The sequence below is a fragment of the Euleptes europaea genome, chromosome 9 (genome assembly GCF_029931775.1).
Source record: "Euleptes europaea isolate rEulEur1 chromosome 9, rEulEur1.hap1, whole genome shotgun sequence".
Classification (NCBI taxonomy): Eukaryota; Metazoa; Chordata; class Lepidosauria; order Squamata; family Sphaerodactylidae; genus Euleptes; species Euleptes europaea.
Window position 1 is genome coordinate 10977118 of NC_079320.1, and position 72089 is coordinate 11049206.

Here is a 72089-nt window from a genome sequence, read left to right on the forward strand (position 1 = left end):
TGGTTTGTGAGATCTGTGAGAGCAGCTCACAGGGGAATATCCCATAACCCTAACCCTTCAACCTTTCCTCATAGGACTTGGTCTTCAGACCCCTCACCATCTTTGTTGCCCTCCTCTGGACACGTTCCATGATGCATACCTACTCTCTCCAGGATCAGAGGAGCATGCCTATTATATTAGGTGCTGTGGAACCTGTATATGATTGCTGGCCTCCCTAACCCTCACTGTAGCAGTATTTAGTTCCATCTGCTCACCTAGTTGAAATTTACTTTACACTTAGAGAAGCCTTAAGTAATTCTAGGTTATTGGCTTACATTTTTACAGGGGTATTTTAATGTTGTTTTAATAGTTTTATCGACTAAATGGGATATTATTCCCCTGTGAGCTGCTCTGAGAGCGGTCTCAGCCAAGGACAGCGGGGTATTAAATTGAAATAATAAAATAAATAAAACACAGGCAGGACAATGCTGCTGCAGTCGTCTTGTTTGTGGGCTTCCTAGAGGCCCCTGGTTGGCCACTGTGTGAACAGACTGCTGGACTTGATGGACCTTGGTCTGATCCAGCATGGCCTTTCTTATGTTCCTATGTTCTTACAAGATACAGACTGGAGGAATCATGTGTTGGTACTGCAATCACCAGCCATGATGCTATAAAAAACTAGTGAAATTCTAATTACCAAACATCTTCCACGTTTAGCACCCTCTCAGATAAAAATAACAGGTCTTGCAGCACCAAAGATTGACACAGTTTTGGTCTTACCATAAACTTCTGTGGACTACAGCCCACTTTTTTCAGATGGGGGACGGAAGAGGTTATTCTTCAGATTCACCTGCAGCACAGTGGAAGCAGCCGCCCCTCAAGGGACAGTTTTCATTTCCATCAGATTATCAGAAGTTGTAAATTGAGCTGATAGCAGCTGAAAATCAGATGATAGCAGAACCTGAGTTATTTGGGTCACAATGCACGCCCTGGGATGGGAACAGATATTACAAGTAATCTATTGACATGGATCTCAAAGGCACTCCTGCATAACAGCTGGAGTCTTCTTCCAACATTATTGACAGGGTTGTCAACCTCCAGGTACTAGCGGGAGATCTCCTGCTATTACAACTGATCTCCAGCCGATAGAGATCAGTTTACCTGGAGAAAACGGCCACTTTGGCAATTGGACTCTATGGCATTGAAGTCCCTCCCCTTAGAGGAGGCTAATCTGGTGAACTGGATTTGTTTCCCCACTCCTACACATGAAGCCAGCTGGGCTAGTCATACTCTCTCAGCCCCACCTACCTCACAGGGTGTCTGTTGTGGGGAGGGGAAGGTGACTGTAAGCCGGTTTGATTCTTCCTTAAGTGGTAAAGTTGATATATAAAAACCAACTCTTCTTCTTCTCCTTCTTCCAAGATCCATCTCTAAAACTGTACCTGTTATCTGAGGACTGAAACAATTCCCTGCTCTTGCTGCCTCTCTCTTTAACTTCTTTATTTATTCTATAATTTAGCGGGTATCCGTTTTTCCTCCCTGTAACTGGGAACAGAAAGCTGTTTTGAAACCAACAATATACCGTTGTTTTTCTTTGCACAGATTACTCTCTGGAGGTTATTCATACCTCTGTGTGTGCGTGTTAAGTGCCGTCAAGTCGCTTCCGACTCATGGCGACCCTATGAATGAAAGTCCTCCAAAATGTCCTATCTTTGACAGCCTTGCTCAGATCTTGCAAATTGAAGGCTGTGGCTTCCTTTATTGAGTCAATCCATCTCTTGTTGGGTCTTCCTCTTTTCCTGCTGCCCTCTACTTTTCCTAACATGACGGTCTTTTCCAGTGACTCTTGTCGTCTCATGACGTGACCAAAATACGACAGCCTCAGTTTAGTCATTTTAGCTTCTAGGGTCAGTTCAGGCTTGATTTGATCTATAACCCACTGATTTGTTTTTTTGGCAGTCCACGGAATCCGTAACACTCTCCTCCAACACCACATTTCAAAGGAATCTATTTTCTTCCTATCAGCTTTCTTCACTGTCCAGCTTTCACACCCATACATAGTAATAGGGAATATGATGGCATGAATTAATCTAGTCTTGGTGGCCAGAGTCACATCCTTACACTTCAAAATATTTTCTAGCTCCTTCATGGCTGCCCTTCCCAGTCTCAATCTCCTTCTAATTTCTTGGCTGCAGTCTCCCTTTTGGTTGATGGTGGAGCCAAGGAATAGAAAGTCTTGAACAATTTCAGTTTCCTCATTGTCAACCTTAAAGTTGTGTAATTCTCCTGTAGTCATTACTTTTGTTTTCTTGATGTTCAGCTGTAGTCCTGCTTTGGCACTTTCTCTTTTAACTTTCAGCAATAGTTGTTTCAAATCTTCACTATTTTCTGCCAATAATGTAGTGTCATCAGCATATCTCAAATTATTAATGTTCCTCCCTCCAATTTTCACTCCACCTTCATCTAAATCTAATCCTGCTTTCCTAATTATATGTTCTGCATATAGATTGAAGAGATAGGGAGATAAAATACATCCTTGTCTGACACCTTTGCCAATTGGAAACCATTCCGTTTCTCCATATTCTGTTCTAACTGAGGCCTCTTGTCCAGAGTACAGGTTGCACATCAAAACGATCAGATGTTGTGGCACACCCATTTCCTTTAAAACCAGCCATAGCTTTTCATGATCCACACAGTCAAAAGCTTTGCTGTAATCTATGAAACACAAGCTGATTTTCTTCTGAAATTCTCTCGTACGCTCCAGTAACCAGCGTATATTTGCAATATGATCTCTAGTGCCTCTTCCTTTTCTGAAACCAGCTTGAACATCAGGCATTTCTCGTTCCATATATGGTAGCAGCCTTTGCTGTAAGATTTTGAGCATCACTTTACTTGCATGAGAAATTAATGCAATGGTCCGATAGTTGTTGCAATCTTTGATGTCTCCTTTCTTGGGAATTGGAATGTAAATGGATTGTTTCCAGTCTGTGGGCCATTGTTTTGTTTTCCATATCTGTTGGCATATTCTTGTCAAGATTTTGATGGACTCTGTATTGTATTGCAAAAAAGACTTTGCCCACCGATAATTATGAAAAAACCCCACATATGATTGTTTCTAGATGTAAAGCTCAACTCCCAGGCAATTGAACAGGTAAAGTGATACCTGGTTCTTCGTGCACTTTTGTCTAAATAATGGGAGCTGGAAAAGAAGTTTTAAAAGATGTATGGAAGCTGCCAAAATGAAAACTGAACAGACAGCTGCAGGAACACTGACGTTTTGGAGAATGACTGGGGGTATGCAGGTGCAGTTAATTACTCTGAAATCTAACCTGGCTATCAACACAGAGATTAGGAGACATTATAGAACATTCAATCTTCATTGTTTTCTGAATAAGCACTGAGAATGGTTTCCTAGATGTACAGTCTCAAGCTTGAGAGTGGAAATCAAATGTTACAAAAATATACAAAAAACAACATTTCTGGCTCAAGCAATCTGTTTGTATAGCTTTTCAGAAATGTCTCTCATTCAAGGCACCAGTCAGGTCTAAATTCAAAACTAGGGAAGAAAATCTGTATGCCTTATGCAATTTACAGCCCATTCCTGAGAATTGGGCCGAAAGTCAATAGGAGGAGGCGTGACCTCGCCGCCAGCGTAAGTACGTGTAATCGCGTGATTACACATACTTACACTGGCGGTGAGGCCAGTCCCGCCGGTGGGTGAGCGCCGCAGGACCGTGCCTCGGCCCTCCGCCAGCGCGGCCTCTCCGTGGCGCCGGCAAAGGCGTGCAGAGACTGAGTCGGCGCAGGGGGGGCAATTTGGGGGTAGGAGCCGCCAGCTAGTTGGCTCCCTATCCCCTTTTGGCCACCAGAATGGCGGTGCTGGGGGCTTTTGGCCCTGTTGAAAACAAAAAAAGCCACGAAACTGCTTTTTTTGTTTCCCTGGCCTGCGTGAATCGGCTTAGGAAGAGGCGCTGCTGCACCTCTTCCCCGCCGACTCCGCACGCCGCATTTTCAGGAATGGGCTGTTAGTATATCTGAATAGGCTGAAGATTACATCTCAGTATACCATGATATCAGCTTTGTTTGAAAGACTATTTGTTTTGTTCTTTTTGGAAACCTTTTATTATTAGCGTTGGCAAGCTCCAGGTACTAGCTGGAACTGATCTCCAGCCGACAGAGATCAGTTCCCCTGGAGAAAATGGCAGCTTTGGCAATTTGATTCTAGGGCACTGAAGCCCCTCCCCAAACCCTGCCTTCCCCTGGCTCCACCCCAAAAACCTCCTGCTGGTGGTGAATAAGGACCTGGCAACCCTATTTATTATGCTTAATTTCTAGCAGATGTCAGTTAGGGTTGCCTATCTTCAGGTGAGGCCTGGAGTTCTCCTGGAATTACAGCTGATCTCCCCGGAAGAAGCAGCAGCTTTGGAGGGCAGACTCTGTGGTATACCACAGTATCTAGGAAAAAAGTAAGTCCTACTAGAGTGATCAGAAATCCCCACTGAGCTCCCTCCCCAGGTGCAGCCTCCAAATTTCCAGGAATTTCCGTCATGCTGGCGTTGACAACCCTAACGGTAGCTGATCTGAATAAAACTTCTGATGTTGCATTGGAGGAAGTTCTCAAGTAGAAGATTTGCCTCATCATTTATTTAAATACCCTTTGACTCAGTGAGTAGGGAATATATTTTTACAACTTGTGAATCATTAAACTGGCTGGCCCCAGTATGGATAATGAAAACAGTAAAACCAGGCCAGCCAGAGACAAGGTAAGGCTCTTGTATGCAGAAAAATACGACTTTGTAAATAAAAGGGAACAATCCCAAAAGGCTACGAGATGAGGACAAAAAATGCTCCAGAAGAGAACATTGAGAGCGGCAAAGGATAATTTAATGGGAGAATGAGAAGTCAGCCTGCTCAAGGCAGATTCCTTGAAAGATTAGAAAATCTTGGAGGAGCTCATTCTATTTCTAAACCGACTGCTGGTCAATTTGTTTGCAAAGAAGGCAAGGATGCTCTTTGTCTCCAGTACTCTTCGATCTTGCCATAATGTGAGACGTCAACAATAAAGATAACGAAACTATAGACCAGGCATTTGAAATGGAGCTTTATGCTGATGAAATACTTCTCACAGCTTCCAAAGCTACGTCAGTTAAAGCCATACCCAAACTGTTCATATGATAAAGACTGCTTTGATAACAAACGAAGTCAAGTTTGAAACATTAGAACTGGAAAAAATCTACGCAACAATTGTAAAAGCAACTTTTTAAATAGCAGCACCTTTGGTCAAAATATAGAGAGATAAGGTTTCAAAATGGTCTTCATAAATCATACCCATGTCATCTTACTTTTACAGGCCATTGAACAGACTTGGATGAGTTGATATCACTAACCATATCACAAAGCCATGGCCCTCATTTTGCAAGACCTGAGCGAGGCCAACAATAGGACGTTTTGGAGGACATTCATTCATAGGGTGACAGAGGCCACTTGATGGCACTTAACACACACACATCCATCTAACTTCAACAAATCTGATACTCCAGTAAAATATCAATTAGCAATGCAGGTTTTAAGTTTTTATAGAAACAGAAACTGTGCTTAGGAGAGTGTTTGTAATGCAATCTCTTTATAATTTCCAATGAGGTGAATGACATCATTCAATTTATACTTAAATTTTATATTTATACATTTATATTTAAATACTATTCTTTCTGTAATAGCTTGCTATGGTAGCCAAGTGCATTATGTCCCCTTATTAACTACTTATTTTAATTTAGATTTTAGTAGTGTCTCAAGCAATGGTAATTTTGAAGAGGGCAATATCATCCGAGGCAGCACATGTAGGGTTGCCAACTCCAGGTTGAGAAATTCCTGAAGATTTGGAGGTGGAGCCTGAAGATGGCAGAATTTGGTGAAGCGAGGGACAGCTGATTCTATGACCTTAGGCAGCTGATGAGAGGGAGGGCATCTTGGCCACCTTCTGGGCATGGAGTAGGGGGTCACTGGGGGTGTGGGGGGAAAGGTAGTTGTGAATTTCCTGCATTGTGCAGGGGGTTGGACTAGATGACCCTGGTGTGTGTGTGTGTTAAGTGCCGTCAAGTCGCTTCCGACTCATGGCGACCCTATGAATGAAAGTCCTCCAAAATGTCCTATCCTTGACAGCCTTGCTCAGATCCTGCAAATTGAAGGCTGTGGCTTCCTTTATTGAGTCAATCCATCTCTTGTTGGGTCTTCCTCTTTTCCTGCTGCCCTCTACTTTTCCTAACATGACGGTCTTTTCCAGTGACTCTTGTCGTCTCATGACGTGACCAAAATACGACAGCCTCAGTTTAGGCATTTTAGCTTCTAGGGTCAGTTCAGGCTTGATTTGATCTATAACCCACTGATTTGTTTTTTTGGCAGTCCACGGAATCTGTAACACTCTCCTCCAACACCACATTTCAAAGGAATCTATTTTCTTCCTATCAGCTTTCTTCAGATGACCCTGGTGGTCCCTTCCAAATCTATGATTCTATGAAGTCACAACATACGTAGATCAGCACGGGGTCCCCATGCTTGTGAGGCCCCGCACAACTGCCCAGCGTGCCCATGAGTTCAGAGGGCCCAGACCCAAACCTGCGAGCTGCTCAAAACGCAACATCTCAACCCCCGTTTAGCATGTGTTGCCATGCTTGGCAACCTCACTTCCGGCAGGGCATCTCTTGGGAAAGGAAGCCTTGAAGTAGGGAGTAGGGGTCACTGGGGGTGTAGAGGTACCCCTCCTCCCCCCCCTCCTCCCCCTCCCTCCCCCTCCCCCTCCCCTCCCTCCCCCTCCCCCCTCCCCTCCTCCCCCTCCCCCTCCCTCCCCTCCCCTCCCCCTCCCCTCCTCCCCCTCCCCTCCTCCCCCCCCTCCCCTCCCCTCCCCTCCCCCCCCTCCTCCCCCTCCCCTCCCCTCCCCCCCCTCCCCCCCTCCCCTCCCCCCCCCCTCCCCCGAGATAAGACGCAAGAGAAAGCGTTATCAAGAGCGAGCCAGCGCGCGTGCGCATAAGCCTCGGATTCGGACCGTGGGCGGCGGCGGCGGCGGCGGGAGGGGCGCGGAGTCCGTAGCGCCCCGCCTCGACGCGCACAGGGGGGGGTCGCGTCGCGCGCGAGCCCCCCTCCGAGCCTCGTTCTCAGGCAGGGAAAGGGGGGCGTGGCCTTCCTCGCGCTCGCCTCCCCTCAGGAGCGTCGGGCGTGCGCGTGAGGGAAGGCGAAGGGGGCGGCCGCGGCTCCCCCCCCCACCCCACACTCGAGCCTCGCTTAGCCCGGAATGTGAGGCGCGGAGGCCGCTCGGGCGGCAACGGCGGCCTGTCAAGCGCGCGCTTCCCACCGTCGGCGTCGTCGCGGCCGGGCGCTGCCTGAGGCGAGAAGGGGCGGGTCCTTGGGCGGCGGCTGGCTGGCGGGCGGCAGGGCTCGCAGCCTCGGCGGCTTCTCCTCCCTGCTGCCTCCCTCGACCCCCGCCATGAAGAAGTTTTCTCGCATGCCCAAGTCGGACGGGACCGGAGGGAGCGGCGGCGGCGGAGGAGGAGGCAGCGGCGGCGGCCCGTCGGCGGCGTCCGCGGGGTCGGCGTCCGCGGGCGGCCCGGCGGTGGGCAGCAGCCGGGTCTTCTCCGTGGGACGCTACCAGGTCACGGTGGAGGAGGTGCTGGCGGAAGGTGAGGCCGCTGCAGGGCCAGGGAGGGCTAGGCCCCGCCCCAGCTCCCCTGGAGGAGGAGCCCCCCCCACAAACGGGGGCTCGGGGCCTTTGGAGCCCCCTGAACTGACCCTCCCGGGGACCACCCTCGGCGCCCCCCTGCCCACACCCCTGCAGGCTTGTCAGCCGCCAGTGCTCAGCCTCTTCCAATGCAAGGCCCGACCTGAACTGCGATTTGCAGGCGTGCAACATATTTAGCGAGCGGCCCACGGTGCAGAGGGGTGGGAGGTAGCTGGTTGGATGCCCTTGCAGACATTGAGTAGTTCTGGCAAGCAGTGACCTGGGTTAGCCCAGGCTAGCCTGATATGGTCAGATCTCAGTATAGAATCATAGAAGGGGGACCACCGGGGCCATCTAGTCCAACCCCCTGCACAATGCAGGAAACTCACAACTCCCACCCCACCCCAGTGACCCCTAGTCCATGCCTAGAAGATGGCCAAGATGCCCTCCCTCTCATGGTCTGCCTAAGGTCATAGAATCAGCATTGCTGACATGACTACATTGCTACCTTGGGAGGGGAGATCTCCAGGGTTGCTGCACAGAGGTAGGCAATGGCAAACCACCCCTGAGCGTCTCTTGCCTTGATAGTTCTGGGTAGCCCAGGTGAGCCTGATCTTGTCAGATCTCAGGGTTGGCCCTGGTTAGTACTTGGGAGGGGAGATCTCCAAAGAAGTCACATGGAACACATGAAGCTGCCTTATACCGAATCAGACCCTTGGTCCATCAAAGTCAGTATTGTCTACTCAGACCAGCAGCGGCTCTCCAGGGTCTCAGGCAAGGGTCTTTCACATCAACTCCCTGCCTAGTCTCTTTAACTGGATATGCCGGGGATTGAACCTGGGACCTTCTGCATGCCAAGCAGATGCTCTACCACTGAGCCACGGCCCCTCCCCTAAGTCTAGGGTTGCTACGCAGAGGCAGGCAATGGCAAACCACCTCTGAGCATCTCTTGCCTTGAAAAAACTATGGGGTTGCCATAAGTCAGCTGTTACTTGATGACAATTTAAAAAAAAAGTTTGTGCAAGTGTTTAGCTTGCATTACGGATGCCTTGACTTTCCCAGTGGAAGAAAGGGGGGTTATAAAGGTAGTGAATTTTTCATGGTACTCAGTATTCATAGCACTTCCAACATTCTTACAATGGCTCTGTAAGACAGGCCAGTATTTTTTCCTTGAATGGGAGGGCATGTCTTGAAACTGTGATACTTTTACAATGATATATCTTTATTTTCTTTCTTTTGTTTCTAGGGTAGCTGAATGGAATTCAGCAGTAAGGTTTCTGTACACTTAATAAGTAAATGAGGGAATTTTGGAAGGTGCAGCTTATCAAACAAAAAGCTACAGATTCTGACACTATTCTTTTTACATAGATGTTAAAGATAGAGGTGGCTTATCAATAAGACCATCCATCCCATTAAAGAAAAATGGTTGCATTGTATAATGCTGTTGCCATGATCCACTGTAAGAGTGATTTGTTTGTGGAAGTCTAAGGAAGGTAAACTTCCCAGTTGTCATGGGTCACTGGACCTATACTACTGCTACCTTTTGGCAAATGAGTCAAGATTCAAGTAGTGAAGTGTTCATATGCTCTTTTTTGTAAACATAACACTTAGCAAGTGCTGCTGTCATGTTTTCCTCCCTTCTGGGTATAAGGTGTTTCCCAACTTGAGCTTTTCTGATTTTAGCATAATTCAGTATTTGGGTAGGATAGGAAACCTCACCATTGCTCATCTATAAACCATACACTGGATTGGAAGATGTCTCCTGACTTGCCCATTTGTTAGGGAGTACATAAAGTGGAGTCTAGACCTGGTGGTGTAGGCATTTCATGTATATAAGTCCAAAGGGTGGCTGGATTCTGATGAAGTGAGTGCTGATTCAAGATCATGTGCTGGAACAAACAATGTCAGTGTGTATGGTGCTACTGGACTCCAGATTAGTTTTACTGCTTGTATAGGCAGGCTTCTGTAGTAGTGGGAGTTACTAATGAAAATTTTCAGGTTTTAAGAGGTGCTCATCTTTTGGATGGTCATCTTGCCTTGTGCAGGACACCTCAAGGGCAGTTTTGATTGATTCCATCTGGATGGCTTCAGTAGTGTCTGAACAGCAGTACCCACTGCAGAGTTAAGTATGTATTGAACTGATTGATGATCATACTTCAGTACAAATTTAAAGCATACTTATTGAAAACCAAGTCCTGTTGAACTCAGTAGGTTTTCCAATAAGCATGTTTAAAATCAGGCAGGGGGAGAGTCCTGGGGCAGATGAAAAGAGATCCACAACCAGGATTTTTCTTCTTTTTTGGAGTTTCTGTTGTCTCCTTGGAAAACCCAGTTGCACAGAGGTGAATGTGCATGTGTATATGTAAGACACACCCAGTTTGCTTGCTTTATTGGACACAGTCACTAGAGTTTAGGGGGTATTATTTGGGGTGCGTCAAAGCTTATTGTGAGGGTACAGTCAGCGTATAGCTGTGTCAGCACTTTGCAGCGCAAAGCTCTGCGATTCTTGAAGTTCTTGGCACCAACACTGGGGTCTGATCCAAAGCCCAGTCAGTGTATGTCACCTTACAAGGCAGACAAAGTCTGGGTGTGTGCAAGAGAGACTTGGGGTGTTTTGAAGCTTATTTTGGGTTGTGGAGCTTTTTCAGTATGTATTTGTGAGTGGGGTGAAGAGTTAGGAATCGAGGATCAAATTCAATCACATGGAGAAGAGAGTCCGAGTGCCTCGCTATCTTTATCTAGTTGTCTCTGTCTGGCTGTGGGACTGAAATTTGCAGTTGCAGTTTCCTTGTATTATTAATATTGGTTTAATAGGTGGCTTGCAATGTAGTGTTATTGTATTAGTCTGTTTCTATCTTTGCAGTTTAGCTAGTTTTCATTTGTGAACTGTTGCAGTTGTTCTGATGTAGGCAACTCACCCAGTTATGTATCATCAGCACTTAAATTTTTGTAAGTATAATTGAAAATGAGGAGCTTTAAGGTATCATCTGTTAACCTGTGAATATTAATAATGTTAGTCCTCTTCTGTGTTGGCAGAAATCTGCTTTAAGATTGGTAATGAGGGATAGTGCAGTCTTTTCAGTATGCTGGTTTAAGAAAATAAAATAGCTAAGTTGATTTTTAGCAGTTTCTTTTGTATAACTTTACAAATGTTTAACTGAACTTAAATGTAGCTAATTTAATTACATTGATACGGTATTGTGGAACGAAATGGCCAAATTTAAGCACAAAATTGAAGATTTTATTTGATACATTTCTGTGCCACCTTTCCACCCAAATAGGGTCTCTGAGCTGGTGTACATCAAACATTTAAACACTTCAACATTAAAAACATTTAAAATAAAGTATATATACAAGAATTCAATAAAACAATAATTCTTTAAAAACATATAAAGAATGCACTCCCCCAAAAGGAGCAGGTTGGTCGTAGCTTGGGGGTGCTCCTGGCCCTGGCCCTGCTGTTGGATAAACAGGTGGCCAGGGGTGCATTTGAGCAGCTTCGGCTGGTGAGACAGCTGCAGCCCTTCCTGGATGCTATCCATCTAGCTCAGATGGCGGGGCACGCGAAGCAGGACCTCCAACATCGACCAGTGTATGTGGGTAGGCTCATATGGGAGACGGCGGTTGTATGCTGGGCCCAAGTCATATAAGGCTTTTAAAGTTCAATGCCAGCACACTGATTTAGTCCCAGAAACAAAAGGAAAGCTAGTGTAGACAGAACAAGCCTGAAGTGATGTGGTGCCTATGACCCACTCCAGTCAACATTCTGGCCCTAGCATTCTGTACCAACTGTACAGTCTTCAAGGGTAGCCCCACACAGAGCCCATTGCTGAAGCTGGAGAAAGGCACCCCTGGCCATTGTTGCCACCTGTTTATACAGTAGGAGGTCTGGATCCAGGAGCACCCGCAAGCTACAAATTTTCTCCCTTTGGAGGACTGCAACCCCATCCAGAACAGGTGAAACCCCATCTCCTAAGTCAGACCTCCCCCCCCCCCGTAGCACCTCAGTTAATCATGTCCCATTGAAAACAGTGCGGGATAGAAGTCCTAAACTTTGGCTGGATTGTGCTAAAGGAGAACGTTACCTTGGGTTCAGTTTTCAGAAGTTCATTAAAGACATGTAGAGCAGTGGTTCTTAACCTTTTTTGGACCATGGCCCCCTTCCGACCTTGTTTCCCTCCTGTGGCCCCTCCTGTTCTACCGGTAGAAAGGTAGCTATTTAAATGTTTTGTTTGTAAATAGCCAAGAAACAAAGAAGCATAAACAGCCACACAAAATGCACACATGCAGTTTTGGGAAACTGAAATTTACAAAAAATACCCCACAAAAAGGGAATACAACACGCTAATAAACAACTATGTTCACATACAAGGGAGAACAAAGCCTCTACCACCGTTGCACAAGATTACAGCAATACAAAAATTCACAGTTGCAAATGATGCATAGAAGTGCAATGAAGAAAGTAATGTGTTAGGTTTTCAGTCCACTGAAGGTACAAATTGTATTCCAAAACAAAACCTGTGTTTAGATACAGAGTTAGCACGTGGTCACAGCTTCAACAAAACCTTTGCTTGTCACTCGTATCCAAGGAATCAGCCCTCTGTGGCCCCCTAGTCTCGTGCTGTGGCCCCCCATTTACGCAATTTTTACCTGTGGCCCCCTTGGAATATCCTGGGGCCCCCTGGGAGGTTGAGAACTACTGATGTAGAGCTGTACCAGAACTTTTGAATAATATGTATTCACTTTCATGAGATACATGAATGAGATACAAAGTAGTTCTGGACAGTTTTCTGTCACATGTGACTGACAGTCTTTGAATAGCCATTTCAAAGCAAACAGCATATGTCTAGAAATAGGCTGGCAGTTATGTGGGTCTTTTGCTCAACGGTGTACTATAACATCAATATGCCCATCTTATTCCTTTAAGCTCACCTTTCCAGAATTATTATTTATGATACATTGAGAAAGTGATTTTGTTGACTTCACACACTATGTTCACAATTTCCTTTGGTAGAGGAGTAAAATATTGAATTTATAATTGTTATTGAAAACATACAGTTTGGCAAATAAATGCTCAGGCATCCAGCAGAGGCAGTACTTTTATGGCCCCTTCCGAGAGAGCCCGGGCTGGGCCACGGACTAGGTTTCCTGAAGGGTCTACCTGGAGAAGAGAGAGAGGGGTAGTAGGCCAGTCAGTGCCTCAAACTCTATGCACTAAAGTGATCTCCCAGTAAAGTCTGCCACAGAAGCCTCTTTCTCATCCTTCATATCCAGGTTAACAACTGGGACTAAGGTGTCATGTCTCAGTGGCTGGATTTGATCTAGAGCAGGGGGTCTCCAACCTATTGAGCCTGCAGGCACATTTGGAATTCTGACATGGCATGGTGGGCGCAGCAACAAAATGGCTGCCACAAAATGGCTGCTGCAGGTGGCGGAGCCAGCCACAAAATAATTGCCACAGCTTAACTTCTGTAACGCAGTGTAGATCCTTGTGCTGTGGTGACAGCTGCTGTCAAAGCAAGATTTTTTAAAAATCTGCACAGTCAGTCAGAAGCCTTCCTTGCTGGGCAAAAGCCCTGCCTGGCCCCGCCCACTTCCAAAAACACTTGGCGGGTGCCATTTTGCCCATAGGCACAATGTTGGGGACCCCTGATCTAGAGGCCTTCAGATGCTGACTCTAATCTTGTATGGATAATAGTTCAAATGGAACAGATCTTTGTGATGGTTTACTTACTCTTGCAATTAGCCATTCGCCTGAAGCCGACTCATAATTCTGTCTTATACACTACTTATTCAGACCAGTGGTACATGGGAATGTGGGGCAGATCGCTGTAATTTTTGTGGACTTGCGGTGGCTTAGTTAACAGCAGTGGGGAGAAGTTACTTTCTTTAAAAAGTATCAGTAGAACCAAAAGACTTTGTGTGATAGATTTGCATACAAATATGGGATAGATTTGAAGAGAATGTGTTTATACATGTGGCAAATAAACCGACTGCTAAGTGTACTACATTCTGATATATACAAGATGATTCATGGGATTGCAACTTTACTCTGGCAATACTTGTGAAAGTTTGTGTTCAGGTCATAAGACTGAGTTTTGAGAGCTGAAAGGCTAGAGCAGGGGTCAGAAACAATTAAAGAACAAAGCTATATAAAAACTCAGAACAAGAGATCAGCAGAGAGCCAGTATAAGAGAGCTGATTTGAATAACTGAAAATATAGAACAGATTTACTGATAATTGATGTGTGGATTATTACTCTATACAGTTTTTGCAATCCAAACAGGGGTGGTGGCACATCCTTTAGTAGGAAGTGGCACACACAGAATCTCAGTAATAAATATACATGACAGGAACACCCTGCACGATTGTTTTATTGCACAGGCATACATTTGTGCAAGGTCCACACATTGATTACTAGCATTTCTCTTTCTGTAAAAGAACTCTGGGAAGCCCTTCAGTTCCATAAACATCTTTGCCTGCCATTCTGTTCATACATTGGTTATCTAGCATCCCACCTATTGCTCCGGTATACCTTAACTTTAACAGATTTTTTTTGCTTTTGTAAGGAGTCATATTTGGTTCTGTACTAAGCCACATTTGGCCATAGTCATAGGTGGCTGACCCCTGTCCTGCTTTTATCTTAGTACTCGTTTGATATTTCACTTACTGCTTATGTTGGAGATAAATGCAGGTTTGCAATTTTGAAGTTTCAGGCCAGATAAATAATACCTTTATGAAGAATGGATATACTTATGTTCCTGCTTTTTTCCCTAATGGAGACCCAAAGCAGCTAACGATACACAGATAGAATGAACCAAACAACGTGAGGGGAGGGCTTCTAGTGGTCAGGCAACTCTTCTGTCTCCACCAGTTGATCTGCACAGTCCTTGGTGCCGCCCCTCAGGGTAAGAGCTAAAGGCCAAGAGGCCTTCAACTTGTGCTTTTGGGCAACCCCAGGACTTCTATACCTGTGTGCAGAAAAAAGAACAAACCCGGAGATATTGTTAAGCTACTGCTAACTAGTGGATGAAGGAAGGATGTTCAGTAGACTGAAAAATAGGAACCAGAAGGAATGGCAGGTGAAAGAAAGTTAAACTTGTGAAAATGTACAAAAGAAATAGCAAACTGAGGTAAATGGGTACTGATGAGAGAGGGGAACAGGGAGCCAAAGTGAGCTTCAGTTAGTGCTTGAGTCTGCATTCTAACAATGCTAGTGTCACTTTCATATTTGCATAGAGGAAGATTGTCACATTTGTGGTTTTGAGTGCCCCTGCAGTATCGAAAGATTAATCTCATGTTATGAGGTGAAAAGTGGGGTAAAGATGTGTTAAATACATGAATTTTGAGCTAGTCAAGTTAATTCTTCAGATACAAGCTTCTAGTTTGCTGTTAGCATTTAGTAGACTTTTGAGGCGGGGTGTTCTTTGCCGCATCATTTGGAAAAATCAATCACAATTCTAAAACCTTTAGGACTCTGTTTTACTTGTTCATTGACTCAGCCCTCTGGGATAGGAGTGTAGATGTATGTTGGATGGTCTATAAACTATTCAAGTTGTTTTATTTAAAGCTGTTATACCCAAGTTGTTTTGAGTGGCTCAAGGAAGCTCATCACATAAATTCAGTGTTTTAAAAAATTATATAAAAATACAATAAAAGTAAAATTTCACAGAGTACTCAAACTCCCCCCAATCCCATTCTCAACAATAAATCCAAAACCAGTATTACGAAACAACAAAAACTCAGTTATCCTCAACTTTGAAAAAGAGAGATCTTGTAAGCCATTCTAAAGGAAGAGGCTTGCTACATGGTTTGTCAGGCTATTCCAGGGGGCTAGGACAACAAAGGAAAAGTCCCAGTTTCCTGAAACTGCCAGGTGAGCAAAGGGAGAAAGGGTAGAGCAGACCGTAGGGAAAGCTGGGAAGATCAGAGTTTGCACCTGATTCTCAGTGTGTATAACCATGCCATGGAACTTGAGCTTATAAGGCTTTAATAAAAACACGCAAGTTTGCAGAGACAATGCATTCCTGAGCCTGGGGCCGAATGGGCTTAGGAGGAGCCCAGACACCAACAGCGGCATCTGTGTCACTTGTGCCATGCAAACTGGCACTTGCACCAGCCCCCAGGACTGCTGTGGCAGCACAGCCCTTGGACACCGGCTTGGCCTCCTGATGGTGTTCTATCAGCGTTCCCGGGATGTTCTAGGGGCAGAGCTGCAGGTAGACAGACTCCTAACCCCTTGTAGGCTGGGAATGCCTCCTTACACTTCAACAGTGCTGCACCAGGTTTTTGCTGGCACAGCATCGCTTTTCTCTATGGGGCTTCCTCCCCCTTTTTAATTTTTTAGGTAAAAATGCCCCTTTTTTCCCCTGCAGCGACTGCAAAAACCTCCTTGGAGGTGCTGCGGCAACGTTGTCCCTGGCCACTGCAGGGCTCAGGAATGAACTGCTAGTTAATTTGCCAAATATTCTGGATAATCTTTTGAGGTAAGTGTCAGGTAATTTATCACGGATGTGACACATATAAATGTTGGAAAGGGTGGCTTTTGATTCAGGTTGTCTAGCGTGATGATAGAACTCTCAACATTGTGCGACATGAGAAATTGTCAGTAGAAGTTATTATTGGACTGGTTTGGAGTAAGAAGAGTTAGCCTATACGTGGTATGTGGTACCTTGAAGCTTTTTAGATTCCTATGGACTGTTCCCCCCATTTTGGTGGGTATTTTTATTTGCACTTCAGTGTTACAAAAAAATATTCTTACTGTGTAATGAGTGCGAGTGTATATTCTGTTATTATCTTGCCCTCTAAGTGAAACAAGATTAGGGTGCACCTTGGTCTCATGCCCCCCCTGCCATGGTGATTTGGAAGATCCTGTGTTCTGTAAAGGGAACAGGGAAGGGCTCACTTCTACTTTTAGCCCAGCTTGGATCTCTTGGGGCAAGTAACATCTGCAAAACAGTATTCTTGCATGTTTAAAGTGATCTGTTGGTAAGTGTGTTGGTTCAAAAAAAATGAACCAAGAAAACCAAAAACTTGACGTGAACCAGTGATTTACATTGGGGTATTTTTTTGTTTGATTTATATCTCAATTTGTTGGACCTTATGCAGTGCCACTGATGGATCTTTTCTGCCGCCCTTCAGTACCCACTAGTGCATACTAAAAAGGTGGTGGTGTGGGTGGGGGAATGTCAGGCTGTTATCACTGTTTATCACTGACTTATTTTCTAAGCAAATACATTTGGTTCCATGTGCGGGGATCCCCTCCGCTCAGAAGTTGGCCCGCCTCTTCGTGTCACATGTCTTTAGACTACATTCGTTTCCGCGCAAGATAATCTGCGACTGCGGAAGTAGTTTCGTTACTAAGTTTTGGAAAGCTTTTCTCAAATTGGTGGGGGTGGAGCAGGGGTTGTCTAGTGCATACCATCCCCAAACGGATGGTCAAACCGAACGTGTCAATGCTGTGCTTGAATGTTACTTGCGCTGTTATGTCAATTACCACCAAGATGACTGGGTGGAACTGTTGCCTTTTGCAGAATATGCCTACAATAATGCTGTACATCAGTCCACAGGTTTCAGCCCGTTTTATGCGGTGTATGGACAGGACTTCGGTCCTATCACCCCAATAGAAGGATTGGAGGGGGAGGGGGATGCCGACATTGCCTCTTGGGCACACACCCTCCGTACAACATGGCCCTGGCTGGTTAGCAACCTAGACCGAGCCAAGCGCAAATACAAGGCGCAGGCTGACAAGCATCGTTCCCCCGGTGGGGACCTGCAAGTGGGTAACTTGGTATACCTTTCCACCAAGAACCTGCGCTCCACCCGTCCGTGCCATAAGCTCAATGCTAAATACATTGGCCCATTTCCCATCATCCGCATCATAAATCCTGTCACGGTGGAACTGTCTCTCCCCAAAACTCTGAGGCGTGTGCACCCCGTTTTCCATATCAGCCTTCTAAAGCCCCATGTTGCTTCCCCGCAATGGCACCCGGAGCCGCCTCCTGAACAGCCCATAATGGTGGTGGGGGGGGGAAGAACATTTCGAAGTCTCCAAAATCCTGGATTCCCGCATACACCATGGGGCCTTGCAATACCTGGTCCGCTGGAAACACTTCCCCCCTGCCTATGACGAATGGGTTCGCGCACGGGATGTCTCCGCCCCCAAACTCATCAACGCCTTTCACAATACCTACCCAGACAGACCAGCCCCCTTGCCGGATGGGAGGGGGCCTTAAGGGGAGCAGGATGTCAGGCTGTTATCTCGGTTTAGATGTTTCCTTTCGTTTCTCTGCTGAACCGTCCAGACTTCAAGGACGGCTTCACATACCAAAGCCTGGGAACGCCACTCCTGGGAAATAATGCTCTGTTTATGCTTTGTAATCTCCCGCCGTTTCTCTGCCTTATATTTCCAAATAACGGGCAAGACAACTCATAGCTGTCATCTTGCCTTCAAAGCACTGTATTGCCTATTTGACCAGTAAAGCCATCTGCTTGGAATCTGATTGTCTCTGTGGTGATTTCTGGTTCGATGGGTCAAGAGCTTACAGGGAACCACAGTTATGTAAAACCAGTGGTGCAGTAAAGAGGAAGAAGTGGTTAAAGTCTCCTGTGCTACCTTTTGCATCAGCAGAGCCTGTACTGCCAGTGAAAGAGTTCTTGTGCAAAGAATGCACAGGATCTTACCTCCTTCATTTTAAATTAGTCTACCTTGTGGGTCATGCACAACTCAAGAACCAGTTATATTGCTTTGTGTCATTTGCTGTCTGCCATTCTTCCTGAAAATTGACTTCATGCTTCTGTTATTAGAACAATAACCTAAATTGTTATGGGTATTTGTATTCATAACAAGTCTAATTTGCTCCAATGTGTTGTCTACTCTCAAACCAGTTAGTTCCTTGTCCAGCTGCTTAGTGGAGCTAATTTGGTGGTATGTGTGATGAGTAGTACTTGAGAAAGAGCATAGAAGCGTACAGTTCAGTACTGGAAAAACTGCACAGGTTATCGTGGTGATATTGCATATTTACAGCTTTGGTAAGGTTTTTTACTTCATCTTGACAAAAAGAAAATCAGAAGAGATTGTAGGTGCCTGATTGTTCCATTAGATTTTTTTTTTAAAAAAGCAGTCCATTTGGACTAGTCCAATTGTCAGGAAGTGGTAAGTGAACTTTTAAGTTTCCTAGAACTCTTCATGAGGCGGCATGTGGATGGTGATAAAAAGATGCCTCAGGTCATGATGAAAGCCTGATGTCTGTTCTGTTGATGCACAGAAGAAAGGAGTTGAAGTACAGATTAAGGAATATATCCATTTTAAATGTTGAAAAGATAAACTAGTAAGAGCCTGTGGATCAGTTCATTAAGAATATGGAGTTCTCATATTTCAAATTTATGGTTTGGATCCAGACTAAATTGGCAATTTCTGCCCATTCTTCCTTCCTGCTGCAGTCCCCCACTTGGCATTCCTCTCCCTGACGATCAGCATATTGTGGATATCAGTGGGTTGTAGTAGGTTCATTCTGCCATTGAAAAATTAATCTGGATCTAACCCAATAGCCCAAGAAAATTCTCCACGTAGTTTGCATCCACTGACCTATGTCCACTTTCACCAAGAATTCTGTGAACTTCATTGTATTAATGGCCTGTAATGTACATTCATTGAGTTCTCTGAATTTTTTATTTTTATTTCTGAAACCAGTCTGGAACATTGTAGGAAGAGAAATCCTAGGAATTGCTGCAGTCTTCCTTCATCAGGAACAGAGATGGGGGAATATGTAAAGGATTTCCAGCATTTAGCCTCTGCATACGGTTACCAAAGTCTTTAATTATGGCTTTTTGAAACTTGGGATCACTTGATAGTACAGTGCAATATTAGTATAAATGTGTTAATCTTGAGTCAGTCTAAATCTTGCTTTTTTTTTTAATGGAGGGGTGAAATCCCATCATTTTCACAGTTGCATGATTTGGGTAAGGAGAAGATAGGAATTGCCCTTCCAGCTCCTGTGAGTTGAATAAAGCATGATGGGACAGCCATACATATGAAATGGGGCAGGGGTGTTTGACTCAAGAAGAATTCTGTCAGTAAGGTGAGCTGACCCTTCCCCTGTTCTGTATTGCTATACTGTATTTTGCTGGCTCCCCTGGCTGGGGAGAAAGGGAAACAAGAGTGCAACAAGGTAAGTTTCCCCCCCAATACCAGTGCATGTATTTTCATATGATACTCCCCTCCCCCAAATTTTATGTTAACGGGGCAGAAGACTGACTAAACACATGACTGCCCTTCATGTCTGGTTTTGGATCTCTTGGACGAGAATGGATGCACTAAAGATAAAAGATCTCCATTGGTAAAAGGCAAGTTGCAATGGCATGTGGTCCCAATTTAGATTGGAGTCATGTGCGAAGGAGAAAGGGGGTTGGCCCTTCAAACTTCCTCACTTAGTTTCACTAAATACCCCCATATGCTTCTGGTAGCACTTCAAAGGGAAAAGACTGGTTTTTATAATAACTCCTTTAAAGTGCTAATAAGTGTGCAGAGGGTACATGTTTAATCAGCAAAAGTAAGTGGAAGTTGAAGGGGTAAACTCCCTCTGCATGGCCCCAATTGGAATCAAGCCTACATGTCCTCTCAGTTTGCCTTGTACAGCTCAGTGGAGATATGTAATCTTCATTACCTCTGCTCCTCCCCAGTATCCGGGGCAGCTTAATATACTTGTGTTATACTTTGAGTAAAGCAAACTGGAGTCCGGTACAAACATTTTGTAATAGGAGTAATGTACGGGTAAACTCCTGGGAAGTGAAATTTATGGAGTGAGAAATGGTTGAATGCCAGTTCTTTAAGTAAACAGAGTTATCGTATCTGAGTTTTGCATGGTGGTGGAAGGTGCTATCAAATCACATCTGACTTACGGCAACCCCATGGGGCTTTCACAGCAAGGGACGTTCACAAGGCAAGAGACATTCAGAGGTGGTTTGCCATTGCCTGCCTCTGTGTAGCGACCCTGGACATCTTTGGTGGTCTCCCATCCAAGTGCTAATCAGGGTCAACCCTGCTTAGCTTTCAAGATCTGATGCGTTCAGGCTAGCCTCAGCCATTCAGGTCAGGGCAAGTGTTTTGCATAGATGTGGAATATTTTGTCTAGGCTCTATAGTAAGAAATACATGAAGGATATAACTACAGTTCACTGTGAACGTTTTGCTAAATAGTAGGTCCTGTGTGCTGTACAAGTGTTATTTCCTCAGTGGCTTTAAATATGAAGCAACTGAACAGTTTTTCTTAATGTAAAATTTAAGTTATATAAACCTACTTCCCTTTACAGCCATGAAACATACATGTTTTTCTTTGTTTACCAAAATTGTTCAGTTATTGTGATGGTGAGGTATGAATTAGGGTATGATGCCACCTAATGGTAAGAGTAACTTCCTGGATCTACAGCTGTTTTACTTCAGTTGCCTTCAAGCTGTGTCCTAGTGAAATTTTGCGTTTTCTTGGTAACTTATTGGGAATATCTCAGTAAGAGGAATAACTGGACAAGTTTCTTGATAAAGAACTTGCATGTTATTACTGATCTTCACTAGCAATATTACATGGATCTGTTAGGTGTATTTGAGTGTCCAATTACATTTTGCTCAGAGACTAGATGTGTGAACTGTGTGTGTGCCCTAGAATACTCCTCAGAATTATTTTCATTGCACGGGGTTCTTTGGTAGGAGATTTAATCTGAAAAGTGTTCCCTGAAGTTAAGGAGTATGAACCATTAATTTAGTTACATGCATACAAATTGCACGTAAGCATTTGTTCAAGATTTGGAGATGGGTGATAATTTCTAATACATTTTCCAGGTCAGCTTTCTTGTTAAAAATATGCTTTGGTTCATGGGAAACATGAGGGTTGCTGGTTAACCCCAAATGCCAATTAACCACGCTTTTAAGGGCACCATGGCTGAGATCCACTGCTTGCCCTTCCACAGTCTGACAGTGAATTCCTAAAGAGAGTTACTGCAGTCTAAGCCCATTGAAATGAATGGGCTTAGACTGGAGTAACTCTCCTTAGGAATGCACTGTGAGAGTAGGTAGAGGAGGAAGCAGCAGCAGGGCCCCAATGATGCTCTCTGCAGCAGTGGGAGGTGCCCATGGCCATGAACAGTGCAGCCTGTCCCCCTTCCCCTGATCAGCTGTGTGCCGAGTGGTGACTCCGTTCTCTGGCTGCTGCACAGTTGATCAGTGGCAGGGAGCAAGGGAAGAGCAGCAGCAGAGGGTGAGCAGGTTGTGCTCCTGGATGGGACTCAGAGCCTGCTCTGCCTGCTCTCTAGAGAGTAGGCAGCGGTGGCTGGCATACTGCCAATAATATAGCTTTCAGTGTATTTGTCTCTGCTAATGCTTCCTTCACACTATCTGACGAGGATAAACTTAACCTGGCCCCATAATTATGGTAGAGTAGCCATTCTTAACTTTTAAACCACTACTGCCTGGACATGTAAACTTTCCAGAACTTTTAAAGCCATGGTGGTAGGAAAACAGGGAACTTTGGGGGAAACTGAAATACATGCATGTCTTCTGTCACACCAACACTTTTTAACTGCTTTAGTAACATAAAATGATGCTCCATCCAATCTGAAGAAGAATCTTGAGGGTGTTGCACTTACTTTGCATTACAAGCTACTCAGATTCATGCTGTGAGTCCAGTTCAGTGTTATCAGCAGTAATTATGTAAATGCTGATTTCCTGATATCAGATAAAAAAGCTTGTTGAATAATTGTGTTATTGGGTCTCTCCAGGAAGAGTGACCCAAAGAGGGCCATTCCTTTGGTTCAGAGTAGGGGCTGTCCCTCTTTAGTGTTCTAAGTTAGGAGGTCCTTTCCATATAGTTGAGAGTGTACAACTATGACTGCACGGTTCCAGAGTGAGTTTTCTCTGCAGTTTTTATTATCTTTTTAATAGACAGCTGTCAATTGTAAAAGGATGACAACTCACTGTGTGAGAGCAAGGGTGGTTTTGGGTTGGTTCATCTGATCTTTGCTATTGTGAGCACTTGTCCCCGTGGTAATCCCATAAACAACATCCACAGACGAGTAGTCCAAAAGAGAGTTGATTTATTAGACAACCTACAGGTATACAGAGCTAACAGGTAAATTGGCATGAATGAGAACTACAGGCACGGCCTAAGGCCTATATGGAAGAGCATTGGTCATATCAGATAGTGGTGGCAGCCATGGCAACCACCCTCCCTACGAGAGCAGTTCCCACAAAGTTAGCGAAAGGAATTTGACAGTTAACAAGTTTGGCCTTGGGACTCACCTGGTGGAACCAAAACATACACAGTCTGGCTGCCTCAGCAGAGAGCAGGCCTGACAGCTATCCTGAATTGTATTTAAAATATTTTTGCCTTGCTGTTAAGTAGGAAAAGTACAACACATCACATCCTATGTTTCTGTGCCTGCTTTGGTGATTGTGGGTTGTGCTGCCATCAGTAGTGTTGGAAATGGGAGGAGAAATGGTGATGAGAGAAGGTGGGCAGGTTAACGGAAAATACCTCAGGTGCTTGGAATGTCCCTATTCCAGCCAACCTGTGCTTTTCTGAGCTGTCAAAGGTTCAGCATTTTACAGTATTCTTGTAGTTTTGCCTAATTTGTTTTGGTGGGTGGGTGGGGGGTTGAGGGATTAATTATCAAAGGTTTACAAACTCAGAGTATCTTCTAATTGGCCCTTATTTGTGGTCTTTGCAACAGCAGGCTTTGGCACAGTAATACCTTTCTGAGTACAGTTCCCTCTTCAGTGATAGGTTCATTGTGAAAGGAGGAGAAGGAAAGTAGAATAGTATTGTGTCTCTTTCTTCCCATTGTGACTTCTTGAGGGGTATGCACTTGTAACTTGTATTGTTAAAAATGTAAAAAACAATAAAGAACAATATTAATGAATGTAATATGCTTTAACATAGACTAGAAAAAGCTGTTTACATTTATTAGTAGGCGAGGTTATTAAATCCATCTTGTCTGTTCTTTGTAGGTGGGTTTTCCACTGTCCTGCTTGTGCGCACACATGGTGGAGTTCGGTGTGCATTGAAAAGAATGTATGTAAATAATGTGACTGACCTCAATATTTGCAAGAGAGAAGTAACAATAATGGTAAGTAACATTATTTTTAGACGTGAACACTTATAATAAGCATGCATTGGTTTGTGATCAAAGTCTTGGTGAGCTTGCGTCCCCTGAGGTTACTTTTAAAAGACTCACATTGGCTTGGGAGGCAGTTATGAGTGTTTACGTTTTGATACTGTTGGTGTCTCTGGAAAAGAAAAGCTAGTTCTGTGAGGCTCTAGGCTAGTTCAGCAATTCACGAATCCATCTGAATGGATTCTGTTACTGTTCAAATACTTGTCTTGAGAGTTGGGTGCTGTGAAAGGGCTCCCTTGAGGGTATGAAACAAACCTTGTGTAAAAATACTGTTGATCCTCAATGTTCTTACAGGCAGCCCCACAATGCAATTTTTGGGTAGTCATTTAAATAGAATGTTACGAAGATGATCTCAGAGTTTTACATCAGTTTTTTAAAGACTAAATATCCATTAAATCAAGATTATAAGAAACAAATGTTTAGATTCCTCTAGAAGTGCCATGCTAGTTCAGAGTAATCCTTATTCCCTGATTTTTTTTTTTTTTTTTTTGCAGTACTGTTGTTTGCAGACCTTGGGAATTTTTTTCTCTAAGTATGCATTTCCTTTTTCAGAAAGAGTTGTCTGGGCACAAGAACATTGTGGGATATTTGGAATGTGCTGTTAACTCTGTTAGTGATAACGTGTGGGAGGTGCTCATCCTAATGGAGTACTGTCGTGGTAAGTAAACTTCTGTTACTCTGAATGTAAAAAATGTAATGCTATTGCCAAAAACATGTTTGGTTGGATTCAAAGGTGTCCTTTCATTTGTGGAAGGATTCTTCCACTTGGCAGAAGTATTGTTTTATATCTTGTGCTAAAACTTTGTTTTGGAAATCTGGCTTCTAAGAGAGACGTTATTGAAGCTGGGCTTGGAATCCTGGTGTGGAGAGCAGTGAACCAACAACAGTTTGTGACTGAGTCAACATATGGCTTTCTGTAGAAGAACTGAATTTCATGGGGCATGTGAAGAAGGGAGGAAATGCATCAGCCTAAAGATTCCTTAGGCTTGTCCCGTAACAATAAACCATGGCTTAAAGCCTGTTTTAGTGTTGACTGGATAAACTTTCATCATTAGGGCACCTTTATCTTTAAGTTGCAGGAATTCCAACATATGTAGCGTGGATAGTCTAGGCTAGCCTGATCTCACCAGGTCTCAAGCTATGCAGGGTCAGCCCTGGTCATTATTTGGATTGGGAGACCACCAAGGAATACCAGGGTCTTGATGTGGAGGCAGGCAATGGCAAACCAACTCAGAATGTCTCTTGCCTTGAAAACCTCAAGGGGTCACCATAAGTCAGCTATAGCTTGACAGCAAAAAAAAAAAAAACATGTCATGCCACTGTGGGCATGTTACAGATCGTTTAGAATGTAAAAGCATGTATTTCATCTGTAATGTAGCAAGCTTCAGTTTTTTGAAGGCTCCCTTTTAATCCTAATGCGTATTTTTTGATGCATTCAAAGTTTATAAATGGCATTCCTCGGGGCTAAATAATGCTTGCCAAATGAACTTCTTTCCTGGGTGGGGTGTGTATAATTAGAGAGATTTTTATGATCCCTAGGCAGTACTTGAGAATCAAAGTGCACTCCAGTGGAAAACTGCTTAAAATTTCAGCCTAAGTACTAAACTTTGAAGATACTATCCAGCTAGAGACCAGCATTAATAAGTTTTCATCTTAGTGAGTTAAGCATGCATATGACATTTACTGATTCCCAGATTCTTGGATAACTGATAAGAGTAAAAACTATCATGTGTAGGTACCGTGAAGAGCCTCCCCCTGCCCAAGTAGTGTTTCCAGTTGGTCGGAGTTGTTAATTTTTTGCATTTGACTAGTTAATTTTGAGAAAATTGTTTCACTTATTCTATAAAAATTTTTTTACATTGTTGTAACTGACTTTCTTTTTGTAGCGGGGCAGGTAGTGAATCAGATGAACCAGAGATTGCAGACAGGCTTTACTGAGGCAGAAGTTCTAAGGATATTTTGTGATGCCTGTGAAGCAGTTGCCAGGTTGCATCAATGCAAAACTCCCATTGTTCACCGAGATTTAAAGGTGAGAACCTGGAGTTACAAGTCAAATTTTTGCTTCTCTTGGCTAGAGGTGACTGAACTGCAATAAGAGCCTCTTAAGTAATGCGGTGTTAAGCATGATGATGCTAACTTTCAATCAGGTACAGATACCAATGTCCTCCTTTTAAACCCGTTAATTAGCTTGTGGCAATAATATGGGGCATGACTTTGTGAGTCTGTGCAAACCTATATAGAAAAGGCTGGCTCCTTAATCTTTGGCAGTATTATCAACATAGCTTCAGTTCCTTGATGGTCATCAGCCATTACCACCCCTAAACACTAGTTAAGAACATTCACTTCCTCTCCTGATTCAGATGATGTAGAATAATTACACTTACACAGGTTTGCATCTGTAAATTGATCATGACATCAAACAGTGCACAACATGTCAGTATACCACACGAGACAAATCATGTGGCATAAAGTACCGTATTTTTCGCTCCATAACACACACTTTTTTCCTCCTCAAAAATGAGGGGAAATGTCTGTGTGTGTTATGGAGCGAATGTGCGCACAGAGCCAGCTGGGCGTGCTGGAACGACGCGAGCCGGCTCTGTGCACCCCGTTCCAGCGCGCCCAGCTAGCGGGGCGCACAGAGCCGGCTGGGCACGCTGGAACAGCGAGCCTGCTTTCCCCACCCGCCTCCCAGCTGGGAGGTGGGCGGGGCGCACAGAGCTGGCTCGCGTCATTCCAGCGCGCCCAGCCAGCTCTGTGCGCCCCGGGCGCACAGAGCCAGCTGGGCGCACTGGAACAACGCGAACCGGCTTTCCCCGCCCACCTCCCAGCTGGGAGGCGGGCGTGGCGCACAGAGCTGGCTTGCGTCGTTCCAGCGCGAGCTGGCTTTCCCCGCCCCGACGGCCAGCTGGGGGGGGCGTGTTATGGTGAGGTGCGTGCTGTGGAGCGAAAAATACGGTATATTTGCATGTGACAACTGCAAAGAAACCTATTTTTTGTAGAATGGTTATTAATAACTTATGCTTTTGATGAACAGCATTGCTGCTGAAAGTGTGCATAGTTAGATAAATGCCACTGGTAAAAGTAATTATTATTGAAGGTTAAGAAAGTAGCAAGAGACTCTTCCTGAAAATTAGGACAAATTGTATTTCTAAATTGTGTTCTTTCTTCCTAAGGTTGAGAACCTTTTGTTAAATGACAGTGGAAATTATGTCCTTTGTGACTTCGGCAGCTCTACTAATAAATTCCTTAATCCTCAGAAAGATGGAGTCAATGTAGTTGAAGAAGAAATTAAGAAGTAAGTTACATTTTGTGTGGAAAAACTGCATTAAGTAGAAGTAGGGTATTGCAATGTTTGCCCAAGTGGCATAAGAATGCAAGGGTTTCTTTTTGCAAGTAGGAAGCATCAGTGGTTTTCTGATTGCCTGACACCCCCATGTATGTATTCTGTATGGTAGCCTCCTTTGTGTTCTCTTGTTACATGGGCCCTGTCCAAGAACAGAGTAATACTGCTTTACCCTTATGCTGTCCGAACAGTATGCTAACCATAAACAAGTTAATTAAAGAAAATTAGAACTTGTAAATATACCTATTAACTTAATTGATCTCGGACTGTATCAACAGAAGTATAGTGTCCAGATCACGCAAAGTGATGGTATCGCTTTACTCTGCTCTGGTTAGACCTCACCTAGAGTATTGTGTTCAGTTTAAGGCACCACAGTTTAAGAAGGATGTAGACATGCTGGAACTTGTCCAGAGGAGGGCAACAAAGATGGTGAGGGGTCTGGAGACCAAGTCCTGTGAGGAAAGGTTGAAGGAGCAGAGAGATATTTGAAAATGTGGTACCAAAAGTGTAAAGGATTGAAAACTTCATTTTTTTAACAAAAAGGTTTTGAAGTTCTTTTTTTAACATTTAAAGGGTCAGCCCTTCAGAATAAGACCAAAGTATGATATGCCTTAATAGGACTTCTCATTGCATGATATGCAAGTTAGACTTACTACTTTGACTCATACTAGTGTAGTACAACTTGCTAACATTGTCTTTCAATTTAATTTGTTCACAGGTATACTACATTATCATACAGAGCTCCTGAAATGATCAACCTTTATGGAGGGAAGCCAATTACTACCAAGGCAGATATCTGGGTAAGGAAAACTATAATTTTAACTGAAGTAAAATTAGGTGAGGCTAAGGAATTAAAGTATTTGAGGGATGGGGTTGGAGAAAGGATACTAAAGTCCACATGTGCAGATTTTCTTGTAGGTTTCCATTCTGTTTCTGAAGTGAATGAATAAATGACTTTTAAAACTGATTCACAGTGGGTAGCCGTGTTAGTCTGTCTGCAGTAGTAGAAAAGGGCAAGAGTCCAGTAGCACCTTAAAGACTAACAAGAATATTTTCTGGTAGGGTATAAGCTTTCGTGAGCCGCAGCTCACTTCTTCAGATACTTCAGGTATCTGAAGAAGTGAGCTGTGGCTCACGAAAGCTCATACCCTACCAGAAAATATTCTTGTTAGTCTTTAAGGTGCTACTGGACTCTTGCCCTTTTCTTTTAAAACTGAGATTACCTTTATTAATACATGCTCAGTATGTGTTTAAAGAAATGCAATGATGGTTATTCATAAAGACTTCATTTCCTGCAAATAAAATTGCTGGTATATATGAATGCCTATAGGCAATGTTTGTTTAGGTCTTTATTGAAAAATATAGGTAAACTTAGCTACTTACAAACAAAATACCAGACTACGCTTGTTAGGATTCTTTTGCCATATTTTTCAGACACCAAATGGGGAAAAAAAATCTACAGCTGTTGTGCTTTGACCCTTCATTTTCCTCCACCCTATTTCTCCTGCACACCCTTGTTTCAATATTACTCTTAGTGCTACCAGTGCACACTTTCTTCCTAGTTTTCACAAAGAGGTTTTACTGGTGCATTCAGGGTCTTTCCAATTTTGGAAGACAGAAGCTGCTGCATTTACTGCTGCTAGCTTTCACCCCTGTAGTGGCATTATCTGAAGAATTAAGTACCCTAAGGTCAAGAGACAGCATACAAAAGGGCCAAAATGAATACTATGAATGACCTTATGAAAATGTATCTAATATATTTATTAAATTAAAAATCAACACCACCATTTTAAACTCAGTCATAAAGACTGATATACTGACATATATTTTTATGTAATATTTTTATGCAGTCTGTATTTTATGTATGTAGACCACTGACGAAGGCCCCATGGCCGAAACACGTATGGTCGCATTTTTTGTCGAAATGCTTGGTTGTTATTTTGTGTCTATTTGTGTTATATGTTCATATGTACAGTAGAAATATAGAGGCTATATTAGGGCCTTAGATAGTTGTTGATTTTTATTGTAATAAATAGATACATTTTCATAAGATCATTCATACTTAGTATTCATTTTTGGTCCTTTTGTATGCTGTCTCTTGACCTTGGGATCCTTAATTCTTCAGTTTTTAGCGTTAAGTCCCCCCCCCTTTTTGTTGTGGCATTACCTGAGCCAGCTAGTGCCTACCACTGCATTTTTCCTTTTAAGAGATGATGGATATGTTTTGCTGTGTCTTTGACTTTTGAAGACATGCCTGTGTAGGGAGGTGAATAATTGGGCATGGTGTGTCTAGATCATGACTGCTTCATGCCTACTTGGACATATTGGTCTCTGGCAAGCGTCTTCACAGTTTGGCATGGATCAAGATGGGTCACCTGCTATCCTAGTGTGGTAGGCTGTCCCTGATGCCATGATGATAATGCACTTCTCAATATTGGTGGATAACCCTTTGATGTTTTAAAAAATCTGGCTCACAGTTTAAAGTTTAGCTTTGCTTCCCAAACCCTCTTTTCATGGGAAATTGTGTCGTGTTCTCTTTTTACTAGTTTCACTGACTCTCGCCATTTCTCTGTGTGAATACTTTACTATAACAAGGATTAGTAATTCTGTAGTGCAAACAGTTAAGCAAATTGCACTCTGTACAAAGTTTGAAGTATGTTGAGAATTAGCAAGGAAAAAGATCCATATTGAAAAGCTTTTTGCAATGTGAGTTGACAGAATTTCTATTAATAATTTTGTAAAACTGGCCACTTGAATGTAAGGCTTCATATATCTGACTCTCTGGCTAATGAAAGCTAGGCTATAATATATTAGTCTTTAAGGTAACACAAGACTGTTCACTGTTTTGGCTGCAGCAAACTAGCAGTATAATCCCATGCAGAGTTATTTCAGTCTAAGACCACTGAAATAACTGATCTTAGACTAGAGTAACTGTGCACAGGCTTGAATTAACACAGCTCTCCCCCTGAAATGTAGGCAAACAGATTACCAATGTTTGAGGTATAGTAATAGTAGTGTTATATTATTTGTATACACGTGGTAATTGGAGTTAGGTGGGGAAAAAGAAGCCACAGCAGTTTTGCTATTGCTTTGAAACAGCTTTCCTTAATCGGTTGAGTGCCTGCGGTAGTATTTTAAGAGTAATGTAGCTAAATTTCAGACTGTCATACTTTACGCTTAGGAAGCTGAGGTCAATTGAATGCATAGTTTTGTTGGTACGTCTTCTGCTAACTGTGTTTCACTTCATAGGCCCTGGGCTGCTTGCTCTATAAGCTTTGTTTCTTCGTACTTCCCTTCGGTGAGAGTCAGGTTGCCATTTGTGACGGAAGCTTTACCATTCCAGACAATTCCCGTTACTCTCATAGTATACATTGTTTAATAAGTAAGTACCTGGAGCAATTTTCAAATTAAATTTTCAGTGGAAGTTTTGTTGCGTGGAATTTAACGATAGATCTACATACCTTTGCTATGTAGTACCTTTGGTTTTGGCAACACCATAGCATTATTAGAATGAATACAACATTTAGAAATCAATATATTGGTGAAAGGAGAATTTTTGGCTTATATCCATTGAACTTCCATGGATAGAAGGGATTTCTGTCTGTGGAACGCAGTTTTCTCTTCTTCCCCACTCCTGTTGCTAATGGAGGGAACAGAAATGAAAGGAGCTTCAGAGGTCTGTATCCAGAGAAGGGAGTCGCTTGTTTAACCCTTTCTCTGCTGCATTTGTACCGAAATGCAAAAGACAATTTACAAAAATATTTGCTGTAGAGAAGCTGTACATCAAAATATAGTCACAACTTGCTTTGAAAAGTTGTCTTGTTCCACATGCTTATCAACTCTTCGACTCTGAAAAGTAGGACAGTTTTTTTATATATTTTTTTTAATTTAACAAAGATTGGGTCCCTAGTCAGGATTTCATTTTACTAGCCAAGTCCTACATTATCTTGTTGTGCTTATAGCCACATTCCTCTCATTTTATTTGGACAAACAAGAATGTTAAATATAGATAAAGTCATCATTTCAGAAGATTTCATTAGATGGGTTTTGCTAGCAACATAAAAAGCAAGTGCTTTTGTGAGGCAAGTAGGTGTCCTTTCTAGTCTCTCACATCTTTACCAACTACTCTTTAGTGGTGTGGCAAGTTTGTTTGAATTTCTAGCCTGCTTCATCATTAAAAATCAGGGTGGTAGCAGTCCAAAATCAATATACAGCCTAATCCAAATCATATCAAAAACACATGCTAACAGCTTTGAAAGCTTAGTGAAAACATAGGAAACTTTATATGCTTTTCAAAAGTGCTGAAAGACTTGAACTTTGGACATTCTTGGAAGAAGAGGCTGTCTTCCTTGTAATGTAGCAATTGAAAATGCCACTACGTGCCATTGTAGCATGGGCTAGCCAAGAGCCATGTTGAAGAGACTGATGCAACATAGATTGGGTCTCTAACAGCGCCATTCTAAGCAGAAGTTAATGATCTTAGATGGGAGTAACTCTGCTTAGGATAGCACTGCAAAGTATTTGGGACACAATCAGTTTTATGGCTTCACAAGTTAAAACCTCTGTCTCAAACTGTGCCTGGAAGGCGTTGGCGAGTCAGTCTAGGTGCTGGAGCCCTCATATATGCTTTCAGTTACCTGCCTCCATAAAATAGTAGTTGGCTGATTTCTGATACCATATAAATCTGAGCATTTGGAATGATCTAGCTTTGGAGTCGTGAAGGTGTGAATACCAAGGTTAGGTCTGGGCTGGAAATACACAGACTGACCTGCTAGTTAAATGAAATCGCTGCAAACCGCTCATGGTTACTACTGTAACCTGAAAATAGATTCAGGAATTCCCAAAAGTGTGATTTGAAGAGGCTGAACCCAGTCACACAGTCCTTGGTTGCATGGCCTGTCAACGCAAGTGGGACTTGAGTTGTTGACAACACAATTTACAAACTGTGTAGTTGAGCTTGGAAAGCTTAGATTTAGCAGAAGAGATCCAGTTTTCTCACTGTTAAGCTTTAATTTGTTCCCAATCTACAGGGTACATGCTTGAACCAGATCAAGAACGGAGGCCAGATATCTTTCAAGTATCTTTCTTTGCCTTTAAAATTGCCAAAAAGGACTGTCCAATATCCAACATTAATGTAAGTTGCTTGTTTAAATGTGCCTGGATAAGCAGGTATTTTCCATTGTACCCAAAAAAAGAATGGCTGTAGGTTTTTATATTTTAAAACCTAGTTTCTGTTAAAGTGATAGAAAATTGCTTCCGTGTCTGCTTTGAAAACAGCTAAATAAGATAAGTAAAAGCTGTTATCTGGACAATTTGGTTAACCAGCACCTGTCATGTTTGGAGGTGGAAGGCCTGTCCTCATATTGTCCAGTCACTCTGGGGAGAAGAGAGTAAGACCCACTGCCTGAGTAGCTTGCAGGCACCGCTGTTTGTTGCAAGGGCAGCTGTAAACCTGGCATGTCCAAAGCATGGCAGGACAGCCAGGGGAGCTGTCTAGCCAGCCACAGATGAAAACATAAACATAAGAGAAGCCATGCTGGATAAGACCAAGGTCCATCAAGTCCAGCAGTCTGTTCACACGGGCCAACCAGGTGCCTCTAGGAAACCCACAAACAAGACAACTGCAGCACCACCATCCGGCCTGTGTTTCACAGCACCTAATATAATAGGCATGCTCCTCTGATCATGGAGAGAATAGGTATGCATCATGACTAGTATCCATTTTAACTAGTAGCCACGGATACCCCTCTCCTCCATGAACATGTCCACTCCCCTCTTAAAGCCTTCCAAGTTGGCAGTCATCACCACATCCTGCGGCAGGGAGTTCCACAATTTAACTATGTGTTATGAGCTGTGAGTGTGGCTTGCCAGGCAAGGGAGACCTAGCCTCCCTTGATGTCTTTAGTCTAAAGAAAGAGGACGATGCCTCTTGGTTCTTGCTCCCCCTCCCCTCTCTGTTCAGCCTCACACAATGTGGCTACTAATATACCTTCAACAAAAAGGATAAAAAGAAAACATGCTATTTTGACCATAACCCTGGAATTGGACATCAGTAGGCGACTTGAAAGAGGAGAAAGTCAGAGCCAGTAAATGTGTGATTCTGGCATTTGGTTGTCTACTGTCTATGATATTAAGGCACAGAAGGCAGATCTGATAATAGCATCTAGTTCTGAGATAAGCAAAGCAACAGAGAAATGCTTTAATGTTGTAATTGCCTCCTTTTTTTACTTGAGGAAACAGGTCTAGTAACCAGCACGTTTGATTAAGGGGCATCCCCATTCCATATGAGTGCCAGTTAACAAAACTTCTGCTGTAATTGGTATTGATGTTTTTATTACCGCTTATATGAAATATTACGTAAAACTTTGTATACTTGTTTCTGGGCCTTTCCCAGAAAACAGTCAAAGCTTTAATTACAGGTAATACTGGTTGTCATTACCATACAAAAAAGGCTAACCTTTACCCTTAACCTTAAGTTCTCCCCCAATTTCTCATAATTCCATTACTCAAAAGCTTGATATTGACCCAGTATAAAAAGCAGCTGGTTAAGAAGTTAGTTTATCCACAATCACTGAATGGTGTAAAATTAAGTTTATGTATAAACAAGTGGTAACAAGAAATTCATGCACATTTATTTTTATGTTGTAGAAAACAACATTCTGATACAAAACGATAAATAATTTTTTGGTTGAATCCAGCCAGTTTTTACTCAAACTTAGCCAATTCCCTTTCTTATTACAGCCCCCTGTTCCTCATGGTTTTTGTCTGCGCAGGTATCCAAACATCTTTTTCAGTGGTTAAAGAGAACACTTACTTTTTCATCACTGGAAAAGCTGGTTGGTTCCAACCCTTCATACTTCCACTGAGAATTGTTGAGGCATGCTAAAATAAAATCATTCCTGAAAATTCTAGGCACCACAATGGAATTTCTAAGCACCATTACAAACTAGCTTGTCTAATTTGTCAAACACTGGATTGGGGTACCTAGGACATGTTCCCCAGTTGAAATCTATTTTTTCTTGAAGTTCGTTCCCTGATCATTAGTATGAAAGAGGAAACATTAGCTAGATATGCTACGTTACCTTACTAAACACTTAGGTATTTTCTCTTGATTTGGGATGGATGCCGTAGGACACATATTGATGAATACTGTAAAACTCACTTGCCATCCTCTAAATACTTGTGTAATTTGTATTATGGAAACATATTTCTCAAAAAAATTAATCTGTCTAATTTATTTTTATTCATTTGCCCAAGAATTCTCCTCTCCCATCTACTCTTCCTGAGCCCTTGACAGCTAGTGAGGCTGCTGCTAAGAAAAGCCAAATAAAAGCTAGGTGAGTATAATTGCATTTAAGCACTGCTAGTATAATAGTAGTAGAATATTATGCTTTGTGTCAGCCTGATTGCCTGGCCTAGCCCGATCTCATCAGAGCTTGGAAGCTAAGCAGCATCAGCCATAGTCAGTATTTGGATGGGAGACTACCAGGGAAGATGGGGGTTGCTATGCAAAGAAAGGCAATGGAGGAGGGGTGTACAGGCAGATTTCCCCGTCTTCCTTTGAATCCCCTCCCCCAAAACTCTTGGTGGCTGTCAGCATTCTGGGGACAGTGAGTATGTCCAGTCCTTACCACGTTTCGTGGGGGAGGGGGGGGATAAATGATCCAGAAATTAAATATAATAAATAAATAAATTCCCCACACACCCAAATCCTTTCCCCTTTGAGATTTTCTGATTCCTCAGGGACTTTCCATCACCTTCTATTTTCTCCCCTTTAACTGGCCCTTAACAGTTCTGAATATTCTGCTTTTCCTGGAGCTTGCTCAGTCTTCAGAAGGTTGTAGGATGTCTTTTGTTGGGTGGGTTGGGGTCTTTGTTCCTCTTGGTTAACTTACTACCTATTGTGTTCTTCCATTCCTGGGAGTCCCCCCAGTATGTCTAGAAGCCTGGCCCGGTTTTGTTGTTTCTCTGACTGGTGTGATCTGCCTGCTTTGCTGTTACACATGCAGAAAAAAACAGATGTCTAAATGAGTAAAAATGTAGCTAAAGGTAGACAGCATCCTTGGAGCATCACATGGAGAATAGGATGAAGGTCCCTGCTGGGCAGATCAGAGAAATAATGAAATTTATGTTTGAGCCAAATGGCGTATAAAAGGTCTTTCTGCCTTGGAAGTAGAATGAAAACCCATTTCTCATATTAGTTTCTATGTCTGGCACACTCGGTTAGGCAGTGTTTGTTCTGCTTGCTGTAGGTTCAGAGGGGTAATATAGTAGCTCTATAACGTAAAACGCTTGAGGCTCCTGAAGCTTTAGAAAACAGCCTGCCATTCCCTGTCCTTATCCAGCGGTTCAATTTTGTGAGAACCTGTGGATAGAATTATTGTTGCATTGGATGTACAACTCTCTCTAAAGTAGAAAATGTGTTAAACGGTATTAAGAGTGTCAGTTACTCTGTTGCTGCTTGGAAGGGAAGAATGTTACACGGGGCCCCTCTTGTGGTGCTCATGAATATTGAGAAAACGTGTGAAATGAAATCATGCTAAGTACACAACTTCTAAACATTAAGACACTAAGTTGGGGGTTTACAGGCAACGTTCCTAGGTATGCTTCTTAATAATATGTTCTAAAGTGCACGTGAGAGAAATGTTTCATGTCTCTTCCGTTATAGAATAACTGATGCCATTGGACCAACAGAAACCTCAATAGCACCACGACAAAGACCAAAGGCCAACACAAGCGCTGCCACTTCTAGTGCTCTAGCAATCCAGAGCTCAGCAACACCCGTCAAAGTGCCAGTCCCTGGTGATTTTAACAGTGGGCAAAAAGGTAACTGCTCGAATTAACGGAGTGGCCAGAAATAGCTGCCATAATTAACCTGGAGAATTATTTTTGTTTTAAAATCACAATTACATCTTCTGAAAACTTTGACAATTACAGGTAAACAACCAACAAAATGACCGGACCTTAGACATTTTGGAAAAAGAAGTATTCATAATTTTGGTGTTTTATTTGTACTTTTTTATTTGAAAAAGGTACAAATGCATATCCTGCATCTTACAGTAGTTTGAAAAATACCTATGATCTGGTGCAGTCTTTGTGTTTGCTATTCCAGAACATTAAAATTTTGTTCAAGAAATGTATCTGTAAAAGGATTATCCCTGCGTAGGAGGATTTGTCTGTCTCTACTGGTGTATTTTGCCAGCAGGCGAAGACTTCCTTGTTTCATTTGGCATACCCCAGCAACAGTTGCCCTGACCTGGATGGCCCAGGCTAGCCTGATCTCGTCAGATCTCAGAAGCTAAGCAGGGTCGGTCCTAGCTAGTACTAGTACTTGGATGGGAGACCACCGAAGAACACCAGGGCCGCTATGCAGAGGAAGGCAATGGCAAACCACCTCCAAATGTCTCTTGCCTTGAAAACCCTACTGGGTTGTCATAAGTCAGCTAAGGCTTGATGGCACTTTACGTTACACACAGTAAGTTACTGGCTCTCCTTCCTGGTTCTGGTATTTGCTTGTTCTTATTTAATTATTTTATAATTTTGAATGTATTTTTAATTGTTCAGATGTTATATGTACACTGCCTCGGGGACCCTGATTGGGTGGAAAGGCAGCATAAAATTTTTTCAAATAGATGTTAATTTAGCGAGGTACACTATCTTCCACACTTTGTATAGCTGCTCTGAGTCTGGTTCCGCACCGGGATTTTCTCCCATGTGGCACCCCACATGCCCCCATGTTATTTAGCAGTTTCTACAGGATGCTGTGCTCTTGGGCTCCCAATGCTTTCCATTTGAAGATGAGGAAAACCTTCCTTTGTCCTGACTTAAAAGGCTTGTGAAAATTCTGCCGGTCTGCAGCCAGTGCAGAGGTGGGTGTGATGCCCAGCTCTGCCATTCCCCCTCACACTTTATCCCTGTAACAGGCTTTTTTTTTTAAAAGCACCTCAGCTGCATAGTTGAGGTGGGGAAGGAGGGGTTGCGAGGCTGCAGCACTGCCCCTCCCCAATGACCATCAGGCCAGTGCTTCTGTGCCAAGATGCTGAGCAGGAAAGGGGTGTGGATGGGCATGACCAGCAGCAGTATGCGAATGCTTCAGTCCCACTTGCTCCTTTTTTGCGCTTCTGTGAGGAAGCAGCCAGAGACACAGTGGGAACTTCTGTACACTTCCCATAAGCAGCTATCTTCAGGCTCGAGGGAGAAACCTCGGATTTTGCCAGTGGCATAAAAACTGTGTATTTAGCCACTTGGGTCTTCTAACATCATTTCTGTTTGTGGAAGAAGGGCAGTGGTTTCTGCCAAGTCCTGTCTTTCCACCACTGCAAACCCCCATTTTGTTCTGACTTCCAGGATGCTGGAGTGGGAGGAGAAAGGAAAAGTCCTGTTCTGTAAAGTCTGGATGTTTGGGTGTGTACTAGTGGGCTGGATCTTGTGCTCTGTTATGGAGCCTTCAGCTTGGGTAAAGCGAAAGCAGCAGATGGTATAAAAAGCACAAGAACAGCATATATGCAGTATTAAAAATACATCGGCACAAAAGCAAAATCCTTAAACTCATAGGGAGCTCTTTTGGCAGCAGAGGATAGTATTCACAATAATGGGTTTAAATTGTGGGCAGAAAGGTACCGGCTGAATATTAGGTTTTTTTTTTTTTTTTACAGTAACAGTTGTTCGACAGTGGAATCAGCTACCTTGTTTTCAGCTCCCCATGTTTTTCAGTTTGGGGTTTTTTGTGGAAACCTGCGGATTTGCCCAGGTTTGTAGATACATCTGCCCTTTCTGTATGAAGCTTGTGCTTTGGGGCCAACTTTGGAATTAGATATATATTTGCTATATATACTTGCTGTTTCTCTGCTAGTTTGTACCACAAATTGGAAAAGTTAAATGAATGATTTACAGAAAGATGCGTGTTTAGACTTTAAAACACGATCAGCAGGTAATGAGCTTTGACTGTATCCCCAGGGCCCTGTAAACCGGGAAGTAGTCAAGAGAGTATGTTGTCCCAGGGAGCCAATCAGCCTCCACAGCAAAACAGAGTACTGCAACAACTCCAACAAGGAGACTGGAGACTACAGCAGTTGCATCATCTACATCACCAGCAGCAACAGCAGCAACTACTTCAGGACGCGTACATGCAACAGGTATCGGCAGTTTCTTCTACAGCTTTTAAACTTAACGCATGTAGCTGCCTTATACTGAGTCAGACCTTCGGTCCATCAAAGTCAGTATTGTCTACTCAGACTGGCAGCAGCTCTCCAGGGTCTCAGGCAGAGGTCTTTCACAACACCTACTTGCCTAAGTCCGTTTAAAAGATATAGGCAATTCAAGACTTCTATACCACTTATTAAAGGCAAAGGTAGTCCCCTGTGCAGAGCCCCGTGGCGCAGAGTGGTAAGCTGCAGTACTGCAGTCCAAGCTCTGCTCACAACCTGAATTTGATCCCGACATAAGTTGGTTTCAGGTAGCCGGCTCAAGGTTGACTCAGCTTTCCATCCTTCCGAGGTCGGTAAAATGAGTACCCAGCTTGCTGGGGGTAAAGGGAAGATGACTGGGAAGGCACTGGCAAACCACCCTGTAAACATAGTCTGCCTAGTAAACATCGGGATGTGACGTCACCCCATGGGTCAGGAATGACCTGGTGCTTGCACAGGGGATCTTTACCTTTTTTTTTACCTAGTCCCCTGTGCAAGCATCGGGTCATTCCTGACCCATGGGGTGACGTCACATCCCGATGTTTACTAGGCAGACTATGTTTACGGGATGGTTTGCCAGTGCCTTCCCCAGTCATCTGCACTTTACCCCCAGCAAGCTGGGTACTTGTCTTACCAATCTCGGAAGGATGGAAGGCTGAGTCAATCTTGAGCCGGCTACCTGAAACCGACTTCAGTCAGGAACTTGCCTCTTGTGACCTATGTAATCTGTAAACATGTTGTCACCTTGTCTCCTAGAACAGTGTGTAAATGAAACCTTTTTTGGTTTGATGATTAATTAAACAAAATGATCATTCAGTAGTTTGAAGTGTCAGGCCATGCATCTGGGGGCAGTTAGCAAAAAAAAAAAAAAAGCTGCTGCTTGTCAAAGCAAGAAAGCTGTTGGGATTGTGACTTGCGTTGACTGCTCGGTTTCCTTATGGTCAGTGCAGCTGCAAAGTGGGGTCAGGTTCCAAAGAAATGTACAGCTATTACATGTGATGATTGTGCTATGATTTTGTAGTCGCAGCTTGTGTTAAGTTTTCAGTTGCTGTTTGGTCGACAAGCACCTTTCTGAGGGGGGTACGTATTAATGGCACATTTATTTGAATGCGTGGGGCACAGCAAAAGGAAATAATATGCATGGTTCTGCTCATTTGTTGTATGACAACTCAAATGTCTTTGTCTCTCATCCTAAGTTGCAAGAATTATGTAATCATTTATTCCTAACTGGCTTCCCACTCAAGTACTGCTGATTTATTTTTATTTTTTTGGCCAGGAGAGCTTGTGTTGACTTGAGTAAATAGCATGACTTAACACGACTCTGTCTCTTCCGACATACAGTATCAAGCAATGCAGCAGCACATGATTCAGCAGCAACTTTTGATGCAGTCTATGTACCAGCAGCAGCCTCCCCCATCCCAGTATCCTGGCATGGTAAGTTGTTTTTGAATAGAAGATAACACAGATACAGGGAAGTCAATTATATTAATCATTTAAATAGTGTGAATGCTTTGTAGCACATTTTTTGCAATCGATTTTGATTTCTGCTTTAGTTGCTGCGTTTTTTATAGATTCGTTGGTGCCTGCTAGAAGCAGAGAAATAGGAGGAATAGGAGCAGAATGGGTAAACATGTCAGCTATTACTTTAACGCCATCTTGAGAGACATGGATATTTTATGCTGCATATGCCATATGGTGTTTTATTTTTCCTACAGTCTGTTCAGCTTGTAAAACAATAGTAATTACCAATTAAATACAAGGTGTATGCAGTGTTTATGTAAGCAACAGGTCATTTCTTGAAGCACTTACAGCAAAAGCTTTAAGAAAAAAAACTTTGCTAAAATACATTTAAGCATACTTCCACTTATAGAACTTGGCTTGAAATTCATTTTAAGCTTCTGCGTGTTGGATTCAAAAAGGCACTTACATGCTGAATCTTAGGTGATTTTTACCATTCATTGCTTTTACTATCATTTAATATAAGCAAGTGGCTTTCCCACAATCAAATTATTTTGTCAGCTCTCACTGACTCATGCTAATTGATTAAAGCATATACGTAAAGAAATATTTTAGAGTTACAGTATTTATTAAATATAATATTGCATACTCAACATAATGAATGAATCTCTAAATTAAGCTGACGTACTTCCTAATTGGATCTTGCCCCTCAAACTAATTTATTTTAGTAAATAGTTCAGTGTTGCTGCTTTAGAGTTCTGTTATAGTAGTTAAGAAAAGATACAACATTTGCACACAATAAGATTGACTGGCTTATTACATAGGAAGTAAGTAATACATTGGAACTTTGCAACGTTGACTTCTTTTTTTCTTTGAGGTACAGCAGTACCAACAGGCCCTTCTACAGCAACAGGCCCTCGCAAAGCAGCTGCCTCCACCAAAACGCTCTCCTGAATTTTTTGCCTCTCCTCAGGAGTTCTCACCAGCCTTAATGTCGCATTCTAAATCATTTCCTGCTCATGTTGGTGCAGCTCTGGATACCCCATATACTGCTAATAGGCAAGTATCCTCCTATATTAACAATAACTGCACAGATGTATTTTTTTGTTTACTGTTTAGTTCCTGGAGCACTGGTCCCCAACTTTCTTTTAGCCAGTGGGCACATTTGGAAGTGACACAGGTTGGTAGGTGCAACTACAGAATGGCTGCTGTCAGGTGCTGTGCCAACCACAGAATGTCAGGGACAGAGGTTGGGCATAACTCTAGTGACTCTTTGACATTTCAGGCAGATGCTCTGCTTAACAGGGCTTCTTTTAAAATGAATACGTTATTTTAAAATATTTTCTTGCATATGCACAGGTTATGTGCAGTTACACAGTGAAGATCTTTTGGAAGGCTTGAAGAGAGGAGTGGACATATTCATGGAGGAGAAGGGTATTCATGGCCACTAGTAAAAATGGGTACTAGTCATGATGCGTGCCTTTTCTTTCCAGGATCAGAGGAGCATGCCTATTAGGTGCTTTGGAACATAGGCAGGATAATGCTGCTGCTGCAGCAGTCATCTTGTTTGTGGTCTTCCTAGAGGCACCTGATTGGCCACTGTGTGAACAGACTGCTGGACTTGATGGACCTTGGTCTGATCCAGCAGGGCCTTTTTATGTTGTTATCCTTGTGCTGTAGTGGCAGTTGCTGCCAAATCAATTTAAAAAGAAAAAGCATAGCCAGTCGGAAGCCGTGCTGGGCGGAAGCGTCAATGGCCCTGTCCATTTTCTTAAAAAAAACTTGGTGGGCTCCATGAAAGGTGTTGTGCCACCTGGTGCCCACTGGCAGCACTTTGAGCACCCAGTCCGAGAGTATAATTTAAATTTCTAGAGGGCATTTTGGTTAATTATTGTACAATAGATCCTAATTAAAATTATTTAATTAATTTATTTGGTTCAATATACCCTGCTTTTCTCCTTGGTGGAGATCCAAAACAGCTTCGTTCCCTATAAATCCATACGTGATCATTCTGTCATTGCATTTTGGGTTCTGTTCATGTTGCCTAAGTTGCTTTCTTGATCAATTTTTACAGGTCATCTGCCTCCGATGCAGAGTCTGTTTCAAACTATCCAAAGCAGAACCTCAGTAATCCCCCTGATATGTCTGGTTGGAACCCATTTGGAGAAGACAATTTCTCCAAACTAACAGAAGAGGAGCTGTTGGACAGGGAGTTTGACCTTCTGAGATCAAGTAAGGGACGCTTGAAGGCTTATTTCGCTTCACAGTAAATAGCTCTGTAGGTACAAGTGCCAGTGCCAAAGACTGTTCTGTTCGAGTGCCGCGCAGTCTGTACAGAGAATTCTTTCTGAGCATTTGAGGGCACAACTAGGCCCGCCGTCTCACTCGTCCTTCTGTTACTAAAAATGTGTGCCATAGAAATTCGTTGTCTACATTCGTAACACCACAGAAAATGTCAGCTATCTCTTGAATACTTATTTTTCTTGAGTGTCAGGAATATTTTTTAAAAACCGGAGGGGCATGTAACAATGCAGAATAACAGTCAGCTCCTTGCATTGCTTCACTTCGCACTTTGTTCTCTTGCACACCGGAACAGAAGTTTCCATGGGTCTGGGATGCCTTTTGAAAATGCCTGAAAGAGAGGGAAATGACCTAGTACATTATGTTAATGTTCTGTAATGTCTTTTGATTGGCTACATGTAAGGGCTGCTTTATTGTTCTGACACAACAGTTGAATAAACTTTCTCTTCAAGTCAAAAAGCTAGTGTGTTTGCTTGGAATCATGTGGTCTTCTAATTATTTCTTCATAATTTATCAGAGGAATCCGTTGTGAGCAAAATATAAGAACTGCAAACATAGCAAATTCCCACCGCCATTAAATAACACTCGCTATTCAAACTCCTGGCTTATTTTTGGAAACTTGATTTTGAAAGTAATCCTATTCTTACGGTATCCTTACGGTAGAAGACACTTAACCCCTCCCCCAGTCTTTAAAAAGGAATGTTTGATCTAAGCATTTGATGCTTTGGAAAAATTATGTGTGTACTCATTAAAACCTTTCCATGAACCACAGTTAATATAAGATAATTAGTTTTGGTGAGTGTATTAAAAACCTGGGGATCATTCTGGTGTGAAAGTCTTTGCAGATAAGCAGGTTTATAATAGATGTTTTAAATGCCAATTGTTTTGAAGAGCCCGGCCCTATTACTGCTAAGCATCTCACTCTGGTAAATACGGAATGGTTTGGCTGTATATTTAACTAATATGGAATGCTGAACTATATAAAACATTCTTGCAGGATTGATGCCTGCCACAACTCCTATAATGTCCAGCTGTACTTCACATAGGTCATCACTTTTACTGAATGAAAAAAATTGTAACAAATTAGAAAATACCAGCTGCTTCAAGTGTGATGTCAGTTAATAAAAGGTTCCAGAGGATAGTTTCTTTGCTGTAAAGGGAATTTTAGGTAGGGTTCAGATCAAGGATTTAAATCTTTTTGTAAGCTTCGTATTTTTTCTATGCGCTTTAATGCCTTGTGGATCAAAGGGGAATGTAATGACCTCCTGCAACAGAACAAGGAGGCCAGAAAGTGCTCTAAACTTTGGTTGGTTATTAAACCTGAGTCACCATAGGATTGGAAGGAAGGATTCTGGAACAGTTTTGTTTTCTGGCTTCATTTGGATATGTTGACTGCATAAATTTAAAATGCATTCTCTTAAAGTTCTTTTGAGCCTCAGTTTCTGGAACACAGTGGCTGTGACCCAGAGCCCCTCTTCTCCTTTTATGCTTGCAGAGTGAAACACACCACGAGCACCCAGATGTTTTCCATTGCATGCTGAGGATTTTTCATTGGTAGAATGGGAAGCCATTGTGTGCTTTGGAGCGCCCCTTGGAACTGTTGTCTAAAATCCAATATTGCTGATTAACCAGTTCTCGTGTTGTACCCTTCTCCCAGAATGATTAAAGTGCAGTAGGGATTAGTGTGAATTTTGATTTTGTGAAATCATGGTTTCTGAGGAACTTGCGCCTGAAATGATATTTCATTCTCAGTTCCCTGTATTAACATATTGTTGCCAACTACTTTTCGGGAAACTTTTGTTTGTATGCTGCACTGCTGATGACTTTATTGGACTCCAGATGGGTAGTGTGGCTGGAAACCCGATTCTTCTGGGGGTTTTTTTGTGTTTTTTTTGCACTGTTGCAGACCCAGTAACACCCAGAATTGACTAAATATTATTGTACGCCTGGAATAGCAATATGTTTAGGAGTGGGGCAAGTAGTTTGTGTGAGTAAACTCGGATCTCCCCCATTTCTTCGCTCCCATTTTTCTTTCATGATCTATGTAATAGGTAAAAATGGGCACATGCTTTCTTAAATTTGGACAAGTTCATTGATTGAATAAAAGACTTTTTCACACTTTGAGTTTAAGAATCTGAAGTTCTCTATAGTTCTCCCAACCCCTAATGTATGCTGCATTAAATGATGTCCTTACTTGTGAGAATCTTCTGCTTTTAAATGTGCTCTGCCCCTTGTTGGTGGTCATACTTGAAATAGAACTACAATAAGATATGAAATTTTATTAAGCCTCAGTGTTCTCAAAGGCAAAAGTACTAATGTATAATTGGCTGCATGTTAAATTAATTCAGAATAGTAAACTAATTACTTGTTTTGGTCACCCGTGTGTAGGTTGCTCTATATTCTTAGAAAAACCACTATTGATCAAATACTTTCGAAAAGGTATAGTTTGTATGTACAAGAGAAACTTTCCTGTAGTAAACATCATGTATTGAATGTTGAGTTTCTTTCTCTCCTTACTTTCTTGTAGCAGCGGGGGGAAAGCTAAGGAAACTGTTAGCCAGTGTTTTGCTTTTCCAGAAACATGGCTTAGAGGCCAAATTATGTAAAATATAAGGAACATTTTTCATTCACTCTGTTAAAAGGTTGCCATTAACAACCTAACTTGTATTGTCCCTTACGATGTATATGCAAATTAAAAATATTAACATCTTGCTGTCTTCATTCATCACTACATACTGTTTATTCTGTGAATATTCAACACTGTATTTTAAGTTGCATGTTGTGCAACATTCTTGGACAAACTAGGCTGCTCTGAGTAATCGGAGCACATGGGAAAAGGAAAATGGAAGTTGTATAAAGGTGTTCTGTCTACCGATTTGTTTTTAACTTTACCCTTTAATACAGTCAGAGTAAGCTTAAGGACATTACCTCAGTTTAAAACTAAAAATTTCTTAGTGGCTATTTGGAATGCCAAGTCATTGATCTTTTCGAAAACACTACCTCACAATTGTAGAGATTTCTGAAAGGGGTGCCTGAAAAATTGGCAGGGATTTACAGAATTTCGTCGGCTTGCCTAAGCACGGGCGTGTTCCTGGTGTTGAACGACAGACACTTATTCCATAGCTACAACCAAGAAGGAGGGCCCCAGCACTCAAAATAGAAACGACAGAAGGGCAGGGCCAATTGGTGCCAGAAAAAGTTGAAAAAATTGGCCTCAAAGTTCTGCAGAATTCTTAACACATTCCAAATGTCGGTGTTTTTCCTCAGAAAAGCTAAATGAACAGTTCTGATGCAAACAAACATATTTGTGTATCAGTTATACAGTAACGAATCATAAACTCCAAATTAAGGCTTGCTTGGATATATTTGTTTATATAGAGTCATGGTCTCTGTGGCTGCTCCATATGGGTTATCCATATCTGGCCTGCTTGGGCAATTTTTGAAAGTGGTACTAGATGTTGCTATTTCAGCTGGCTGAACAACTGGATTGGGGGAAGCTAACATTGAGGTTTTATTTTGCTGGTTTATAGTAACACCTGATTTGTAATAATAGTCTAGCCTGCCATAAATGTGGCTATGTGACTGTCCTGAATTGTGTAGAAGCCCTGTTGGAATTTGTAAAATCCTTCACTGGTGCAACCCCTTTCATTTCAGTGGGGCTTCTAGGAGGAGTTCTGGTCAGTGAGCCTATGAACTCTTTATTTCAAGAGCAGGGATTGGGAGATTAGCTTCTAAGTATATACTTAACTGGCATAAAAGCTGCCATTTTTATTTTACTTTTTATTTTTGTTTCGTTTTATTTTTGCAGACAGGCTCGTGGAGAGGAGAACATCCTCAGATAAGAATGTGGATCCACATTCTGCTCCACAGAACCATCTTCCAGAAGATCCCTTTGGTTCTGTTCCTTTCATTTCTCACCCAGGCAAGTTACATAATGTAACATCAGTATTACATGTAAATATATATATATATATATATGGGTAGGAAAGAAATGGGTCTAATTAAATGGTATAGGCCAAATCTTGAAGTCAGAAATTTGCCTGAGAAGGAAGGTTCAGGTATTCAGTAGTTTGATTATTCCCACTTTGTATCTAAATACAGGTATTTTTTAATGTCTGGTAACTTAATATCTGTCACTTGATACTGAATTTCAGAGGCTTTCTTCCTCTGTGAAATACTTAGAGGAATACCTTTATTTCTTTACTCCTTGAACTTCTCTGTTTTAGTTTACTGCATAAGCAGATCTATTCAACAACTGGTTGTAGAAGCTTTGAGAATTCATTATGGTAGTCACCAGCTTAATTTAGAAATCAGATTTGAAAATAGCTTTTGAAATTCCTCTTGAGATGGATACAGTTATGTTCTCGAACAGGTTCCCCAGTTAGAATTGTAGAATTGGAAGAGGCCTGAGGCTGTCTAGTTGAATATCTACTTAGTAGTTTGTTACAGAAATATCAGTCTCTAGAAATATCACTCTCCATTGTCTACTGTGCCTTAACTAAAAACATTCCCATTTGCAGAAGATCCTCTTGAAACTATTTTTTTCACAGTGTCCAAATCCAGTTTCAGTTTTTGCCTAAAACATCTTTGGCCACATTCATTTCTGTTTAACATGAATCTTCTTTGTCACTAAGATATATTTCCATGTTCGCTTGTTCAGGGAGTTGGTTAACAGAACAGAGTTTCTGTGCTATCTTGTACTCAAGTGCATGATTTCTCTGGTTGGTCTCTTGTTCCTTTTTTGTACTGGCTCTGGCTGGATCTCCAAAGTTCTCCTGCCTACTGTGTCGCTACTTCCAGCTTCCATATTCTAATGACATCGTTCTGACTGTACTTCAGCCTAACATGTTTTGTAGGGTTGTTTGTGAGGATAAAGTGGATGAGAGGAGTCCCCATTGGGGAGAAAAACAGGGTATAAATGAAGTAAATAATTCCCCTGCTTACTACTACCCCCATCCCACTTGCCGTTTGTCCATTCAGGTCCCCTGATTCCCAGTATAGCCTTTTTGGTGGCCAAGAAGGACCCCCCTCCTTTCTTCACCAGAGGAAAAGCTGGTTGGATCCAACCCACTATGTCTTTAAACTACACATTGCCAGTGATTGATACCACCTCAGCCAGACTGCCACATCCTGTCTTATTAAAAAAGTAAGCTTAATAGAGCCCCTTGATGCTAGCAAATAGTAGAGTAGGCACACTTAATCTTCGGTCTTCTGTGTAGTCCCACATTGGGATTGCGATTGAGCAGGCCTGCCATGGAGAGATTAATTTCTTAGCTAAAAACTCACCTAGGGGGTACCTACTCCCCTCAAGAGCTGTTGCGATGCGTTTTCCCACTCAAATGGTCGCATGCTCTGAGGGTTTTAGACAAAGGTTTTAGGTGTGCTGCTGCTGAGTGTATTAATCCTGCCCCTCTGGATACTCCTGAGTCATTTTTCTATCCCTATATTCTCTTCAACATGGCTCAGAAGGCACTGCTTAAAAAGTGTGCCTGGTGTGTCACAAACAACCCTATTCTGACGAACATTATCTTTGCCTATTGTATCTGGGTGAGGAGCATAATGTGAGCGCCTGGAAAGCATGCCAACAGTTCACGCCAAAGGCAAGGGGAGACAGGGCCTTGTATCTCAAGGCTGTGTTTTGGAAGAAGGCTCTCACCTCAGCAGACAAACTGGGCAAGTCAACTACCCCACTTGAGCTCCCTTCGAATCCGCTATCAGTGTCAGCGGTTCTATCCGCGTCTTGTTCCAAGCCTCAGCACTGACAATCCTGCTCTTTCTCTCTCTCTCTCTCCTTTGAGAAGTACCTCGGAACCACTGGCCAAGAAAGCCAATTCTAAGACCAGGCACAGAGACAAATCTAAGTTTGATCCTAGGAGTCATTGAGCTAACTCGGTTCCGGTCCCAAAACTAATGCCCAAAGCCAAGGAAGTGTTCCCCAAGCTCCAAAGACTCCTTTGATGCATTCAGCTTCACCGGCTCCCTCTGATTCTGAGGGTGAAATTCTGTTGGAACTGTTAGCGTCCATGGATCTGAGGCCCTCAGGACTGGATCCATCCATGTTGGTTCCATGGCCTCCAGCATTTCCTCCCATTCTATTGCAACCTTATCCATATTATATGTCACCTGCCAGAGTGGAGTCAAGGAGCCCCGTGGCGCAGAGTGTTAAGCTGCAGTACTGCAGTCAAAAGCTCTGCTCACGACCTGAGTTCGATCCCAACGGAAGTTGGTTTCAGGTAGCCGGCTCAAGGTTGACTCAGCCTTCCATCCTTCCGAGGTCGGTGAAATGAGTACCCAGCTTGCTGGGGGTAAAGGGAAGATGACTGGGGAAGGCACTGGCAAACCACCCCGCAAACAAAGTCTGCCTTGGAAACGTCGGGATGTGACGTCACCCCATGGGCCAGGAATGACCCGGTGCTTGCACAGGGGACCTTTACCTTTACCCCGCCTGTTCGTTGTCAGGATCCCACTTCTCAGCAACCTCCTGAACGTCTGATTCCTCCATTGGCTCTGACCTCGTTTCTGCCCAGACCTCATAATGTGGAACCACCTGCAGAGTCAGAGGAAGAAGAGGAGATAGTGCTCAGTTTCAAGCATAGTTCAGATGCTACACCTATTTCACTAAATAAAGACTTAAGTTTGTATGCAGAGCAGTTAGGAATGGCACAGACCCTAGATATTAACATCACTATTGCTAAACAGCAACAAATCAGTAGGTTGTTATAGATCAAATCAAGCCTGAACGGACCCTAGAAGCTAAAATGACTAAACAGGCTGTCGTATTTTGGTCACATGAGAAGACAAGAGTCACTGGAAAACACAATAACACTAGGAAAAGTGGAAGGCAGCAGGAAAAGAGGAAGACCCCACAAGAGATGGATGGACTCTATAAAGGAAGCCATGGCTTGAGCAAGGCTGTTAAGGATAGGACGTTTTGGAGGACATTGATTCATAGGGTCGCCATGAGTCGGCAGTGACTTGACGGCACTTAACACACACAAACAAGAACCTAAAGATATAATATTAAGCCATCTTTACTCTGATTCTCCAGGGACTGTGGCTTTGCCAGTACTGGAGGGCTTCATGGTCATTTCTGAAGAGTTCTGGAACAAGCCTGCATCTAACTGCCACTTCAAGGCATACAGAGAATCAACAAAACAAGTAGAGTCTGAATTCCTGTTCACTGTTCCCCCTCCATCCTTCTTGATAATGGAGGAATTGTAGCTCAGAGGGCGACAATCTTTTCATGCGGCCCCTACCGACAAGGGAGGTAGGACATTAAATTATCTGGGGCTCAAAGCTTATTCTTCTGCAGCCTTAACCTTTAGGATTTCTAATTATTAGGCAGTTATGACTGCCTACCAAGTTTTTCTGTGGCAAAAGATGAGGTCTGAAGATGAGGTCTGTTGGTAAAATTTTACAAACTGAGGCCATGAGGCTTTCAAAGCAGCAGATTAATGCCGCATGCCCCACTACAGATTTTGTGTTGAGAGTGATAGCTGCGTCAGTTGTGTTGCACTGTCATGCATGGCTCTGATCAACAGCCTTACTGACAAAGACCAGACTCAAAGAGGAGGGATCAACTATTTTTCAGAAAAAAATGGACAATACACTCTCGCAGATAAAGAAGAATCGTCTAACAGCTAAGTCTTTGGAAGTGTCTCCTTCTGCTCCTCAATTTAGGCCACAGTTGTCTTACAGACAACAATAGTACCCCTTCCAGAGAGAGCAGAGGTCCTACACTTCGTCCAGGCAACACTATCCTGCATTTTTGTCTCAGCAACCTTTTCCTAAACGACGGAGTTCTTCCAAACAGAAGACTTGCCATCAGTCTTATACTGCTAAGCAGTTTCATGCCTACCAGCCCAAACCTTCATTCTGACTAGGCCATCCCGCCAATTCAGTTCCTCCAAAGTTTTTAGAGATAAGTTGATGCCTTTCCTCAATCAATGGCAGGCCCTGACCAATGACACATGGGCTTTGTCTATTGTAACACATGGCTGTAAGTTGGAGTTCTGTTGTTACCCCGTACTCAGTTGGTTTTACAAGCAGTAAATAACTTCTTGCCTCAACTCCATGTATAGCTTCTCTCTCTTCTGCAGGAAATCATACTTCTCGTAGTTTTTCTGACCCCATCAGTCCAAACTCTGCTCACAACCTGAGTTCGATCCTGACGGAAGTTGGTTTCAGGTAGCCGGCTCAAGGTTGACTCAGCCTTCCATCCTTCCGAGGTCAGTAAAATGAGTACCCAGCTTGCTGGGGGTGAAGTGTAGATGACTGGGGAAGGCAATGGCAAACCACCCCGTAAACATAGTCTGTCTACTAAAGTCATGATGTGACTTCACTTTTACCATCGACTTCAGCTGAATACACCCTGCACATGTTAGATGTAAAGTGTGCTTTGTTATTCTACTTAAATAGAACACAACTTTTTAGGAAGAATGCTGATCTCTTTATTTGCTATTCTGGTCGAAATAAGGGAAAGGCAGCATTTTTGCAATCCTTGTCTAGCTGCAACACTGCAATAAACAGTGTTATGACCAGGCTGGTTTGCCTTGTCCTTGCCTCTCCACCTTCATGCCCATAACACCAGAGCACAAGCTTCTTCCACAGCCCTCCTCAGAGGAATTTTGCTTCTTGAGATCTGCAGATCTGCCACATGGTCTTTAGCTGACACCTTTGTGAGATGTTATGCACCGGATCTGCAAGCAAGGAGAGCAACAGGGGTTGGCAAAGCCGTGCTCCATTCCTTGTTCCAGTAACATGGGAAGAACTTCACCCATTTGGTGAGTAGCTTGGTAACATCCCAGTGTGGGGACTGCACAGAAGACTGAAGATGAAAACAGGGTTGCACTTACCTGTAACTGTTCTTCATCGAGTTGTCCTCTGTGCAGGCACACATTCCTTTCCCTCCTGCCCCACTGTGAGTTCTCTGTTCTGCTACTGGTACACTTAACGACTGCTCAGGTGGAATTGAGGGAAAAGGGCACCCTCCCTCTGAGCATGTGACCGTTTGAGCTGGAAACCAATGGCTCCAAGGGAAGTGGGCACCCCAGGTGAGTTTTTAGTTAAGAAATTAATCTCTCCACTGCAGGCCTGCTCATGCGCAGCAAGAGGGGGCAGATGATGCGACTAATGCTGTGTTTACTTTCTGCATTGCCCAAGTAAAAACCTCTGTGATGTCAGCGTACGTTGCTTTTGTTACACTGGAAGTCCCAAACCATAATGTGCCAGTGCTTAAAGCAGGGATGGGGAACGTCAGGCCCGGTAGCCATATAAGGCCTGCGAAATCATTTGGTCTGGCCCTTCGTGAGTCCTGGCAGATCTCTAGCTCAGAAGGATCTAAGACTGGTGATCTGTCCCCTCCCGTGGACAGGAATAGTCTCTATTCAAGGTGGATGTGAGTTTGTTTTGCTGAGAAAAGGAACCTTTTCCCCCCTTGCAGAAGAGTCGTTAGCTATGGAGCTGCTAGGACCGCCCAAGAAACTGTGTTAACCCTTTCCCTCCTGGGCCGTGGAGAAACATTCCCTCTGTACTACAAGAGGGCTGTGGGCGGAAGTGGCGAGAATGGAGGGGTTAAAGGGGGCAGTGGCAGAATGCGCGGCCCTTGAATGATGTTATAAATATCCAAATGGTCCTTGGCAGAAAAAGGGTTCCCCACCCCTGGCTTAAAGCCTGAAAGTAATTTTTTCCATTCTCCCTTGCTGGTTGAATTTTTCCAAGGGGAGTATCTGAGAGAACTAATTTGAATGACGAATTATGTAAAATTTAGGTATAAATACTTCCACCCCTGATTCTTAATGAGCCTCAAACATTTCCCCAGTATTTATAGATTGGTTTTAGCAGAAAAGCACCAAAATCAGAATGTATTTGGTTACCCTGGTCTGAGTTAACTCAAATGTTAAATGCTTCAGGCCCACAATTTCCTTTTTCTTTTGCTGGTGAATTTGGCATGCTGAAATGCTACATTGAATTGGGGTAGGGTAGGATGATGCATTGATGTATATTATCGCCACGTAGTAATTTTAGGAACAGAATTAACTTTGCAATAGCAGCTAACTCAAAATTAAATGTGGGGGTACCCTTAGCAGCAATTTCACCCTTCTTATTGGTTTATAGATTGGTTTTTAAAGGAGCTAAAGATCGTCAAAGGAGGAGACAGAATTCGAAAGTAGTTCAGTTGCTTAGTGTGAAGTATTTTGGAAGTGGGTTGGGGAGCAGATAAGCGAGAAGAGAGCTAATGCTTCAAATGCATTGGGAATTCTTCCACGCTCAACATAGGATTGGGTATGCATAGTTTTAATTAGCAAATATTGATTAGAAAATAGTATCCGGCCATGATAATGCAAAACCAGCAAGATGCTGAGGTAAATACAGTAGAATTTCAAAAAAGGGAGGGGGGAATTGCCAGTAGGCATTTCTGTGTGTGGTATAATTACAGTAATCTTATCAACAGCATGTAGAAATTTGCAACTAGCTTGGTCAATTACAAAACATAATTAACACAGCTTCAAGTTTCTTTTTCCTATTCTTATAAACCTATTACAATACCTAGTTTATTTCCTGTTGCTGAAACACATTTCTCCCTGCAAGTGTACAAATCAAAACTTGGGTCACCTGAAGAAATGAGAGTAATTGCATAATCACATTTCGTGTTATTTTTATATAGCCCACCACAGATGTCTTTTAAGGTTCTTTTGGTTTAAAACAGAGTCAAATGTCTAAATGCTTGAGGAATAGCCATACTAGTCTGATGCAACAAAAACATTGACTTGTGGCACCTGAAAGACTTCTGATGTGCCAAAGGAAATGGGCTCTGACCTTCAGAATCTGCCACAATGAATTAGTGTTCAAGATGCCATGTTCTTAGTGTATTTCAGATGGGTGTAGCTGTGTGAGTCTGTAGTGGTGGTGGAAAGTGCCATCAAGTCACAGCTGACTTATGGCAACCCTGTAGGCTTTTCAAGGCAAGAGACATTAGGAGGTGGCTTGCCATGGCCTGCCTCCACGTGGGTTGAGAGTTCTGAGAGAGCTGTGACTGTCCCAAGGTCACCAAGCAGGCTTAATGTGGAGGAGTGGGGAATTGAACCCTGTTCTCCAGATTAGAGTCTTCCACTCTTAACCACTACATCACATTGGCTGTAGTAGCAGAACTAAATTCAAATTCAGTAGCACCTTAAAGACCAACAAAGTTTTCTGGGAGATAAGCTTTTATTTATTTATAATATTTTATTGTTTTATAAGAAAGGGTACAGAAGGAAAGAGGGATAAGGGGGGAAATACCAATGTCAGACATACAAATATAGGTCAGTCAGACTACATTGCCCTGCTTTTCTACATTATAATCAAATATTTATTCTAATTATATAATAATGAAAGAATATTTGAGCTAGTATGTCATCTAAAAGTGATCATCTTATAAAATTACTGGACATATCAAATATCTCTATCATCAAAGTTATTTCTCCACGTTTATATCTCTACATTCAAATTTGATATCTTGGCACGGAAATTAGGTTAGATATCATTACCATCAAAGCTTTTATGAGTCGAGTCAAAGCTCACTTTTTGTCTGTTATGTCACTTTGTATCTGATGAAGTGAGGGGTTGACTCACTTTTTAACCTGGAAAATTTTGTTGGTCTTTAAGGTTCTACTGGGCTCAAATTTAGTTCAGTATTTTATAGTTCCAGTATTTTTAAAAAATGAACATTTATTATTAAAATATTTTATACATGAGGCAAACAGAAGACCCTTACTAATGTGAGCGATATATGAAGATTTGTCATCTCCAGTCTGTGCCCTTTGTTTCTCATCCATTTTTTTACAAGACCCAACTAATTTTCTCCTTGAACAATGCCTAAATGATTATGCTTTTACATTAGTAACAGGAGGCCATAATTCAAGGGGCTTTCTGTTGATGTTGCAACAAGTTTAAAGTCAAATCGCATATAAAAATGTAACATTTCTGTAATTTCCAGGTTTTATGTCTCTTAAAACAGGAGCAGTGAATGGTCCCTAAATCCATCAGTGTTTGACATCTGCCACTCTGCCTGTTGCCAAAAGAAATAGTGCAGATTTAGTTGATGTGTCCCAGTAATCCTTGGAGTGGACATGTGGCAAATTGCTGCAAAATGATGGTGGCAGTATGTTACCAATTCAGAAGGAGCTTTAAAATGGTTATGCCTCCGCTTTCACCCAGCCCCTGATATGATGAACTAGCAGAAGGCATGTAATTACTCTGGTTGTTACAAGCCAGTCATCCTTTTATAATCGGATGTCTGGAAAAAGAACATCGGAACAGAAATTTCCCTTGAAGATTGGGATCTTATGATTAAAGATGTTCTACCTGCATTGAATTTTGAGAGAACAATAGCCTTCCGCAAGAGGCAAGCCTGATTACAAGTGATATAATCTGCACAATACATTATAAGCAGATGTTAACGCTGTGCAGTTCTTTAGCTGTGTAAATGCAGATCTGAAATTTTCATTGCAGGAGTTCGTTCCGAGACTGCTTCGGTCAAATGTTGACTTTAAAGAACCTTGTTGCAGCATTATGATGGCATTAATTTAACAGGGAACATCGGCTTTCCCTCCAGCTCCACAATGAGGGCATTTGTTAAATTAAATATGGATTTGGGAGGTATGGGAAACTGGATTGGGTTTGGAAATAGGTTTAATTCCTCTTACATATATGAAGACATTTTTAACAATAGCATTGTGTCAGCAGGAATGTTCTGCTTACTGGAGCTCTTACTTGGGCTTGGTAAAATTTAGTGTAGTATTTCACGAAGTTACACTGCAACTCAGTCTTGGTGCTGTAGTATTTCATGAAGTTACACCGCAACTCAGTCTTGGTGCTGAAGTCTTGCAGCATTCTTCAAAGGAAAAAGATGGGCCCCTAAAGATGTGAAGAGTCATCTACATGAGCTGTGACATAGTTTACGTGTGTGTGTGTGTGTGTGTGTGTGTATGTGTGCATGCAGTCAAGTCACAGCTGACTTATCGTGACCTCGTAGAGTTTTCAAGGCGAAGAGACATCTGGAGGTGCTTTGCCATTGCCTGCCTCTGTGTGGGCTGAGAGTTCAGAGAGAACTGTGACTAGCCAGGGTCATCCAGCAGGCTTCAGGTGGAGGAGTGGGGAATCGAACCCAGTTCTCCATATTAGAGTCTGCCGCTCTTAGTCCCTACACCACACTGCCTGTAATTTACATATACTCTCTCATTATACCAGTATGTGGATCTCAGTACACATGAATGCATGAAGCTGCCTTATACTGAATCAGACCCTTGGTCCATCAAAGTCAGTATTTTCTACTCAGATCGGCAGCAGCTCTACAGAGTCTCAGGCAGGGGTCTTTCACATCACCTACCTGCCTAGTCCCTTTAACTGGGAGCTTCTGCGTGCCAAGCAGATGCTCTACCACTGAGCTACAGCCCCTTCCCAAGGGCTAGTACTGCACAAGCTTGCTAAATCTTGCAAATGGTCTGTTCTCTAAGAGGAAGAACTACGGCTTTTAACATAAGCATTTTTCTAAGTGTATTAAAATAAAAGCGATGCTGTTTTCCGCATAAGCAGTTAAAGCATGGGTTCATTTTGCTAGCTGTTTGAACAAATGAATTGTTTACACTCCTGATGAAAGATTAAGCTTTTTTTTTAATCTTACAAAATCACATTCATGTAAACATTACAGTACCTAAACAAATTTTGAAAGGTCTGGATTTAGATGCCGTGGTCTCCTAAAGTTCTCATGATGGTTATTCCTTTGGGAAATATACAGCACATGACCGAATCCACGCTTTAAATTGACAGTAAATCCCATTAATAACATGCAAAAAAACAATCTGAGATAGCCCAGAGTTACAATCGCCCGATGTTTCTACTCAAGCCGTTAAAGCAACAGCTTGTTTATATGATTCTGTATTTGGAGGGTAGGAAGGCTGATTGTGAAACTCCTGGTAATAATGAAATCTTAAATGCCCAAGGATACAGGTCTTTAAAATATCAAAGGTTTCATTTCTCACCAGTTAAGGCCTGCCTGCTCTTCCTGCTATTTATGCTGAATAAAAATTATGTTTTTAGTCCTGGAAGGTGCGTCAGCAGGTCTGGGGAAGGGATGGAGAGGAACTGGGAGGGGAAAAAAGAAAGTCTGGTAGCCTGACTTCTCACCTGAGTAAATTTAGTGAAAAGTCTTACTAAACCTAGAATTGTTGAACGTGTAGAAAAAGAAGCCTTGCTGAGAAAGTCAGCATGGCTTCTGCAAAATGAAGCCCAGGGAACCTAAGGGTTGAGCAGGTAAAGGTCCCCTGTGCAAGCACCAGGTCATTCCTGACCCATGGGGTGACATCACATCCCGACGTTTCCAAGGCAGACTGTTTACGGGGTGGTTTGCCAGTGCCTTCCCCAGTCATCTTTCCTTTACCCCCAGCAAGCTGGGTCCTCATTTGACCGACCTTGGAAGGATGGAAGGCGGAGTCAACCTTGAGCCGGCTACCTGAAACCTACTTCCGTCGGGACACTGGGCCTGGAATACAGGCTACATATAAAACCCCCAGTATGAACAGTTACAAAATAATCTACATCATTGATGATATACAAAATATAAATGACCAATAGACCACACATGTCTCTTGGGCCTTCCTCAGTGGACCAGCTGGGTGGGGGGTCTGACTTTAGCCCCTCTTATTCTGCTACTTGGCAGGTTTGAGAAAGAGGAGTGTTTAGTTTTCCAAGGGTTGCAGGAGTAGAGAGAACTGTCTGTGCGGTACCTTGTTGCGCACTTGGTCCCTCAGTTAATCTGGGGATACTTTACAGGTAGTGCCTCAAAGTGGATCGGGTTGTTGCACTTCTGCAAGATTTTGAGAAGTCCTGTTATGGATCTGTAGCTGATCAAACCTTCAGTAAGCAGAAATTGGGAATAAAAAATGGTCAGTTTTCACAAGGGAGAGAAGCAACTTGCGGAGCCTCCTCAGCATCCCTATTGGAATTGTTAGTTTATATTAATAGTCTGTCTTTCTCACTAAGACTCAAGGTGGGTTATGCATCATGAACTCGATCACAGGATATGGCGATGGCTGCCAGTGCGGAAGGCTTTAAGAGGGGAGTGGACATGTTCATGGAGGAGAGCGCTATCCATGGCTGCTAGTAAAAATGGATACTAGTCATGATGCATACCTATTCTCTCCAGGATCAGATGAGCATGCCTATTATATTAGGTGCTGTGGAACAGGCAGGATAATGCTGCTGCAGTCTTGTTTGTGGGCTTCCTAGAGGCCCCCCTGGTTGACCATTGGGTGAACAGACTGCTGGACTTGACGGGCCTTGGTCTGATCCGGCAGGGCCCATCTTATGTTCAATGCAGTCAATAGGCTGTTACATCTAATAGGCCTGGGAATTGCAGAAATTGGAAGTGGAGTTGTTGTCCAGACAAAGCTTAAGCATTAAACATGATGCATTAAACAGAGCAGAATGTGATATTACATCAGCAGAGAAACAATGTGTTTTCCCCAGGCCAGTCTGTTACCATGTAATCTTATTTTCCTTTACAAAAAATGCTGTTGAATAATACTGTTTTACACAGTTTGTGAAACGCCAGGAGCTTGGGAGCCTTCCTGACCGCCTCAGGCAGGGGCATATTACAGAGGCAGCCACAAACAGTGACCAAGTTTACAGAGGACATGTTTGTAGTACTAGGGTTGCCAGGTCCCCCCTGGCTACCAGCAGGGTATGGGGGGTAGGGATACCAGATCCAGGTTGAGAAACTCCTAGAGATTTGGGAAGGGAGCCTGGGGAGGGGATCTCAGTGGGGTACGATGCCACAGAGTCTACCAAAGCATCCATTTTCGCTAGGGGAACTGATCTCTGTTGTCTGGAGATGCGCTGTAATTACAGAGGGTCCCCAAGTCCCACCTGGAGGCTGGCATCCCTATGTAGTGTTGATGTTCTAGAATAAATATCCCAGTACATGGTACAAGGTACCTGGGAGGTGAAACATTAAATTCAAATTCTCTTGCATGTTCTTTGTCCATGCAGGCTCCCCAGGGAATGAAACTGATAATTCAGCCAGCAATCTAGAAAAAAAGGTAGCGAGCTCAAGCAAAAATGAGATATTGAGCCAGGTTACTGAGAAGCACAAAGCTGAGAAGAAGGTGACAGAAGGACATGCCAAAAAAGGGAGTGAGGAATCAGAGAGTGATTTCGAGTCGGATCCTCCCTCCCCAAAGAGTAGCGAGGACGATGAGGAGCAAGAGGATGAAGAAGTCTTGCAAGGTGAGCCTGGAGACTTCGTAGATGACAATGATACTGAGCCGGAGAATTTTGGCCACCGGCCCCTTCTCATGGATTCTGAGGATGAGGCCGAAGATGATGATAAGCAGAGTTCTGATTCTGATTCTGGTCATGCCAGGCCAGTAGAAGAGGTGCCTTGCGGCCGTTACAAAGAAGGGACCGGCAGTGGTGAAGTCAGGGAGCCTATTGCAGCTTTCTCTGGGTTGTCTGAGTTGCCAGGAACAGTTTCCAAGGGGAACCCCACACAAGAATTTGATGTGTTCGGATCAGTCCCGTTTTTTGCTTTCCCGCCCCAAGAGCCTAAATCAAGACAAAACGACGGCAAGGATTTCTCGTCCGAGGCTGCTTGTCCTGGGTTAGAACAAGATCAAGACGACTTTGACGTTTTCACCAAAGCCCCGTTCAGCAGAAAAGTATCCCAGCAAGACGATTTGCTGGCAGATACCGAAAACCATCCTTCACCCATCTCTCCCAAAAGCGTAGATATTTTTGGCTGCATTCCATTCCACCCTCTTTCCATCCCAAAGAACAACGAGGACAAAGAGGACATCTTTGGGCTCGTTCCGTTTGAGGAGATAGCGGGGAACCAGCAGCAACAAAAAGTGAAGCAGCAACGGAATCTACAGAAACTCTCTTCCCGCCAGAGACGTATGAAACAGGACGTTTCCAAGGGTAATGGGAAGCGCCATCATGGCACTCCAACCAGCACCAAGAAGGCTTTGAAGCCCAACTATCGCACACCGGAAAGAGCTCGCAGGCACAAAAAAGCTGGCCGCCGGGATTCCCAGAGCAGCAACGAGTTCCTGACCATCTCCGACTCCAAGGAGAACATAAGCATCACGCTGACGGACAGCAAGGACAGAGTCAACCCTCTGCAAGCGGACGATGGCCTCCTGGACCCTTTTGGGGCCAAGCCGTTTCACCCGACAGAGCTGGTGCGCCTCCCACAGCATCAAGGATTGGGCGACCATCGGGTGGACCATAACGCAGTAGGGCCTGGTAGGCCGAGACAGAGCTCGCTGATCGGTGCCATCCACTCTGGCGACGGGGTGAAATTGACAGACGACTTTGGGGCTGTTCCTTTCACAGAACTTGTTGTGCAGAGCGTGACATCTCAACAAAGCCAGCAGCAACAGACAGTAGAGCTGGATCCATTTGGGGCTGCTCCATTTCCTTCCAAACAGTAGATTCTTCCAGGAGCGTTTCTGCATTATTTAACTTGGCTTTTCCACACCGTTAATAATCTGTCTGGTTGAACCAAGGAGAAGTGGGTTTGGTTGCAGGCTGTCCATGCTCTTTGGTGACCAGATCCTTAGATTTTTAGAATCTACTGTGTTTAAACATGCAATATTTAGGAGGAAACGGAAGCATTTAAGGAAGAGCAGACTTCCAAATGAAAGAGATCAAAGGCTAGCTATTGTGGCTATTCCCTGTGACTATATTTGCACATAACCAATGTGTCCTTTTGTAAGGCAGTTACACTGCAAGACAGCAGTGGGTACTGGAAGGGTCTGCCTTAGGCCTTGCAGGAGAGGAACCCAAAATCTAAATACGAGAAGCCAAGCTGATCGGGACCTACGTTTTCTTTGATTGGCGTCTTTTCCTTGTAAACCTTTCTGAACTTGATGGCTCGATGAGAAACTCACGTTGGTTTCTAAATAACCCCAAACCTTTGTATATGTATGTGCCGGAATTCTGTCCCCGCCCCCAATAAGTGCCATTAATATAACACGGGGACAGAGAAACCTGGAGTTGTAACTCTTAAAATATCGAGACGTGGAATACGAGACTAGAGCAAATTTGAGAATGCTGGGGGAAATCAATAATGGTATATGACTGGATTTTGCAGCACTTTGGAACAATGCATTTGATCAGAGTGTGGTTAGTTTGCGTGTGTGTTGATGACAGGAAAAACACAAATCAGAATATTGGTAGCAAGTACAAACATGGCAAAAAGTTGTTATCAAGTAGGATTTGCACCCAACATATGTTTCTTACTGAGGGTTATATTCCAGATAAACTGTGTTTACCTTAGGAATGGATTTTTAAATCCCTCTGTTAAATTTTTTTTAATTTCCTTTATATTTTGAATGCAGTCTGTTACATTATATTGTACTTTTCATTTGTCCTGTAAGAGTCTGTGCAAAGGTGCACAAAGCTCTAAAGAAACTAACTTGAATCCAGGCAGTTTCCAGACAAGGAGCTGTAAAACTGCAGGGTTAAAAAAAATTCAGAGTTTGAATCCGCTACCACTGAACTGCATAGAAAACCACCATTGCCTTATATCCAGGACCACCCACGTCCTGCTGTCAATTTACCTCTGAGCCAAGCAGTGCCCTTGAGACACTGGTTAAAAACTCACAGAACGTAGCAGGTAAGTACAGTGAGCATTTTTGTGTACCTTCCCTTGGGGTTAATGTGTTCACGACGTCTGTGGTTAGCTGTGCTCCACTCTTGGTCAGCTGCAGCCGTTCAAGATAGCAATCTGATGCACACTGCAGGAGCTTTGGTTGAGTGCCTCCCAGTTTCCAGTTCAGTAGATGAGAGTTCACGCCAGCCCGACCTCTCCTGCAGTGGGGTGGGGTACGAGAACACCTTAGTAAGCAGCGTTTCAGTGTTTGGCCAGGATCCAAAGAACTGTGCAGTTGGCTCCGAGTACTTGAGTGCGTGACTTATCAAACTGCTTCCCTTTGCAATGCTTTGACAAATCACTTTTGAAAACTGGGCAAGTTCCCAAGTAGCTTGTTGTATGGCTCAGCTATTCAAAGAAAGAGCAGATAAAAACCCCACTGTGTGTGTGTGTGTAAATATGACAAAGCTCTTTGGGCCTTAATCCATATGTAGACATGTAGATCTGTGCAAATCTGAACTGAAGCACTTGCATGCACTTATGTGAACTGGGATATGGATGTATTTGGGTATTGCTTCCCCTGATGTGAATATGAACCTGTGGGGAAACAATCAGATTTTAATCTAAGGGGAGGCAAAGTATAGGGTGGAACGATAATCCTTTAAAAGGTGTCCTGTGATGGCATCTGTCCTCCAACCACTGTGGGAAAGCAAAATATCAAAGGAGAAATGCATCTGTGGTTAGTTTTATAACATGGTTTTAATAAAAGATGAGTTTGGTAGAGATTAAGGGTCGAGATTGTTTTTAAATGCATACGAAAGTACTTTTCAGAGCTGCTGCATCTTACAATTTGGGCAATCTCTCAGATGTGGTGAGAATGGCTTTGTGTTTCTTTGGCCTGTGCTCACTGTCATTCAAATCCTGGGTCAGTGTGGGTTCTGTCCTGTGATCCTAAATATTTTCATAAAGGAGCCATGGCTAAAAACCACTGTGCACATACCTCAGAATGCCTGCTCTTTTATGCTTTGTGCCACAGTTTCCTTCAACTAAACCTAGCGTTGGCTTTAAACTTTTGCAATTTTAAAACTGCAACTAGGTTTCTCCGAGGGGCTGCTTCAACCCTGAGGTTCCTGCCCAGAAAGTGACCCAACAGTGGCTTTTGAGCATATGAACACATAATAAAATTGCAGACATGCAGGTCACATACTGTTTGTTTCCTAAGAAATAGGTCATGATTGAAATGGTCATGCATGAGGGTTGGTGCTCCAGGACTGACATCGCTGATCAAAGCTTAGTCCCAGTTGAAAACCTCTCTGTTTGACTGAGCACAAATGCTTTCAAATGTATCCGAATACATTATCTCAGCCGCACCCATGAGCTGTAGCTTCCTGCCTTGAACACTGAGAGATTCCTAATCTTTAGTGCTTTTTTTGGGGGGGGGGTACACTGGAATGCAGCAGAAGGCAGGAAAGTCACATGAACAAAATTCCACTGATGGTTCTTATCTGTGAAGCAGGCACACTCCATAACTAACTAAGTGGATGGAAGGTCCCATTGAAATTAGTGGGATTGAAGTTGTAACTAAAACTTCTCCCATTAATTTCACCTAACACCCTCTTTATTGCAGCCACTGACTATGGTGGAAATGCCCAGCTTAGGTTGGCATTGGGATTATCTCTTACCTAGATATAAAGCTGCATTTTTCCTCCTTACCCAACAGATTGCTGGTAGTAGTTTCTGACAAGTTCTTTTTAAATCAACCAGGTTGGTACATTATTTGTGAACAGGAATCTAAAATTACTGCCAGAATTGCCAGAGGTTTCTTTTTTTTAACCAAAGTTACAGATTAAAGTTCTATTATGTACATTTTGTGTGGAAATGTCAAGTGCCATTGACCAAGGACGGTGGGGATGGGATGCACATTTCTGCTATTCTAATTGATTATGACTTTCCCATATATTTGTCCAGAAAATTATTTGGGTTAGAAAATGCTCAAGGCTTTTTAGTTATCACCTCTGGTCTGAGATCTGGGTGTTTTTTTTTCAGGAGACAGACACTTGTTAAATTTGCTCAGCCTGTGTAAGATGTTAACAGGTTTGTGGAGCTCTGCGGGACTTGGGGCCTAGGCATTAGATGGCATAAAACAGTGGGGAAAACTAGAAATGCTGAAGCATTACACTAAGGCCAAAGTAACCTAGCAGAAATTACCTAGCATTCCCAATATTGCCAACACTCTTTGTTTCCTGAGAGTCTCTTAATATCCCCTTTTAATGTTTTCTTGTTCAATGAAGCCTAAGACTTAATTTTCATTGGTTTCTGTAACAAATGTTTGCATATTGGTTGTTCTTTATGGTTGGAGACTGTTTAGTTTCAATTTTCCTTTGGTTCTGGACTCAAGATTTTTTTTTTTTAAAGGTGACTTTGGAAAAGTATCTTTGCCTTGACCGTGTGCTCTGTTGTGTATATTTGAAATGACATCCGTCGTAATATTTCCTGAAAGAGAGAGAAGACTATAAAATATTGATTCATACCAATGGCTGCCAGGCAGGGAATTCTCTCCTGCCCCTCCAACATTTTTTTACTCATAATGGTTTGATGGTTCCCGTTAGAGTTCAGCAGACAGTTGCATCCACCTTCTAGCATCCCCTGCATAGATCACCTTGGTGCCGAGTCGTTTGCAATTTGAGACATGCTAATGTCACTCTGAGGTGCTTGTATTGAGGATGGTGAACGTTTTCCCTCCTAGGCTGTGAAGTGGGTAGCGCTCACCCTCTCTAGCCCCAGGCTTTCAGTGGTTTGTCTCCGTGGACTTTTATGCATGGCTGTTTCCCTCGCGGTCACCCCTCCGACGACTTTGGGTCTTTGTTGCGATTATGCGTGCCGTTTCCAACCATCAGAGGTCACCTCACTCTCCCCCCGCGTTTTCAGGGACCTGTTTTATCTCAAATTTGGAAATGCAGGCAAAATGGGGAAACGCAGAGGGAGAGCAAGGCGACCTCTGACGGTTGGAAAGTCATCAGGGGTGACCGCGGGGGAAACAGCCATGCACAAAAAAGCCAATGTGGCACACTAGCTCTCACTATTCATTTTGAGGCGATGGTATTACTTCACAGTGACTGTATCCTCTCCTCAAAATCCACACGACCCGGTTTTTAAAAGGTACAGCTGATTAACTTGATCCCGTTCCCCACCACCGCCTGGTATCAAACGTGGGATTACTTTCCCTTTAAATATTTCATCTGTGTACGAGGAAGGGTTTGCCTCTTACAGCTTGACTCTGCACCATTTCAATGCAATGGCTCACAGCTCAGCAACTTAGAGGGGTGGGATTTGTGCCCTGTTGGGGATGAGGGAGTGGCGCAGAAGTCCTTTTCTCCCAAGAATAAGGAAAATTCTACTGTGAGAATAAACTGATACAGCTTCTACTGTGAGAACAGCAACTAGAGTTTATCTGGATATTTTTTTTATATTATAGGGGGTATTTTTTATAGAGAGAAAAGCATATAAAATATACGCATGCACGTCTCTTGGGAATTTGTGATCCAGATAACGTTGCAGTCACAGTAATCTTTTCACGGCACTGAACAAGCAAGTAATGGTCAAAAGCTGCTAAAAGCATAACTGGGGATGGCAAACCAGTGGATGCCCAGTTGTTTTTCTAAAATGCTTCTTTGAAGAGATGAAATACAGTTATAGTGTGTGTAGCCAAGCTTGGTTTATGCGATGAAGGCATCATTCAAGAGTTAAACAGCATAATGCTATATTTTAATTGCTGGCAAACAGCTTTAAGTGCACTTTCTCAAATTACACTTCCATTTCTTGTTAGACTTGAAATTTCTAATGCTTTGTGTGCGTGCGTATGTGTGTACCACTAAAACAACTGAAACTTCTGTGAAATTGATGTATGTGGAAAAAATAACTTGCAGTTGTTACTAAAGAAATATAAATAAACCAACCTGGTATCACTACTATCAGATCCATTGCTAATTGGTATCATAGCTCATATGTGGTGCATGGGTGACAACTATTTACAGAAACACTTTTTTCCTGTGTGCATTCCTCCTCAGAAATATTCTTCAGAAACGTTTTAATTGCATGGTTCACTGCCCTTGTTTAAACTGCTCTTAGTGCTGTCAATCCCAGCAAACATAAGAACGGCCCTGCTGGAACAGACCAAGGTCCATCAAGTCCAGCAGTCTGTTCACACACAGTGGCCAACCAGGTGCCTCTAGGAAGCCCACAAACAAGTTGACTGCAGCAGCATTGTGCTGCCTGTGTTCCACAGCACCTAACAGAATAGGCATGCTCCTCTGATCCTGGGGAGAGTAGGCATGCATCATGACTAGTATCCATTTTGACTAGTAGCCATGAATAGCCCTCTCCTCCATGAACATGTCCACTCCCCTCTTAAAGTCTTCCAAGTTGGCAGCCATCACCACATCCTGGGGCAAGGAGTTCCACAACTGAACTATGCGTTGTGTGAAGAAATACTTCCTTTGAATCTCAGTCTCCAGCTTCAGCAGATGACCCCGCCTTCTAGTATGAGAGAGGAAGAAAAGCTCCCTGTCCACTCTCTCCACACCATGCATAATTTTATAGACCCCTATCATGTCTCCCCTTAACCACCTTCTTTCCAGACTTTCATTTTTTTTTTAGGAAGCAACTTTTTATAACTTCTGGCAGAAACCTCAAAGAGGCAGAAAGGTCAAATGCTGCCCAATAACCCTTGCTTTCTGTGCAAGTTACACAGAAATAATATGAAACTGCCTTGGATAGCCTCAGACCATTGGTTCATCCAACATACAGTCTTCATTCCACAAAGTCATGGGGAAACAGCCTTTCCCCCCAAGACTTATTTTCACTTGAGATGCTGGGTGGTGAAACCCAAACCCTATTGCCTCCAAACCTAGACGGTACCCCTAAACTATGTAAGGAGCCCCATGGTGCAGTGTGAAAAGCTGCAGTACTGCAGTCAAAGCTCTGCTCACAACTTGAGTTCAATCCAGACAGAAGTCAGCCGGCTCAAGGTTGACTCAGTCTTCTATCCTTCCGAGGTCGGTAAAATGAGTACCGGGGGTAAAGCATAGACGACTGGGGAAGACAATGGCAAACCACCCCGTAAACAGAGTCTGCCTAGTAAATGTGGGGATGTGACATCACCCCATGGGACAGTAATGACCTGGTGCTTGCACAGGGGACTGCATTTACCTGTTAAACTATGTATGGAGAAATACCTTTTTACTTATGGTTTTGGGTTTTACAACCCTCTCATTTCGTTTTAAAAGTTTTTCTGCTAGCAGATGACAGGCAGGAGGGGGGAAATCAATTACCACCGAGCTGATCTCAAGTACCAGCCATTAAAGCTCTGAAAAAGTTAATGGCCTTCCTGGCTTGGGGGCAATGAAATGGCCAGCCCACACCTTAGCTGGAATCTAAAACCTAGAGGGTGCCGAGAGTATGTTCCTGAAGACCTCAGGAAAGGATTCTTTGACCCACAAGGGTAAATAGAATAATATTGCTTGGCATGGAGAGGGGAAACATTTTGGATGATTCCATCAGGAGGAAGGAGCTGTCACACCTGTGATCCATTTTTATGGCTGCCAATACCATGTGGAGCGGACAGGGCTTTCTGCCTGGACAAAGACTCCCAAGCGTTTAGCAAACTACCTTCTAGTTAAAGAGCTTTCCTTACAATAGGGGTGTCAAACAGAGCTCACGGGCTGGATCCGGCCCCTAGAGAGCTCTTATCTGTCGCCGAGGCAGCCACTCCCCCCCCTCAATCTGGGCTGGCGAGGCATGGCCCGACTAATTGACATTTGTCATATCCGGCCCTTGTAACAATCGAGTTTGACACCCCTATCTTAGAAGAAGACCAGCTAGGGCATGCATAGTAGGACTGAGGGACAGAGGATTGCATGGTTACATCTTTCCTTTGTATTCCTTGCTCGACCTGTTTCTGTGCAGAAATGATGTTGTACCCCGTGACAGTTCTCCTTCTGCACATCTCAAAGGTACAGTAGCTTCCCAGCTGTAGACCAAGAGCCTCTATAGTATCCACACAACCCCTTGCATCCTATGCCTTTGCTTGTCAGTACGCAAACCACCACTCAATCAAATATTCTGTAAACTCTTTATTTACATTGCCAGTATTTACATAATACATATCATGCCACTAGATGGAATTGCACTCAAGTGTTGTTAAAGGATTACCACCCCCCACCCCTGTACTTGAAAAGAGGGTATAGGGATTTTGAAAAAGCCACCCAAAGCTGCAAGTGAGACAATTAAATAACTGCTTATAGCAGGTCTATGGAGTCTAGTCTAAAATGAGGCTCCAGTAGCAATTATTGGTACACATTTGCTTGGCTGATACCACTCCCCTTGGAAGAGCTAGAGGTTTAGGAGACAAGGCTTACACTGTTGTTCTGTTTCGCATTTAGGTTGCTGCAGTGTCTCCAAAGAGCTATTCTGTTAGAAACATGTTATCTATACAGAATACCTTTAAAATAAATTAAAACAAAGACAAGTTCTCTCGCACACAAGCAGTAATTTACAAAGGTTTTTGTCATGGACAGTATGCAAACGGCCAGAGCCCTCATGATCTACCTTGGCAAACTGATAATTTTGTTGCTTCTTTTTTAAAGCACTAAACATTTCCATTCTTCGGGATTTTTTTTTAAAGGGCATTGCTTCTCTGCCCAAGTCTGAAACAAAATCACAGGGTGATTTTTCCTTTTCTAAAAGGGTCTTTTCCTTCTATAGTGCTGGAAGCAATTTTTTCTTTAAAAAGACCCCCCACACCCATCAGGTTTGCTCTCAACATCTACAAACAACAAGATTCTCAGTCTTAACGTTCCAGTGAGTTGTGATCTAATGCAGCTCTCTGCACAAAAAAGATAAGGCATTTATTTCACGCGGCAACACGGACAGATGATTTTCCTTAGGAATGCAGCCAGTTTCTCACTACGGTTATGCCCCTAAAGCATGAGAAGGCAGCTGAATGATATGGGGTTACTTTCCACACACAAAAGTTACTTGGACAAATATTAGTTTACCACTGTTATTGAACGCTGTTAGTGTAGCACAGCCCCAAGGTGCAACCATGGTAGCTAAAATGCAAACACCTGGACTCCATTCAAGACATTGACTAAGACGCTGAACCTACTGCAATGCTACATTTTCGAGATGCACCCTTGTTTCTACTCAAGACAAAGTGTTTTAATATGAAACTATTTTAAAGAGTCTCTCTCTGCCCTGCCAACAGCTACTCCATTTCTTTTTAGAAAGGGGCATTAAGAAATCTGGTACTGGCAACAGCAGGCTACTGGAGCTAGGGGAGGGAGGCCGTCGTCACTCATACACAAACAGGCTCACGGGTTTCATGGTACCTGCGCCGGTGTGTGAGAGCAGCGTTGCAACTGAAGGCAGCGGCTCTGGGCTTTTTTAAAGGGAGTTAACGGAACCATGTGACTTTCACGCAACAAGGATTCCCACAGCAGTGGCGTGCGAGCCAACTCCTAACAGTGACAGTTTACTTTGGGTTATCAGCACTAAGTAAATTGGGGTTGGGGTGTGTGTGTTCCTGATCTCGTATCAGGTAAAAGTCAACACGGTAAATTTGGCCAAACGTGTGCAACGCAAAAACAAACGAAAATCCTCTTCTGAGTTCCTCGTTCAGAAGTTTTGAAATGTACAGCTGGTTAAGACGGCACCTGAGCATGTGGCAGGACATGGAGGGAGGGGCCAGGCCCACACCCTCCCCACCCCCCGACACAGCTTTTAATGTGACTCAAGACCTCTGTGCATCGTTGTCTAGACATCTTGGGTGCTCATGAGAACAGCTGATGCTTTGATCGTAACAGACGGGGGTCGTACAAGGGAGGGGAGGAATCAGGCCCAGATGAAGACCTTTAGGGGCCCTAAGCACTTAAAAGAATTTGCTGACCCCATATATATGTAAAAACAACAGTTAATACTAAATTATTTAATATTTTTTTAAAAAGGATTAATATATTGAGCCTAGTGTGATTAGTATGATTATTCTCAGTTCCCACTTTATCTTCATCCTTATGGCTTTTTAAAGGATAAGAGTAAAAATGGTGATGCTCAGGATTTTTTTGGGGGGTGGGGGAGTCGCTGTATATGTAATTTTTCATTTATTGTGGGGGGGGGGCTTTTTGTGGGTTCAGCTGCACCATGTGCAGTTTTGCACCATATGGTCCATGGTAACCCCGGCAATGAAAATTTCTGTGGTGCTTCCCCATCCCTTAATGCCCTAAGCACGTGCTTATTTTGCTTAATGGTTAAGCCAGCCCTGGGAGGTATAAGCACTTGCACTTACGGACACCCAACCCATTTCACATCGGTAGTTCCACAAGCAGCAGCAGGAGGGTGGCAACCTTCCCCGGATTGCTCCTATATCCATTCATGCTTTTTATATGCTGGAGCCACATCTAAACGAAGGCAAGAAACAAACGGTGTAGAGGGAAAAGAATTCTGTAATAATTTTTGCAACCCTCTACGCGTTTGGTGTGCTGCTTCTTCAGGGGGAATCTTTCAGACGATTGTTTCTTGCCTTCGTTTTGGCCTTGGTGTGGCCCTCTTCTTTTCTCCATGTACAAACTAGCCAAAAAAGTTTTTTAACCTGAAGGCAGTGACTGCAGAAGTGGACAATTGCACGTTTTATCCTTTGGGGGCTCAGGATATAGGCCTGAAACTTCAACAGCTCTTGCTTCTACAGCTGTGAGATGTTGTTTTATAACAAGCCTGGTGGACCACTGTAGTCTTATCAAATGAAATTTTTTCAGCTTGCCTACAAAAGGCTCTTTCAAAATTGCAAACTTGGACTACACCGAGGCGAGAATCACAGGTTCTGCAGCCACCTAGGGTTTGGAGATCCCCTGGCCATGTCTCATTGACAAAGCACCATCAATAGGAAGATCTAGAGCAGATACCATACTGTTAACCCTTCCCTATAGTCTCCCATCCTCAAATCCCATTTGGGGAAGGGAGTAGTAGTATGGGAAAAGCAGGCATAGCATTTAAAGCACTCCTGTAGCCACTTTGACAACTGGGGAACCAAATCACCATTCCCCATGTCCTTTTGCAGAGACACGATAGCCAGAGTTTCAAAAAGCCCACTCCAAAGTGGTTCTAGGTTGACTGACTGACAAAGCTGACTGACTGAACTAATCCACTCGTTGGCAAACATCTTAAAGAACCACTGGTGGTCTTTAAAAACAAAAACAGAAAGACCAAGACAGAAAGAGACGGCTCTGTAACAGCTACCAAATAACAGCCTCCTAAAGAAACCTTGGAGCAAGCATGGCTTGGCAAAGGAGCAATTCATAAGGTTCGGGTCTGTGCGCGTAGATTCCTAGGGTAACCCAAAGGGGCCTCTGTCGATGATGTAACGTTTTGAAGAGCAGCGTGGAAACCAAACAGCTCACGAGGGCCTGCTCTTCCACCACTGCGACTGACCTGCTCCATTACCGCTGAAAGAAGCTACAGCGGATTATTCTTTTGAAGGAAAAGGGCCAGGGAGTCCAGTGAAAATTCATCAGATCCACAGTTAAGTAGAAGAACATCATCAGTGCAAGGTCACATTAAGGTATTAAAAAGTACGAGAGAGGACACGGATATTCAGGTTCCAAGGCATGATGTCGGAATTCATGGCAGGAACGTGATGTGCATGCATTGTAGAGAACGTATCCTTGGTTTCCCAGTTTATCATACCAAAGAGTTCTCAGGCCAAAGCCCCATTTGTCAGCAGCAGGAATAGAAACCAGTCTTTTACAGGGCCCCGTCATACTGTGCTGAGGCAGGGCAATATCTGCAGCTCTTTCACTATCCTAAACTTGTACAAAAAGTTATTTGGCAGCTGGAGCCCCCCGTTTAGGGAATCGCTGAATTGCCTGTTAACATATCATCCCAAGCCCAGGGCGAGGCTTCCAAAAAGAGCAGAACGGCAGTTCAACTGAATTCCGCCAGAAAGGAGACATTAGCTGTCGCCACGTCACTTCCGTGAAGACACTCTGCAAGATAAACAAAATCCTTGTCAAAAACTGCAAGTACAACCTCATCATCTTTAATATTTCTTCCCAGGCTTATAGAATCATAGAGTTGGAAGATACCACCAGGTCATCTAGTCCAACCCCTTGCACAATGCAGGAAATTCACAACTACCTCCCCCTTGCACCCCCAGTGACTCCTACTCCATGCCCAGAAGATGGCCAAGATGCCCTCCCTCTCATGATCTGCCTGACGTCATCGAATCAGCATTGCTGACAGATGGCCATCTAGCCTTTGCTTCAAAACCTCCAGGGAAGGAGAGCTCACCACCTCCTGAGGAAGCCTCTTCCACTGAGGAACCGCTCTAACTGTTAGAAAATTCTTCCTAATGTCTAGACGGGAACTCTTTTGATTTAATTTCAACCCATTGGTTCTGGGGCAACCGAAAACAACTCAGCACCATCCTCTCTCTCTCTATATGTGTGTGTAAAGTGCTATCAAGTCACAGCCGACTCATGGTGACCCCTTATGGGGTTTTCATGGCAAGAGACTAACAGAGGTGGTTTGCCAGTGCCTTCCTCTTCTGAAAACAAGCTGGGTACCCAAGGTAGGGTAGAAAGAAAGAAAAATAAATATGTATATAAATACTAAAAATATAATTTATTAGAAGCACTAAGTAAAGGTTAAAAATATTTAAAAACATTAAAATAGCACAATGGCATTTCCTTGGGTTGATCTCTAGTAGAGCAGTCTAGGTTGATACCTGCACACATAGTATATGAGAGACATATACTACCGTATATACCCGTGTATAAGCCGACCCGCGTATAAGCCGAGGTGCCTAATTTCTCCCCAAAAATGGGGAAAAATGAGGCACCCGCGTATAAGCCGAGGGTCGGCTTATAACCCCCCCCCCAAGACTTACCTTCTGGGCTCCTGGCGGCGGGAAGCGGCGGATCCGGCGGGGGCGGCGGAGCGCCCTCCCCGTGGCCGCAGCAGGCCTCTGTAGGCCACTCCCTGCCGGGAGAAGGCTGCGGGGGCGGCGAAGCGCCCTCCCCGCGGCCGCAGCAGGCCTCTGTAGGCCGCTCCCGGCCGGGAGAAGGCGGCGGGGGCGGCGGAGCGCCCTCCCCGCGGCCGCAGAGGGCCTCTGTAGGCCGCTCCCGGCCGGGAGAAGGCGGCGGGGGCGGCGGAGCGCCCTCCCCGCGGCCGCAGAGGGCCTCTGTAGGCCGCTCCCGGCCGGGAGAAGGCGGCGGGGGCGGCGGAGCGCCCTCCCCGCGTCCGCAGCGGGCCTCTGTAGGCCGTT

At 43.3% G+C, this 72089-nt stretch overlaps 1 protein-coding gene across 1 annotated transcript; it reads left to right on the top strand.

Moving 5' to 3' along the window:
* Positions 1 to 7456: 7456 nt before the first annotated feature.
* Positions 7457 to 59612, top strand: BMP2K (BMP2 inducible kinase). Its single transcript, XM_056855692.1, has 16 exons — positions 7457 to 7649; positions 23684 to 23802; positions 24403 to 24508; positions 25737 to 25879; positions 27027 to 27148; positions 27915 to 27996; positions 30446 to 30578; positions 32227 to 32330; positions 34454 to 34533; positions 35865 to 36022; positions 38153 to 38331; positions 39724 to 39816; positions 40718 to 40899; positions 41915 to 42072; positions 45950 to 46063; positions 58171 to 59612. The coding sequence occupies exons 1-16, from the start codon at positions 7457 to 7459 to the stop codon at positions 59610 to 59612; spliced, it is 3408 nt and encodes a 1135-aa protein (XP_056711670.1).
* Positions 59613 to 72089: the final 12477 nt, after the last annotated feature.

What these genes read in the sequence shown, in the direction of transcription:
- BMP2K (XM_056855692.1), top strand. Translation starts at nt 7,457, where the DNA reads ATGAAGAAGTTTTCTCGCATGCCCAAGTCGGACGGGACCGGAGGGAGC. An exon ending in CCTAATGGAGTACTGTCGTG is followed by an intron (nt 24,509 to 25,736) that starts GTAAGTAAACTT and finishes TTCTTTTTGTAG; the next exon opens with CGGGGCAGGTAGTGAATCAG. An exon ending in TAGTATACATTGTTTAATAA is followed by an intron (nt 30,579 to 32,226) that starts GTAAGTACCTGG and finishes CCCAATCTACAG; the next exon opens with GGTACATGCTTGAACCAGAT.